The sequence below is a fragment of the Sprattus sprattus genome, assembly GCF_963457725.1.
Source record: "Sprattus sprattus genome assembly, chromosome: 3".
Lineage (NCBI taxonomy): Eukaryota > Metazoa > Chordata > Actinopteri > Clupeiformes > Clupeidae > Sprattus > Sprattus sprattus.
This window is the reverse complement of record NC_137922.1, coordinates 42238305-42302418: the sequence shown is the minus strand read 5'-3', so window position 1 is coordinate 42302418 and position 64114 is coordinate 42238305. Positions and strand designations below refer to the sequence as shown.

The 64114-nt window shown below is 42.0% G+C and overlaps 2 protein-coding genes across 2 annotated transcripts; both read right to left on the bottom strand.

Annotated features, from left to right (window-relative positions):
- Positions 1–5764: 5764 nt before the first annotated feature.
- On the bottom strand, positions 5765–7795 carry wfikkn2b (WAP, follistatin/kazal, immunoglobulin, kunitz and netrin domain containing 2b; the record flags this gene model as incomplete). The annotated part of the gene is made up of 2 exons (XM_080834524.1): positions 5765–7264; positions 7598–7795. 2 exons carry the CDS (start codon positions 7793–7795, stop codon positions 5765–5767), a joined length of 1698 nt encoding a protein of 565 aa, XP_080690650.1.
- Positions 7796–15005: 7210 nt separating this feature from the next.
- Positions 15006–63878, bottom strand: abcc3 (ATP-binding cassette, sub-family C (CFTR/MRP), member 3). The gene is made up of 31 exons (XM_080833865.1): positions 63838–63878; positions 49128–49304; positions 48638–48766; positions 47691–47828; positions 46388–46513; positions 45804–45865; positions 45477–45608; positions 44067–44309; positions 42577–42754; positions 36293–36454; positions 35297–35389; positions 34509–34712; positions 33791–33937; positions 33338–33425; positions 32952–33018; positions 31222–31348; positions 29767–29943; positions 29179–29346; positions 28131–28314; positions 27591–27702; positions 27188–27344; positions 26171–26378; positions 24979–25289; positions 21108–21307; positions 19564–19690; positions 18719–18820; positions 17982–18128; positions 17055–17213; positions 16026–16192; positions 15578–15772; positions 15006–15255 (listed from the first exon to the last, which is right to left on the bottom strand). Exons 1-31 carry the CDS (start codon positions 63871–63873, stop codon positions 15147–15149), a joined length of 4632 nt encoding a protein of 1543 aa, XP_080689991.1. The 5' UTR covers positions 63874–63878; the 3' UTR covers positions 15006–15146.
- Positions 63879–64114: the final 236 nt, after the last annotated feature.

Genomic DNA, 64114 nt, shown 5'->3' with positions numbered 1-64114 from the left:
AGATAATAAGTATGCTTAACAATTATCAATTCAATAAACTATACATGCAAATAATTGAGACAACTATATATATATATAAAAATAAATATATATATAAAAAGACAACTTTATATTCCCATTCATTTCTCCAGCCTAATCTGCAGTGCCTCTGCTGTAGTCTGATGCTCAACACTAAACTACTACACTAACAAATAGCCAATACCTTAAAACTAATATTATAGGACACAGTACAATACATTACAGAGTCAGTGTCCAGGTCCACGGTAGGTTTGTATTTCAGTGTCTTGTGCTTCTGTGTCCCTGTAATCTCAAACTGCATTGTTTGCCTCTAATCAAAGTCTTGGCAATGCAGTATAACAGGGAGAAGCCAAGCAGCCAGATACTGTAATGCTACCTATCCAGCATACACTGACAGGCAACCTGCGCTGAACTATCTGATGAAAGATTCATTAAATGATAGTTTGTTTTCACAACTGCTCTGATAGACAAAGCGTGAGAGTACAGAATGTAGAATGGCAAGGAGAGAAGACATGTGGGCCTATAATTATTATACTGTAACTCATCTCAACTCATCTATCATTTCACCACAACAAGCTTTCAAATAGGGTTACTGTTATCAGACATATCTTTAGGGTAAACAGGATATGTCTGTTTTAAATAAACCTATTCTCAGTATTGTAGTGTGCTTATTCCAATATTGTTGTGCGCTTCTGTGCGTAAAAGCTGTGTGTGAAAAATGCATGTGGGTTCGTGTGACTGATTAATGCTTAATTCTGTGTTCTATTTTCCACCGTTAGAGTTAGATCATGTCCAGTGATAATATTAAGGTAAATGTTATGTGTAAATGCCCTTGTGTAGTTTCCTTGTGTATTAGCGTCTCTGTCGTTACCATTACCCACTGTGTTGGGTCCGAGTAGAAGACCCTCTGCCTTTCCTGCCTGCTGTAGAAGTTGTCTGAAGGCTTAATGCATGGCAAGACGCCCCCGTCCGTGGAAAACAGATTGTATGTCCATGACATGAGGTCCATTCCTATGCCTTTACATAACATATCACATTAGCATTCAGCTAGTAGGGAATATGCAACAAGTTCAAGTACCAACAGCGCCCCATGCGGGAATCAAAACCAGGACTTTCTTGCAGTGAGGCCGAGCGGCAGTGCAAGCACCTGAGCCACTGTGCTACTGGAGAGGGAGTTCACACACATACACAAAATGTACTCACTTACTTTCTTTAGGAGTCCTTACCCCCCTGTAGTCAGTAGGCAGGTCTCAAATTGGTGATGCTGGTAGACCCATTGTTTTCTAATGGTGCACTTTAGATAAGCAAACCCTATCTTGGGAAGCCTCACCCTTCTAGAGAACAGCCAACATTGTGGATGCTGAACCGTCAAATGATAGACCAGGGTGACATGCACTCATAAGCAGATGAATGTTTTAATAGTGTCTCCTTTCCAGTACAAACAAAGTTTTTACCTTGCTTCTTAATAACCGATTAACATGTAGGCAAGAGGGTCGCCAACTGGTTTAAAACCCTTGAGTGCTGCTGTTGAGTTAAGATGAAATGGCTTGTTTGCTTCTTTGAGGAGCTTGATTGATATAATATATAAACATACATGAAATTAATTATTATGCTTTTACCTCTTACATAATATGACGCATTGTCTGTCTGTTTCTATTGTACATTCACTAGTATCCTGGGCCTTTGTTTCAAATAATACCTCATGCGATTAGGACACAACATTGTGTGGAATGTGGAACCCAGACTCTTCTACTCAGCCCAGCATTCCAGCTGCCCTGTGTTCATAGTGCGGTGTTTTCTCAATCTTCCCACATACTGTTTAAGTGATATTGTTTGCATGTATGCACTGTAACACCCCTCCACCCTTCATACCTCCTTGGGCTAGACTGTTGTGAACTGGTCTGGGCAGATCCAAGGCCTGGGAAGGCGGAGAGGGCTTCAGCCTCCCCGCGGTGCAGCAGTACAGAGAGAGAGAGAGAGAGAAAAACCAAAGCTTATATGTCAATGGGCCGCATACCTGCACTTTTGAAATGTCGGCATTTCTGCACCAGCAGGTACTGGAATGTAAATCATAACGGCGTGAGGGAAACATTTGATTCCAATAAAGCCAATGCGAGCTACTGTAGCTGCTCATAAAAAGAGATGGCTGCACATCAAGAAGAACTGACATTCTTTCTCTGGTCTTCTGAACGTCTCTGAGGAGGCACGTCCATAGTGGTCTTTTTTCTTCTGGTGGTGCTGAGAATGTAAAGCTGGCCACGTTTCAAAGAATTAAGAAATTCATTCATTCCCTTGCTTGCTTTCCTGCACATATATACCTATAAATAATGATTTTAATGTCAGGGAATACTGTGAATGTGTGATGCATGAGGACAGACAGCCAGAGATACTATGCAATGTGGAATGCTATTCCATTCAAATAAATATGCAGATATGGGACATAAAGTATTTACATTTTCGTTATTCATATAGGCATATATGCAGTAAAGAAATAAGTAATGTCACAAAGTATAACAGCTAATGGTTTCAAACTACTTTACATATATGAATAAGATATTTTATATTGTCTTTTGTCATTAAAGTTAGTTCTGCAGAAAAACTCCTATTCTGTCCCAAATTAACCCCGTTCTTTACTGTCCACATGATTTGACCATATGTTAGATGAAACAGACTTCCTGCCTTGATTTAACAAGGTGTCCGTGAACCACTGGGTACATTTAAAATATGCTGAGCTCCCTAAAGCAGAAATGCATTTCCGTTTAAATTGACTTAATTCTGTTTTTCACCGAAACCCTGATGACAGATGTCTATATAAACGACTTAGATCACAGTAGATACAGAAAAGACTGTATCAATTGCCTTACATAGCCTTCAAATGTTGCATATTCAAATAATTAATTGTTTATACTGTTATCATACCCTTTGGTCTTAGGCTTGTAATAATTTGGCCAATGTGGAAAACAGACATGTGGAGTATGCCACTAACTCCCTTTGAGGACCAGATGGAGGAAACAGAGGCCTGCTCTACAGAAACAAACCCAGTACATCCTCAGGAGCAGGGCTTTGCACAACAGTTGATCGCCAATGGACTTGGCGTGCCTTCAGAGGACATTCCCGAACGTGGCGCACACACATACACACACACACACACACACACACACACACACACACACACACACACACACACACACACACATACACACACACACACACACACACACACACACATCGACACACACACACACACACACACACACACACACACACACTCACACATCGACACACACAGACACAGAAATGCATGACTGCATCCTGCCACGACCGTCGCCTCGTTACACGGAGCTGGAGCACCACACGAAACACAATAAACTTAAGCTTTACAACACTGCGATGATTTGACGTAATGGATCATTGCCCCTCTGAGGAGGGAGCCCAGAGATGTGCAGAAGAGGAAGCAAAGCTACTGGTTTGAGATGGGAGGGAGGGAGGGAGGGAGAGAGGGATGAGAGGGATGAGAGGGAAGAGAGTGGTATTCCCAGGTCTCCTTCATCATTCTGTTCACACGTATGCCACCCAGACTGCAGGACCACCTGTCATGTGTAGACTCACTGAACTCCTTCAGGTCATGGTGAGGTCTGGATTTTGCATGGGGCGATCTTTGACAGATACTGCACCTAGGACCAAGACCAAATGTAGGCCATACATGGACAATCTCCAATCAAAACTTTACTCCAATACATAATTTCCATCTCCAATTAAAATGAATTTGCCTGGCAGTTCATGGCATTCTGTACCAACTCACAAAAGAACTAAATATATTCTGAACTTTACTGCTACATTATTTGTGGAATGATGTACAGTTATACTTGTGATACATAAAATGCATAAACTGATGTAGCTAGAATTCATAGATTCATTCATGGCTTAATGCTATTTCGTATGGAGTGATAACATGAGATCATGAAGAAATTCAAATTAAATTGGGTTAAAAGAAGATATATTGTTCTGATGTGTTATCAGAACAACACATCTTTTAACCCGTTTCCCATTTGGCTCTCTTTGCCTCCAAGGCCGCTAAAGGGTTAGCTCTTCATATGCCTGTGGTAGGACAGACATCTGAAGCCCACCCTGAAAAACTGAGGAAACATCTGCCAAGAAATCGGATCTGCCACAGAGTTCAAACCCCATATCCAAACATCCCTTCATCTTCCATAACTCCTCGCTGCCCGCCTCAGCCCTCCCCGTCCCTCAGTGTGTGACCACCGAGCTGTCTCTCTTTCTGTGTGTGTGTGTGAGTGTGTGTGTGTGTGTGTGTGTGAGAGAGAGAGAGAGTACTCATGTCAAAGACTGACCACCACCCACCTACCTCCCCCAGTTACTTTCATCCAGGTCCTTTCTTTCCTCGGAAATAGTACGGTGTCTTTGGTCTTCAGGCTGAGGTGAGGTCGTCAGGTGGAGGGGGAAGAAAGGACAGGGGTGGGTGAGGGGGGTTGGGGGGGGGCATCCCCAAACTAATTAATGAACAGGGACCTACACTGATGACATTCACAGATGCTTTTTCTGATGACATTTTTGTCTGGTATTCTTGGCACGGTGGCACTATTTTGACAATGATATTTGTATGCGGTAGGTGATATGAAAGACAGACAGTAAGTACGAAATAATACATTAAGAAAAGAAGTTAAAATGAAAGCTGCAGTACAAAAGTGAATCCAAACTTTTTTTTTATTTACATTTTACATTTAGTCATTTATCAGATGCTTTTGTCCAAAGGTTTTATACTACCTTAAGAGTGTTGTTCTGCATAAACAATATACATAAATACACACACAACGTTTACATTATCACAATAAATGTTTATATGATATGTGCTTGAATAACACTAAAGAAATGATAAATAGGCTTTTAATATCCCAAAGAGTGGAAAAAGGCAAAATAAATACAGCAAACACGATGAACTACCTGGCTTTGCCTTTGCTAGCTAATTTATATATTTACATCCAATTTAAACAGAGAGCAAATTGCTTGAGGGTAAAAAAGCTCTCTAGTGGTTGGTTTTACTGAAAAATATAATACAACTTGTGCAGGTTCATCATCAAAAGCTAGCTTTATATTACAAATGTTGAAGTCGTCCTCTATTTGAACAGGCCAGATGAACCATAAGAAAAAAGGTATACAAAAATGGTTATTACAAAAATATTTTTTTTTCTTTTCTGTTAAATTACAACCACAACAAAGAATTCATTTCCAGCAAGGTCCCTTAAAAGATCCGGCCTCTACAACTTAAATTTATATTGCAGGCATGGGGTGCCTTTTGAAGCAGGGGGAGAGAGAACAGTGAGGAACAATCTCCCAGGGGTTTGAGCACACACATGGATTTGATTAATGCTTCCTATGTCCACAAACATGTTCTTTCGTTCTAACATGAGGGATACTTAAACATGCTTCCTGTGAACATGCTTTTACATAAGCTGTACAGTTCCTGACCTGCAACATTGTGCAGAGGTTTTTGTTGAAACAAACAATCTACGAGATTATAAAAAAAGCTTGCAGATGAAAAAGGGTTAATGCAGACAAGAAAACAAATCACAATAATAAAAAAAAGGTCTTTAGTTTTCAATCAACTCAACTTAGTATTTCGTTTTCAATGAACTGAGTATGCTAAGGACCATTCTTTTGTGGGATATATCTCTAAAACACAACAAATAATCTGTACGGATGCAACGCATACATCACAAGTCGAGTCTCACTGAATGAACTCTTTCAAAATGTCACAGGTGTTCTTGTTGATGACCTCTCGCAGTTTGCGCACGCGCCGCACGCTGGAGACGCTCACAAAGCTGTCCGGCTGCAGGATGGCCATGCCGTTGCTCACGTCGCCCATGATGATGACTTGGCCGTCGGCGGAGGTCACGTTGGGGCACGGGCACGACCAGTCCATGCTCTGCAGCGTGACCTCCAGCGGCTCCTTGCCGAAGAAGCGCAGGCCCATCTTCTCGTCCTTCAGGATCTCCTCCACCGTCACCAGGGCGTGGCCCGAGTCCTGCTCCTCCGTCATCTCCATCACGCGCCCCAGGATCACGAAGTCCGCCCGGCAGAAGCTGGTGACCATCTTGTGCCGGGGCTTGCAGGGCTTGCAGCGGTGGTTCTTGGGGAAGGGGCAGGCCTCCTCGCAGGCCTCCTTGGTCTCGAAGTTGTTCTCGTTGCCACCGCAGCCGCCATAGATGAAGGACTGACACTGGTGCAGGGCGGTGCTGTACGCCCAGCGCGGCTCGTAGGCCTTGCACGGTCCCTGGAGGCTCGGCTGGGCGCAAGGGGCTGCAAGCTCGGGTCGACAGGACAGCATGCACGTCTCGTAAGAGTCAAAGTGGTTCTGGTTCTTTGCGCAGCTGCCGTAGGTGAAGGTGAAGCAGTTGTTCCTCTTGGCCTCGTAGTACCAGCTCAACTTCTCCTCGCCACAGTCCTCGCTGTCGGGCATCTTCAGACACTCCTCGTCAGGAAACCGGGTGGTATTGGTCGCCTCCTCCTTCTTCAACGGCTCCTTCTTGAGCACCGACAGGGGATAGTGGGCCTGGATGGAGCCAGCCGTGTTGGTAGCCGTGCAGGTGTAGATACCGGCGTCCTGGAGCTTTGCGTTGTAGACGACAAGCTGGCCGATGTTTGTGACCACCACGTTGCCACGCACATGGTTGGGCTGCATCACCACGTTCTCGGCACCTTCCACCTGCTTCTCCCAGGTGATCTCCGGCCGAGGCCTTCCTGCCACCTCGCACAGGAAGCTGGCTGTCTCCCCGATATGCACAGACTGGTGGGCAGGTGTGCCCACCAAGACTGGGGCATGGAGGTCCACAGGGGTGGTCAGCTGCTGCAGAGGGGTGGTGGGGCGGGCGGTGGTGCCCGCAGGCAGAGGGCTTGTGTTGGGCCAGGTGAAGCGGCAGGTCACCACGGACAGAGAGATGCCTTTGGAGCAGGCTTCGGCATCCATGTAACACTTGTTGTAGTAGGTCAAGCCATCTGAGGCACAGGTGAAATGGGGCTCCCTCTCGCAGCGGTCCTTGCACTTGCACACCGCCTGGCCATCCCAGATGTCGCACTCGGAGCCCTGCTGCGTGCACATGAACTTGTCGCAGGTGGCCTCCTTGGGCATCCCCATGGGACCAGAATTCCCCTCTCTGATGTAGCGGGCCGCCACACAGCTCCGGTTTCCACAGACGTTGGAGCAGCACTTTTCAAACGATTCACATTCCTTGCGGGAGTAGTGAGAACATTCCGTTTGTAAATGTATCAAAAAGTGATTAAATCTTAAAAATGTTGGTTGTCTGTCTTTCAAAGATTACGTTTACTTTACCGTTACCTTAGTGTTAACACAATCACAGTATTCTAATATAACTACAAAATAATCATTTGAGCACAAACAATAAATATTAATGCTAAATGAAATCACAATTAAACAGATTAAATATCACTGAAACTACAAAGAATTAAAACTAGCATGAAGCTACAAAACAAGAACGCTCGAATTCAGACTAACGCTTTATCTACTTCAAAGTGTCTGATTGCAGCTATAAAAAAACCTCACCTGGTCTGATTCACATTCTCTCGTGCAGGTACTCATAGCATCCACCCAGAGGTTGGGATTCATGTCATTGGGACAGATGCCCGCATGAGAGTACGTGACTCTAGGCAAAGTCATGGCCATCACGCGGTCATCCATGTGGAAAATCACGTAGTGTCCAGCCAGAAACCAAATCCAGGGAGGGAACAGCATCCACCACATCTTTCGAAAATGAATATTGTTTTAATACTTAAAAATACTAAAAAATATGGTTATTTACGTAAAAAAGGGTAAAGTTAATTTAAGATGTGGGTGAAGTTTTCGAATAAGCTCAATCAGTGAAAAATCTCTGTTTCAGCGTAGGCTTAGTTGTAGTCGCAGCTATGTCAGGTCAAGCAAAATTCTGTTCTGTTCTGAGTTTGTATAGTGTTTGAAAGATTAGGTCGCGGTATTTATACTCTGATACTGTCAACGAACTGCTTGTCCTTAACGGCATAGGCTAATAGCCTGAACACATAACTCGTCCTTGCGCGCAAATGACAGTTATAAATGGTTTCTGAGTTCTGAAAAGAAACTCAAAAACATCTGTCGTAAAGTTGGGTTGGTACTGGCAGGACACCTGCCTGTTTTAAGAAACTCTGTTGACTTACATTAACCCTCTACGCGCCATTTCATTTACTCGCGCAGCAGGAGGAGAGGACGCTCTGTACTGTGCGCGAAGTTTGCGCTTAACACTTTCAGAAAAGTCTAGCCTTTACATCCGCCACAGATAATGTAAAAGGGCATAAAGTCAGCACCTAGGTAAAACTGCTTAAAAAATAACTTGCATTTTGACTACAAAATAGTAGAAGAATATAATACAATTGATTGGCAATATGTTGTCTTCACGGAATTGTATGGGTATTACATTTATTTCTATTTGTTTTGCACGCCTATTCAGTGGTTTTCTGTTTCGCCCTTCCATGTTTATGTACTTTAAACCTCACCTGACTGGTGGACATGACTAATTGGATGAATGAAATGGTTAAAGCTTCTGATTTGCACAGTCATAACAGCCTATACACAGTTATAAATAGCACACATTCATGTTTTGTTTTAAAATCTGAATTAGTGGTACTGCACCTCTAAAGCATCCAAGTAGATGGTTTCTTATGAATAACAAACTAAGTAATAAAGTATAGCCTTTGTCAAAGGTCACTCCTTATATACTTTAAATTAATGATTTTGAAACAATATTCTTCAGGCATACCTTACAATGTTGTAGTTAACTACAGCAACATTGCCTTTTGCTTTTGTGGAAGATAATTTTTCATTTCTTAAGCTAAGACCCCTTTGAATTTTTTTGTTCCTACAGGATGAGATATAATATGAGGTATAATGGACTATAAAACACTTTAAGAAGAACACATGGAGAACGTCTTCATCTTTGTAATGGCTGCAGATTTTGTCTCGGATTTGCACACCTAGTTAGTGTATGGGAAAGCGAGTGCTTGAGAAATCCAGAGTGAAAGAAATCACCATAACGCAAATCTAATGCAAGGAATGTGGCCAGAGTTCTGCTGAGGACACAGGAGGATGCCCACACTTGTTGCTCAAGAGAGACCACCTATGACAGAAACTCTGATAAAACTCATCTTTGCAAAACATATGAACACTGACATATGAATGTCTGTCAATTCTTTAAAGACTGTTTCGTCCTCCTAGATGCACATGTTTTAAAAATATTTCAGCAGAGAATGCACCAATATAGAATCTTTGTACTGAACTTCATTGCATCATTGTTGTGTGTTTTTTTAAATACATTTTAACGCTCTATGGAAAATATTTGAGAAACTGAAGTACATAGAATAGGATGTAGGTTAGGATTAGTCTTAAATGTAACATGTTTACTGATGTTTATTCCCTTATTTCACAATGTATCTAAGAACAACATGTTGTGTGTACCTAATCTTATGCAATTTTCATTCTACATGTCTGTGAAAATTAGTCTCTTGCTCTCTCTCTCTCTCACGCACAAACACATAAACACACAGGAACAGGTGAAAAACAGTTCTACTATGCTCAAGAAATGTAGAGACGGATGAAGGAAGCAAAACACATCTATCATCTCTGCGGTATGTTCTGACTGTCTTGCAAAAGGGTTGGTGTGATTTATAAATGCCATGTCATTCCATAACTGATTCATGTTTATGCATATTCTCCTATAATACTTTTTCATGGGCACATATAATGATGCAATTGTTTCTGTTAAAATTGAAATAATTTTCACAAAAGTGTTCCTTTTGAGAAGTCATACACCTGGAGCAAATATTCTAATGTTTTGTTGGATTTTCTGGTCAACAATCTCAACACCCCTTCCTTTCGCATTATACCTAACATCACTGTTTGTAGCTAGATGCAGAAAACAAGGCAATAATACTGGCATGTAAAAACAAGTTATACTGTACACAAAGACCAATATTTTACCTCATTAATCCTCATCACACATGCAATGCATCAGCATTTACAATGCTTGTGTTTGTGCCATGGATAAGCTCCCCAGTAAATCATACGCCTTCCTCCAGGCGCCCTCCATGAAAAACGCTGTCCTCAGATAGCCTTTGTAGAAAAAAAATGCACAATTCGTTGTGTTTGGGTGTCAAATGAGGACATTGAGGAGAGAATAATCTCGTATTAACATTCATGGGATTGTTATTAGTTTACTTTACCGTTATTAGTTTACTTTATTAACAAGCTTGTTACATTGTATGATACATATGAACAGTCGTGTTGGAATGTTAATCAGGTTGACAGAGGACGCAAGGGACCTAGGGACATAAGAAACATAATGTCTTTTCCAAGTTCTCCCCAGCATCTAGGAAAATGTGACCTATCTGTAGGCTGATAGAAGATCAGTTCAGTTTAAAAGGTATGGGTAATATCATTTTTTTACCATTTGTAAACTATGTTTGATCTTGTTCACCAAGTTTAGAAAGCTATTTCTCATGCATTTATGAGATGAGTAGCACTCAGCATAATTAATAGCAAAGAGTGGCTTGTGCCGTGTGCTATGTCAGTTTCAAACATTACACACTTTCAAATACCAACGTCAATATTCCGTTTTACCCATCACACCACCACTCTTTTAAGGCTGTTGAGGAAATCACGGGACCAGTTTTCTGATCATAGCACTTTTCTTGTGGCTATATGAATCAAGCTAGAGCTTATTGTGGTAACATACAAAGGTATCTGGCTGCTCACAGTGAAACAATTATTATTAAAAAAAAAAAAAAAAAAATCAAAATTAAATAAAAACAAACAAACAATGCAAAGCCCTGCTTAACAGTAACATCACATTATGGACCGACGAGCCTCCCCAGCCTGCATGATCAGGTCAGTCAGGACCGCCGCTCCAGCAGCCTGCAGCTGTCATTGAGCCTGTCTTCGCTTTAATCGCCTGCCACACGGAGAACGCAGTGTTATCATCAAACAGACACATTGGGCCCGTGATGGATCACTGAAGGGGCAGCCGAAGCATATCACATTCTCTCGTGTCTGTCACGTCGGATTTTGGTTTACCTTACGTGCCCTTCTCGTAAGGCGCCCAACATGATCTTTGTTGAAATACCTCTGGCAACAGGTTGAATAAACTGTTGTCAAACAGTGTGGAAAGACACATCTCAAGGCTATGAATGGGGCAGACAATAATAGCCTGATTGTTTCTGGAGATTAAGGAACCGAAATAGCAAGGCTTTGTAAATTGCTTTGAAAATTGTGGGCTGATGTTTGAGTGTGACTCACACCAAGGAGTGAATCTCTCTTTCTCTAGGTTTCATATGTTTCACTGACTCAAGCTAGTGAGAGGGAATAGACTTGTTTGTGCCGACTGAACATGACATTTCTGAGAAATTGTGATTGCGCTGGGCCCTCTGGTAAGATCTTTACCCCAAATTGCCCCTGAGTTATTCCAGTTCTTTCAAGTAATGCTTCAGGAATGCTTATTCACATCAGCAGTGAAAAAAAGTATACTAAGATTGATAATGATGTTTGTATATATCTCTCAGCATCTTTTCTGTTCATCATTTCTCATAATTTGGACGGATTCATTATTTTTGTTAGGTGGTCTTCAACCCCCTAAACACTTCCAGAGAACAGGTGTTATGAGTGCATGTTACAAACATAAAGAGAAATTAATTGATTCACCTTCAAATCTAGTTGGTTTGCTTGTAGATGTTGGACATGGAACGACCCCAATACTAAGGAAACAAATGCTTCCTTAATGGGAATGGTTTGTGGATGGGATTATTAAGGTGAATCTAAATAACCAATATCCCTTGCTTGTTGAGGAGAATCTAACTCCACTTAATACATTTTTAATTTTTTTCAAAGTTGTAAGTGTTCATACAAGGTAATCAGACAAGCTGTACACATATGACCCGTTGACATGCTATGGAATTGTACTTTCTAAAGGCATCTGTTGACTTCTAGAGAAACTAAAAATAACACGCAAAGGTATTTTTGCTGAATAACTGCAACTTCCTACACAGACTAAGAATACTTTTTAATGTCTCTGTCATGTCAAATACCGCTGTGTTAACACCTCTGCCAAGGTTGCTCGCGGCAACAGTGGCACCTCTTCTCTCATCACATTACCCAGCAAACACTGCAGCTAGCCGGAGGCCCCATGGAAACGTGCTGCGTACACCATGAAGGGTGTGTGCAAAGACATCTTCCTCACCACAGACATCCGATAGAGAACATTTGGCTGGCCGACTGACAGCAGAGATGATTCCCGGAGATATAATTGCTTTTCTGTTTTTCAGTTGGTAGAAAAACGTCTTGCTTTGTCACTACTTACCCCCTTTCCCTTCCTCTCTCTCTCTCTTTTCTGAATTCAAATCTAATCCCTTTGCCCGGAGCATTTTGGTTGATCAGAGGCAAATGGTTGTCAGGGGGGGTCAATCATCCTTCTCGCTGGAAGAGAGATCTTCCTGCTCTGTTAGCAATGCTGCGGTGATGAGGACCAATCACACGTCTTCCTTCGACCTGAGCGATCATGCTGGGAGCCATCTGAGCACAAACTGCTCTCCCATCGGGAAGTCTGTGGTTGCTGCCAGGGGTTTGTCATTCTTTGTCATTCACTGGCAGTCTTAAAGATCATATCAGATGATGAATGGGGCTTTGGCACAGGAGAGCAAGTCGTGACTAAGCTTGATTCGAGAGGTAAAAATAGCTACAGGAGGGATTGTAAGGATTTTTGTGGGGCCATCTCATTCTATTGGGCAATATCCTGGATGAAACATTTGACATGTTGAAATTAATGATCCCATTTAATAGATTTTTTAAAATGAATGTGACATTTTGGTTAACACATGAAAGCCGTATTTAGGATCATTTTTATCACCATTTTATTCTACATGTGTCTACATGTTGTCTACATGTTTTATTTTTCATTTTTGTATGACTTTAAATTCCAACAATCTTCAGTTCCATGTCTACCAGTGATTGTATATGTGTGTGTGTGTGTGTCAGTGTGTGTGTGTCTGATAGTGTTGTGGTGGTGTCGATATGAGCACTGATATATTCCTTGGACATCAATATGTGAGGAAATTCGACATTTTTCAAATTAGCCATTTCAGATGCCTAGTTCAGATGACCCTCATATTAAAACTCATATTAAAATGTTTTAAAATACAAAAAATATTTAAAAACATCGAAAGCTGCCTATTCAAAGAGAAGGATCCTTCAAAAGGTCAGTCAGTGTTGTTCTCATTTTGCATCCACTTTAATTATCAAATGCAAAATTTGCCTATCTATCCAGTTTGACAGACTGAGCTTGATTTATCGGTAAAAAAATAAACCCCAAAAATTCCCATACTCCAAAATGAAGCGGCTAGATCACGTTTCACTTATGAAATGTCATGGCTGAAAAATACCCTTTTAAAGATGACAGGTATCTTTCAAAAATATGTGAAAAGAAAAAGTTTATTTAAATGTTTTTTTTTTTTGTTGACTACAATTTTTCGATTATGAGCACAAAAAAAAAACCTGCTATAGGTCTATAGTCCATTGCAGAATGCCTGTAGTAACTGAACTTTGTCTCGAATGCAGAAATCTATTTTTGTAATCTACTCTACTTCTACTGGGTCTTGATTCTCACAACTGATACACAATTTTCAGACTTTCCTGGGATTATGACTTGTACAACTTCATTGTCTTTTTGTCTCCCGCTCTTCCCTAACCCTCCTTGCCTCTGGGTCGTTAACCAAGAACATGTTTCAGAATGAACACAGAGCTGTCAAAGAGGATCCTGGAGCTCCTGCACAATGGATAGAAAGGCAACTATCAAGCTAGTAAATAAAAAGCCATTTCAAAATATTTTTGGTTAATTCTCTTACCAAAAATACATTATAGTGCTAATTAACTATTTAAAAAAAATCATAGGTGGTTTGCTAAAATAGTTTATTTTCACTCTTCTACTGAATGTTTTCACAGTAAAAATAACTACTACTAGTTATTTAATAGTACAGTAATGAACAACAAAGTGTGTAAAATGTGTTCCCCACAAAAGTGGAAACGAAGTTCTCTTCTGAAAGAAGTTTTCTTTTATATTAAGTTATAGTTATAATTTGCGCTCCAATGCAATAAAACAAACAGACAAATAAATAAAACGTATGAAGTACATTTCTTAGGCTAATCATCACCATATGCTCACACTCACATGGCATATGCTGTGAAACAGACTGTATGAATTATTCCCTAATATCTGCCATATTTCCTCTTAAACCCAGACCATGGACACCACACAGCCACATACACTGTGCTTTATTCAACTGCAACTATTAAAACACTGGATTGGGGCTTAGGCCATATTGTGGTGATATTAATGTTTTAGTGCCAGTATTATATTATCTGTTTAGTGAAACTGGCCTATTCTTTGTCAAATTGTATACACTTTTAAAAAGTACAGCTGAGACCTAAAGAACAAAAACAATGATTTTTTTTTCTCATATCGAATAGAAAGTTTGTTTATTAATGTGCTTAGGAATTCAAATAGTCACTCCTGAAATTATTTCCTTCTAAATGACATACGCTCGCGTATATAAAAAAATAACAACAGGCACGGAAACACAGTGTCTCATTTTTTTAATAAATGCAAGGACATCACTTCAATTTTGGTGATAAGAATTCAAGTTTTTTGTTCTTTTTTTCGTTTTACAGATTTGTAATTTTTTTTTTATAAAAGGAAAATCACACATGTAACTGAGACTAAATGTTTTCCCTATTGAACAACTCGCAAAAGGTAACTTAAATAGTACAGTACAAAAATAGATGGGCTTATCAGGAACTTGCTCATCGAAAATAACAGTGGCACTGCAGGTTTCTTTAGAAAAGCCACACGTACACACATACGAACAAATCAAAAAACAAACATAAAAACAACAATGGGTCCTGGTTTTGCATTTGAACTGCAGAGTATAAAAAAAGACGCTTACATTCACTGGCACTCGGTATTGACTGAAGGCACTGTTTGGAGTCATGCTGAGAGAGAGAGAGAGAGAGTGTGTGAGAGAGAGAGAGAGAGGGGGGGGGATCACACCAGTCCAGCATCTTTCGCCATGCCATAGAAGATTCCTTTCTGGGAAATAAGGTTCTGTGGTGTGTCGAATTCTGCTATCTGTCCCTTGTCCAATACGAGAACTCTGCCAACAGGAGAGGAGAGACATGTTTTACAGAAGGGAAACAAAATCAAATTGCACAACTCCAAAATTTGAAATCATATTCCAAAGTCACTGTTGTGCAATGCTGAGTTCAATATCCAAAGCATTCTGAAGCATCAGGTAGAGTATCATTTGTTCAGGATTCAGTAAAAACACAGCGACAATAACTTCTACAATAACACATAACCCTCACTTTAGGGGTACAAATGAAATGTGAAATCCAGAATCTGATCTGATTATGGGCCTGGGGGTGTCCATGAATGTGAGCGATTCTACAGTAGTTGGGCGTAGGTCGAGCTGATACCTGCTGTAGTCCATGATGGTGTTGAGTCTGTGGGCGATGGTGAAGACGGTGCAGTCTTCAAACTGGGTGCGGATGGTGGACTGGATGAGGTCGTCTGTCTCCAGGTCGATGGCCGCCGTGGCCTCGTCGAGGATGAGGATCCTGGTCTTCCTCAGTAGTGCTCGGGCCAGGCACACCAGCTGCCTCTGGCCAACACTACACACGTAGGTACACACACACACACACACAAACACAAACACACACACCACACACAACAAAGTAAGCCACCTAAAACATCTAATTTCTTTTCTGTCACGAGTGAAGCCATGGCCATTGTATATAAAAGTGAAGGGAGGGTGTTATGAGTCTCAACATGGCAAAATAAATGCAGATTACAACTGTCAAAAATGGTTTCAGATAATCCCTCATTTACTCTTTGGTGCATGTCACGGCTTGGCGGTGAAACTACCTTAGATTCTCTCCTCCTTCAGAGCACTCCAGGTCAAGTTTAGAGGCCTGGTTGCTGACAAACTTCTTCAGGTGGGACAGCTCCAGTGCTTTCCAGAGCTCGTCCTCGCTGTACTTCACGAAGGGGTCGAGGTTCATCCTCAGGGTCCCCGAGAACAGCACAGGCTCCTGTGGACGGCAGGTTATCTGATTGGACGTTTGTGCTCACGCAATATATTCCATATATTCCAATATACTCTTAACAAATCTGGAGTTGACCTAAACTATTGTTTCTAGAGAAGTACTTTTATTTGGGGGCTGGTGAGTTAGGAAGGGTGCGTGTTGGACATGAATGGAAGATTCCAGGTTATTGCACAAGTTCTCAACTGCGCAAATTCTGTCTGAATAGGTCATAATCAAATGGCTTACTCTACGACAACAATCAAAGAGAATGTTGACCAAATAGCAGGCTCTACAATGTTGACCAAATAGCATTTAACCAAATAGAAGGCTCTACAACAACCATGTTTCGTATTTATCTATGGTTAACTGCAGAAAATGGATTTACACAAGGCAATCAAGGTCACAAAAAAAAAATAAATAAAAAAAAAGCACCATTTCGCAAACCATACTTAAACCATACTTTAAACAATATTTTACAACCTGGCAGGCAAACATATTAGAAATTAGTTACAGTTGCTTTATGCGAGGAGAGAGTATTAATTAGCCTCTGGAGATGTTACAAGCTTGTTTTGTAAGCCCAGGGTAGCACTGGCCCCTTTTAAAACGCAGCACAGGTATGTACAATGCTGTGCTTTATGGCACCATTCAAAAGGAACGTTTTATGCTGACAGAACGAAAGAAAAACATGCAAATATTATTATGAAATAGTAAACATTTTCATAATAATAATTTGGCCGAGACATTTGGCCAAGACATTTATAGTGGAATGTGGGCATTAACAACACACATAAAGAAGGGAGACAGAGGCAAGAGGAGGCACGGGGTGGGGGTGGGGGGGGGGGGGGGGGGGCATGCTGGCTGGTCGTACCTGAGGGATGATGGTGAGTTTGGAGCGGAGGTCGTGCAGGCCGATCTCGGAGATCTTCACTTCGTCAATGGTGATGTCGCCCGACGCTGCCTCGAGCAGGCGGAATAGGCACAGGGTCATGGAGGACTTGCCAGCACCAGTCCTTCCCACAATGCCAATCTGTCCGGAGGGTGGAACAGGATGATAAATGTAGGCTGAATTGTAGACAGAGTCTCAAAATCTGTACAGCACCTCAGTGTTCACTGATGCATACGAACACACAGTCACGAGTGAAGCCATGGCCATTGTATATAAAATGTACCCTGTGTACAGAGAATCTACAGAGAATATGAACAATGAATGAATCATTTGTGTTAGCAGCTCTACATCAGGTTAAATGAAGAGACACATACACATGTTTTGTGTTGAGGCCTTATTAGAGACAGTTTGCAAATGGAATCGGAACTTCAGACTGACAGAACCCTAAAGCTAGGTTTCGCCTCTTATGACACAATATGACACATATATGGCATGACTGATACGTCATTATGCTTCACAATGTCACAAAAGTATCATAACAGCACAGCTAAAAGTAATGTATTATTTTAATTCTACAAAAATGGTATTAGCATCATTACAGACATGACTGTCACTTTGTTGCTAGTGCTGGGTTGATGCTGCATCAATAAGTCTATAGAAACCTGTGGGGGATTGTACTGTATTGTGATAAATAGTATTGTGACCCACCGATACATGTCATATTGTGTTGTCGCTTTAATGAACTTCACACTAACCTAACTAAGATTCATTTAAACTGTTAAATATAGGAGTTTATAGGGCCAGCCATGTGCACCAGTGCTATACTGTGAGACACCATGAAAGCACACATTCCTCCAACATGACTTGAGCACTTGGAGTCGAGGCGCTCATCTAGGGACGTAACGGTACCTTCTCTCCGCCCTTGACTTGGAGCGAGAGGTTCTTCAGGACCAGATCCAGCCCCTCCCGGTACCTCACACTGTAGTCCCGGAATTCCACATTCCCCAGCGGAGGCCAGTTCGAGGGGGGCTTCTTATCCTCCACCTCCCAGGGAGCCTAGACATACAGACACACACACACACACACACACACATGCACACACACGAACACACACACACGCACAATCACACACACACCGCACATACACACACACAAAGCCAATTATAAACAAGGAATAGGCAACACAAATGTTTTCCCACAATTAGGCACTGAAACCATGTACGTCACATCACATGCAATAATGTAAAGGGTCATTTTCAGTTTACTTCATCTTACAGCTGTATGGATGTATGCTATAAAATAAATAATACATATGATAAATATATAAATAGTGTCAGAGTCGTATTGCACCCTTATGAAAAATTAATATATTTCTTTGTTGCATATATACTGAGAACATGAGTGCTGCCATTTTAATGTGAAATCAGTCTGTTCAAAAATGAGAAAATAGGTGAACTCTCTATTTGTCAGAGAAGAACAAAGGGTGGTTAAACAACAAAGACTAAAAAGTTAATGTACATGCAAATGTGTGTGTGTGTGCGTGTGTGTGTGTGTGTGTGTGTGAGTGTTAGTGTGAGACAGAGAAAGAGAGAGAGAGAGAGAGAGAGAGAGAGAGAGAGAGAACATGATTTGGCTTTATGTCTTGCCTCTGGCTGTGTCTCTGAGTATTCCTTGACTCGCTCCACCGCCACTATATTACTCTCCAGGTCAGAGGTCATCCTCACCATCCAGTTCAGTGACATCGTGACCTGATGCACAAACACACAGACACATTACATGTCCTATTTTTCCTCCATCTTACTGCTATACATAACGGCGGTACGATGACTTATTTACAATTCAATAATTAACATAAACACAGTTGATTTTGACAGGATAGAGAAAATGGCTTTCATGATTGCTTGATCAAATAATTGGGTTCTTTGAAGTTTTTAACTGTTAGCTCAAATAATCCTTGCAGTGAATGCTGTGAATGCAAACACGATAATATGAGTTCCTGAGGGGGAAGCATCCAGTGTTGTGAACACCTCGTATCCACTTGTCAAACAAGTCTGAGCACGAGCCAGGGGCATGCAGCATTTCAGTTCAGTTTACAAAGAGCAGCACCTGCCGGTTTCACTAAGTACTTTCCCTACTAAGTAGAGAGAACTACTAACAAGGATTTGATTAGCTGAAAACACAGGGTGCTGATTAGATATTCACTAGCAAATAAAACATTTAGTTTGTTTGTGTTTTGTATGTATGTGAGTGTGTGTGTGTGTGTGTATGTGTGGGGGGGTGGGGGGGTGGGGGGGTGGGTGTGAGAGTGTGTGTGTTTGTGAGCGTGTGTGTGTGTATGTATGTATATGTGTGTGTGTATGTGTGTGTGTATTTGCGTATGTATGTGTGTATGTGTGTATGTGTGTATGTGTGAATGTATGTTTGAATATGTATGTATGTATGTACGTATCTTTGTATGCATTTATTTATCTTTCAATCTCGTCTTTCTTACCTGGAGAGCATACGACACAGAGAGGCCCACCAAGCTGTCGGTGAGCCGGTCCTTCCCGAGGACAGCAAAGAGGGCGGCGAACAGCACGATGCAGTTGCCGATAAACTCAACGCGCACGCCCAGCCACCTGTCCGCCCCCCAACACCACAACAAGCATTAGGATCATCGGCAGACACAAACAACAACAAGACACCGCGGTCAAGCCAAGCGATGCGGCTGACACACACACTCACACACACACTCACACATACTCCCACTCCCACACACACACACACACACACACACACACACACACACACACTCACAAACTCACACACACACACACACACACACACACACACACACACACACACACACACACACACACACACACACACACACACACACACACACACACACACACACACACACACACACACACCCCATACTGTGGGTAGGATGTTCACAGAGGTCGCGTAGGGAGTGGAGCTGTGTGGGCGCGTGAAGAGAACGCTACACGTGGGAACCAAAGCGAAAAGGCCTGTGTGTGTAGGTGTAGGAGGACTACAAACACATTCCTACCTTTCAGAACTGTGTGCAGAGGGACTGACTAACAAACCTGTCTTACTTAATGTGTTCGCTTAAGGACAACTGTTGTGTGTATAAGCCAATCACAGTATTAGCTGTCTGTATTAGCCAATCACAGTTGGCCCCAGTGGCATAAGTATGAGTCACACAAACACAATGTGGGCAAATGAGGGGCAGAGGGCATTTCAGCTGCAGCTTGTTATCTAGTGTGCTTGCATCATTGTTGGCGAAGGGCCTGAGCTCACTAATTTGACTTGCATATCTCAAATGTTGCATTGTTTTACTTGAATTTATTATACGGCTCTTCAGAATGTTCCAAAAAGTACCGTTGATTTGAATGGGCCATCCCTACGTCATACCTAACATTAATTCCTGCTAACATACTGCTGCGAAAAGATAATGACCGCTGTCATTGGCAACGGTTTTTGTACTTCTAATTCACATCTTTCATATCATTCCGCCAGAAGTCCAGTCATTTTAACGCAACAGTAGACAGTAATTTGAAGTCAGCAAGTAATGGGTTGCTATGCAACACCTGAAACTTCAAAGTTCTATTTGCTTGAAGAACTATTTATTTCTAAACGGGACTCATGAAACGGCAACTAAATCATTAAAAAGAGGTATGTTGGAGGAATGTCTTCTATCGTTTTTGGCAAGTAACCGTATAATAAGCGGGATAATGTATTGTCCGTCGGTCATTCTCCAAAAATAATTCCCTTCAGGACGAAACAACACCCTCTGCTGCTCCTCGGGGTGTTGTTCGCTCCGTCGGGAATTATTTTTGGAGAATGACCTCCGGACAATACATTATCCCTTACATATAAGAGCGTTGTCCACTTTGTCCAACATCTCAATCTCAATTCAGCCCAGGTAGTTGTCATTTTGTTTTCTGCAGTTAAATTTTGCAACTTTAGCCAAGTGGCCAGTTCATCATGATATTCATGGCTGACCCACAGCATGAGTGTGTCCAGACCTACCTGTTGGCCACAATACCCGGGTAGTAACTCTTTTGGTTCTCGTCCACTTTGCTGTCGCTCAGGAGCACGAAAGCCATGTGTCGCCCGTACGCCCTGATCACGCTCGTACCCGTGATGGTCTCGGAAAAGTGGGAGTATATGGGGGACCTACTGACCGACTCCAGCCGCTTAAGCTGCCGGGACGTGGCAACGTAAAATCTCTATGGATGAAATTTGGTGGGGAAGGAGGGAGGAAAGGATTTGGGGGGGTGGGAGGGATGGAGGGATGTGAAGAAAAAGAGACATTCATTGTGTAAGATCTACACTCACGGCTAAACAGCTAAACAGATCAACAACAGATACGACGCAGTGAAAAGAAGACTCAGAGAGGAACCATCTCCAGAGTGGTCATGACTGGCAAATTTGAGGTCGGTCTGTCTCATCCAACTTCAGCTAGGTAAAAGGGTTTCTAGGGGCCATGCATAAAATGAGGTCTAATTTCCTAACGTTCAACTCTGAAGATGGTTTCTCAAGTCCTTCTCAAAGCATAAAATGAATCATAAATGGTACAACAGAATTATAATACTTAAACAGAAATTATAAATATTTTAAAATGGCGTAAAATACAAATGATGAATTACCATAACATTACCATTGATGAATTTTACAGCACTATAAGCTGGCAATTCATACAGTTAGTAAATTTGAACAAAATACAAAAAACATTCCCTCGCTGTTGTTGCCTTGAAGAAATTGTTAACATTTAGTGTCATGGCCAAAGAAAAGAGCCAGACCCAGCAGGAAACATGCAAAAAGCGTTTGAAAGCAACGGCGGAAATATTTGGAAATGATTTAAAATCAAATCAAATAAAACACAGAGCCAGACAAAAGCAGAGGCGCAGTTGCTTACTAAGATATTAGGAGTACCAAACAGAGAAAAGCAATGAGGTGATACAACCATTATGGAGTTCAGGTAGGAGTGTTCAATCAATTCCGTCTTTCGAGTTTCGGTTCACTGACATACCTTCCTAAGATCTGAGGCACAAGTGGAACTACTAACTAATCATCAGTAAAAGGAGAAGCAACGCACGATTAAAAAAATCCCATTCGGAGGAGAGTCAAGGTAGCTTCAAGCTTTTGATCAGTGTGATCTCTCAGTAGGCTTGTGGACTGTCTTCTGCTTGATCATGGTTATGTAGTATATTCTTGATATACTTGTCTATAAGCCCCCATAACACTCCTGGGGATAAACACTGGAAAAATATATACTATTTTGTACTGGGTCTATACATTGAAAGTTGATTCAGTTAGAAGATTCTCAATCTGAGTTCACTGTTAGTTAATAATGATGCGATTAGGCAGCCAGGGAACAAGAAAGGCCTCCAGGGAGGAGAAGCTTCTGCCTGATATGGATTAGTGACATTGACACATTTGCAATCAAATGGTACTTAGCTAAAATGCCAAATGAATCAAGGCACAGAAACCTATTCAACCCGAACATCAAAATACTGGTCTATGACAACACTTTGTTCTTGCTGAACAAACTGTCCTCATACAAACAATTCAGCCCAAAACAACTACATTACACTGTTATTTAAACCAGGGAGTTAGCATAGCAATGTCTATGACTCAGAAACAACAAATTCAAAAACGAAAATACGAAAACAGAAGTACCTCCCGGCCATAAAAATATAAATACGTCCTTCCCAATTGGGATTGAGAGTTACGGTGAAGCCAGTAACGGCAGTTACACTGCAAGTGCAATATCCAACTCTGACCACTTAGGGTCACTACTCAGCATAACTCTCAATAATGCACCACACAAAGAGTGTAGTGACTCAGATGGAGGTCTGGTGAAACACAGGAGTTTCTCACAGCTGAGTCAGGGTTCACTCCTTACTGACCTTACTAACCTTGACTAGTAAAAAAGAAGAAGAAGAAAAGACAGAAAAAAAGGAAAGAAATCTAGAAATCGCATGCTATGGTTGTGGCACTGGGACAGTGATAAAAAAAAGAAGAAAAAAAGACGTACCATCATAAAAAAAACACACACATAAAAACACAACATGATAACACGTATAATGTTATATATCATGCTTGTCAAATGTTAACAAACAGAAACAACAACAACAAACCAACAAACAAACAAACTAACAAAAAACACGAGTTAGCAGATGGTAAATTCCCATTTACCTGGACCCACCAATAGAACACCGTTAACGGCACTATGATTATGAGGATCAGAGGGGTGAGGGCAGAGCATATGATCAGCACATTTACTGTGTACCAGAAAGTCCGCATCCAGATATCAATATTGTCTGGGAGGAGCGTGTCTATTGTGTCCACGTCTTTGCCGAAGCGGTTCAGGAGCCTCCCGGTGGGAGTGCGCTCGAAAAAGGACTGTGGCGCGCGCAGTACACCCTGGAGCATGTGCTGGTGGGTGTCACGCGACGCCTTCAACATGCTGTACGCCCGGCACAGTAAACAGTTGGCCAGAATCAGCAAACCTGTTTGTAGGGGGGGGGGGGGGGGGCAGGAGTAAAGGGGAGGGATGGGGAGGGGAAGGGAGGTCAAAAGGAGAGGGGGGGGGGGGGGGGGGTTGAACGAGAGACAATGATGAAGGATGGGTTAATTGCTTGTCTCGATTTTTTGGTTGCTTGCTTTTGTTTTTCTTTTCTTTTTTTTTGGAGGGAAAAAAAGGTTTATTTGCGAGCGTCTCTTGGGTTGCGTCTCCAGAGTTGTGGGTGGAGACGGGTCAGAGGGAAGGGAGGTGGACGGGTGGGAGAGAGAGACAATGGGTGGGGGGGGTGATGGGGTGGTGGAATAGGTCTGCTGAATCTGCGCGGGATGAAACCCACTGTTAAAACTGAAACAAAGAGAGGGAGGCTGAGGCGATTTTCGGAAACCTTCATGTGGTGTGCAATACTGCAAACAAAAACATATGGTGAAAAGGCTCTCCTTAGACCTCCACCTGAAACAATATAAGTGTAAACAGACCATTCTAAACTACACAAGTGAAAACACACAAACACCTTACTGCAACTCTATCTAAAGCCACTAGGAGGCGCCAGTGCACCATTCTACAAAAAGAAGGAGGGCCACATGTCCAAGTCCCAGCCTACTTCAGACAGAGAATGGTGTTGCGTCACAGAACAGCACACTACCATCACCATTGCATAGTCTTTGTATAGCTCATCACATCCTTGTGTACACACCTGTGTGTGTGTGTGTGTGTGTGCTCGTGCGTGCATGAGAGAGTGAGTGTGTATGTGCAAGTGTGTGTGTGTGTGTGTGTGTTTGCGTGTCTGTGTGTGTGTGTGTGTGTGTGTGTGTGTGTGCGTGTGTGTGTGTGTACAGAGGGGAAGGAGAAAGCAGACAGGCTTGCAGTGGGCAGGAAACAGGCAGGCTGCTGAGTCGCTGAGAATCTTGTGCAACTGTGTGGAGATCAACAGAATCAACAGAAAAAGAAGAGAATGAAAGAGAGAGAGAGAGAGAGAGAGAGAGAGAGAGAGAGAGAGAGAGAGAGACAGCGAGGGAGAGAGAGAGAGGGAGAGAGAGAGAAAGAGAGAGAGAGAAAGCGACGGGGAGAAAGAGAGAGAGAGAGAGAGAGAGGGAGAGAGAGAGAGAGAGAGAGAGAAAGCTACAGGTCAGTAGTGTGAATACTGTAAGGAAGGGTCCTGCCATGACGAGGAAGAACAGCTGCAATGGAAAGGAAGCTCTGAAGGCCCAATCGCACACTGCGCATAAACAAGGCCAGCATTCCAACTGCGAAAAAGAAACAAAAAGAATCAAAAGAAAGAACCAGCACAACACCAAATCGGAACCGGAACCTTTTTTCTCCAGAACTTTTTTTGGTTTCCAGTTCTCCCTCTTCTGGTGTTTTTTTTTTTACCTGCACAAAGAAGTAGATGAGAGCTAGTGGCACGATGACCACGGCAAAGATGGGTGTGCTGAAAATAATGACAATCATGACGGACAGCGAGCTGAAGGTGGTGCCCAGGAACATAAGCACGGTGGAGGGCAGCGCCTCGTCGATCACGTAGATGTCCTTGGAGAAGCGGTTGATGATGCGTCCCAGCGGGGTGGTGTCGAAGAAGGCCTGCGGCGTGTGGAACTTGTTCTCGAGCAAACCGCTGTGCAGCTTGCGCGCCGCCTTGATTTTGCCCAGTGACAGGATGAGTGTGGAGAGCATGACCAGGACGCCTGTGTGTGTGTGTGTGTGTGTGTGAGTGTGTGTGTGAGATGGAGGGAGGAAGGGAAGAGGAGAGAGGAGGAAGAGAGGAGGTGAGGATAGCTACTGTGTCTTATTACGGGAGAGGTTGGGAGGTCCAGTCAAATAGAAGGAGAGAGGAAATCCCGACACAAGCAAATACTACAGGTGGAGGTGAATTAGGGGTCATACCATAATTGCAGCACGAACAAGCACACAGACGCATTGGCAATTAAATTCCAGCCCATCCACATCATTCTCCAATTTAACTCAAACACTAACACACACATTACAATTACATTTCTTAATGTGAAACAAACAGTAAATCTATTTCTAATCTTATGTTTTGTATCAATATATTCAATGTATTCAGGCAGTGGTACTTATCTGGCTGAAATGTGGGGCCCTGTAAGTGATCCTTGTGAGACTCAGAGTCTGCGTTTCCGTCACACAGCGTGCTCGGGCTTAAAGTTTCACATTAGTCTCAGCAGGCTCTCCAGCATTTGAGGTTAACCTTAAGCTGGGCCTTCTGTGTAAACACCTCAGATGCGTCAGATGTCTATAGTCTGCTTCACTCACTCCACTTCGCCGCTCTCAGCAGTAGTACCGCGGTAACCACATCTACATTTACATATGGCAGACGCTTTTATCCAAAGCGACATACAAAGGAGGAAACATCTATTAGACTGCAGATGCCTTGAACTGATAGCCTCTTCAAACTGTCTTTTTGAACAATTTCATTATTTTTATATATATTTTTATATTATATATTTTACATTCTCTGTGAGAGTCCCTAAGCGGTTGTGGTAGTATGAAGCGCTGCCTTTTTCCTAAAGTAATCCCTTAAAAACCGCCAGCCGACGCAATCGCTTACCTTGTGTGATGCCCAGCGCGGCGTACACCCCCACCCTCATGTCCACGTTGGTGTCGGTCCGGTTGAGCTCGGCGTCGCTGGTCCACTTGGTGAGCCAGATGTTGGCGCCGATGGCCGACCCGCTCTGGCAGGCGTACAAGAAGCAGATGAAGAGTGAGAGCAAGGGCCCCACCGCCTTCACGTAGACCCAGTACACCTTCATCTTCACCTGCACAGTGGGAACAACACACGACATGAGCCTGAGACGGGCAAGGTTAGGCGATTAAAGTCTACGCCCGTGTTAAGGACACATCATTTTCACCTGCATAGCGGGAACGTCAGACGTCATGAGACTGAGATAGGCAAGGTTAGGAAGGACCACACACAACATGAGCCTGAGATGGGCAAGGTTAGGCGATTAAAGTCTACGCTCGTATAGAGGACGTAGGCCTATGCCCATGTTTAGGTTAAGGGGTTGTAAAAGGGCTAGTTGTGAAATGTGTGATACATGCTAACATGTAACTATCCAATTAAGCCCTTGTCATGATAGTGAATTAGGGCTTCATATTATTTAGAAGCATTTTAAAATCATTAGAACCTCACATACTTTTTTAGAGTTTTAGGAATGGGAATAGATATCAATGTGTTCCTGTTGAATGAAAGAATTTGCAGAAGATAAACTGTAGACTCTATGGGTATCAAAGAAACACATTTTTCAGTTGGTGTGTGTGGCAGTTGGGGTGGATGGACAGACAGCTGAACAGATGGCGAGACGGCGTGATTACCAGCCTGATTACCAGAGAGAGTCTAAAGAATGACACACGCACAGTATGGGCAGTCTGCACTCAAACACTGATGTTAATTCAAATTCAGGATTTACAAAAGCCAATTATGCTGCCCCCCTGGCTAAAAAGAACTTTGCTAGGTCAATCAACTCAGTCTCTGGCTCGAGCCCAGCGTTCCTACGGCATCTCTTCCTCCTCCATCATGTGGCAACGGCCGAGTGTTTTTTTTGGTGGGGTTGTTGTTTCTCCTCACCCTGCCTGTCTCCGACGTCTCCGCCTGGATGAGTTTGTCCATCTTGGGCCCCTTCTTCTCGGGCGTGGGCTCCGCGTGCTTGAGCACGCTGCAGCGCCGCTTCCGGATGGACTTGGTCTTGGGGTTCTCCCCGTCTATGGACATCACGCTGATCTGCCTGCCAGGGAATGAGCGAGGAGAGGAGGGCTCAGAATGGGAGAACTATCAGAACCTGGTAATAGGAACTTTCTCACTCGGTTGTCTTTCAGGACACTCGACAGATCTTTATTCTAATGTTCTAATGTTATGAAAAAAATGACAATCAAACCTAAAAATGAAATGTCCATGTGTGTGGATAAAGCAATTAAAATGGAAACATAATTATGCAAGTATCAACACGCATGGATTCCTTGACAATACATACCTTATGAACTGCCGGCGGGTCTCGTTTACAACTGGCTCGTTGTCCACCATGTCTGTGTGGTTGCTGAGCGCATCGTCGGGAAATGCTTCATCCTCCTCCTCGATCATCTCCACTGGGTTTCAAAGTGAAGAGAAAGAGCCGTTATGTAAGAGCTCACTTACAATTACTCACTCACTTCTAACTTCAGCTTTGTGGAACAGTATGACGAAAGAAAAGGAGAATAACCCGTCTCTGTATTAGCCATCGTAAGAGACAACACATATGGAACAACAATTAACAGTCAAACACGTTTAAGTTCATTAAGATGTTAATTTACTTTTGCTGTGTTCATTTCACTGGACCAGATTGTTGTTTTTGACGTAATGAGCAAATACAGATCCCAGAACCCAACTTTAGCATTCCTGTTACGAAGTATGAACACATACTTTCAGACAATAAACACAGACACACACACACATACACAGACACACACACACACACACACACACACACTCCCACTCCACACACACCACACAAGGGGGCAGAGGACTTAAAGCTTACTGGTCCCGTCATCATCTTCTATAATGTCTTCAAGAGAGTAGTTCCTCAGGAACTCTGCAAAAGCTCCGTTCTGCCTAAGCAGGTCCTGGTAGGAGCCCGTCTCAGACACTCTACCGTCTATCATCACCAAGATGTTGTCAACCTGAGATAGGAAGGTGATGCCATGCGTCACCAGAAGTCGTGTCTGTAAACACACACACACACACACACAAACAAACATACAAAAATAATTAAGTTAGTGACATTGTATTAAAGTGGCATTATGTAGGAATTGTACTTCAGGGTAAGGGTTAGGATTAGCAGTTTTACCTTAAAATAACTCAGGGTAAGGGTTAGGATTAGCAGTTTTACCTTAAAATAACAGCTTAAAAAATTGGGGCGCAACAATGACGTTTAATATGGAGAATCACCTCGGTGCCATTGCCATACCAGGGTCCGTAGGCATATTATTATTATTATATATTATTACTGCGTTATGTAAGTTTGCCTGAAGCCGCCCGGTTACTACTGTCTTCAGAACTTGTGTTGCACTTGCCTGATGTTTGACTGTGTTAGGAAATTTGTTGACTATTTGTTTGTCCTAGTGTCAAAGTAAGCAAATTTCAAGAGGTTTCGCTAGGTTTAGCTGCTAGCATCTCGTTAGCGATTAGCAATTCCTCCATTGTGCTGCTTTACATTCTATTGGTTTTATAAATCGTAAGCGATTCAAAACATAATACACAAGGACATACTTAGTGTAGTCCTTAGTCCATTAATGATATTCAACTATATGTAGTCAGCTTCCACTGCACTAATGCTTGCCTTACATGATCCTTTCCTATAAAAGATATCTGCACTTCTGTACTTCCTTCGACTATCTACAGTTTGGCAAAAAAAAAAAAAAAGCAGTAATTCAAGAGTAGTTCAGAACCGCCAAGCACTGAAGTGAAATTAAATGAACAATTAAAACCCTATTTTGAGGAATAGGCCAGCACTACTCAAACTCTCCACTCAGCCCAGGGGCCATCTGAGGAAAGAAAAACACCGTTTCTGAGGATCCTGACAGTACCTTTCCTTTAAGGGCCCCGTCCGGGCCGATCACGTGGTCGAAGATGTGCTTGGCCACGTGGGCATCCACGGCAGACAGCGGGTCGTCCAGCAGGTAGACGTCGGCGTCGCTGTAGAGCGCCCTCGCCAGGCTCACCCTCTGCCTCTGCCCCCCAGAGAGGTTGATGCCCTAAAGGAGGATGGGTGATTTACATTTGTGCGAAGATAGGTAACAAGAATCAGCATTGGCGATCATCAGCTTCATATACAGTATTTCATAAGGCACAATCTGCATTTGATATGGTAAACATTACACCCTGCGGCTGAGGGGTTGCAGTTATTTTATAGTTGTTTTGTAGTTTGTAACGCATAGGTTATAGTTCTGTGATCCAGTGTTGGGTTCATAATTAATTGATGAATTAAAAAAAATAAAATGAGAAATTCAACTACGACTACTACTTCCATGAAATTTAGGTCTCCAAATGTGGCAGAATAGTGTATTTGAACCCTCTCCACTCAAGTGCTCATTTGATTGACAGGCACATGACTGGGACACACAAAAACAAAAACAGGCTCCTTGAAGTTACTGAGACTCCTCCTCGTTCTGTACCTTCTCTCCAATCTCAGTCAAGTCGCCGCCGGGAAGCACTTCCAGGTCAGTGACGAGGGCGCAGGCCTCCAGGACGCATCGGTACTTCTGCTCCATGTAGGGCTTGCCAAACAGGATGTTGTCTCTCAGCGTGCAGTTCTGGATCCAGGCTTGCTGGGGCACGTAAGCCACTGAGCCCTGCAGACCAGGACATAGAGAAAGAGAGAGAGATAGAGATTGAGAGAGAGAGGGTGAGAGAAAGAGAGAGAGAGAGGGTGAGAGGACAGAGAGAGAGAGATAGATAGAGAGAGAGAGGGTGAAAGAAAGAGAGAGAGAGAGAGGGTGAGAGGACAGAGAGAAAGAGAGAGAGAGAGAGAGAGAGAGAGAGAGAGAGAGAAAGAGAGGGTGAGAGAGACAGAGAGAGAGAGAGACAGAGAGGTTAGCAGGAGGGGAGACATGGGGAATGTGATTGAAACAGTCGATCTCACTTTAACCATCATCATTAATTGACTATCGCAGTTTTTTAAGTGAACAATGCTTACACGCATGCTAATACAGTTTAAATGCTGTTGTGCTCTGCTTGCAATGCAAACAGTGGAAACAAGGTTGCCAACTTGTTGCGTAGACTTACAGGGTCATACGTTCAGATGATGCACCTGGTTTGCCATGTCCAACGTCATTGTGTGGCAGGCCTCAAGTTCATTATAGGATTATCTACTTTGTATCAATAAAGCCATTAACTGATTGATTAATTAAACAAACAAAAGTTCTTGACACGCCTTCTTCACCTCTGCCCCATAATCCGCACAAAAAGACACTGGCAATCTACATTCCCTGTGACCACCGGTGGAACGGCAACTGTGCACAGAGAACAAAAATAACCCCTCGCTCCCGAGCAGCTTGGTTCAATTTAGCTCCTGGATTCCCAATAGCTGTGTGCTCTGTCAAAGGGCTGGCAGGGGTTCCTGTGTGCCTTTAATCCAGCTACAACCACTAAAGAGAAAAGGCTTTTAACCTCTGCAAAGGCGAGAGAGAGAGAGAGAGAGAGAGAGAGAGAGAGAGAGAGAGAGAGAGAGAGAGAGAGCGCTTTGAAGATTAGATTTTTAAAGGCTGCCACTGTCTTGTGACGGCTCACAACAGTCTAACAAGATTTTAGGACGGATTAAGAGGGTAGCATGGTGTAGACTGCGCTTGGGCTTTTTGCTTCAGTTTGTATGAGGATAGATCAAATGGACATCAATTTGATTAACACATCCATATAAATGATATCCCACCATAAAAAGGCCATTTTAGTTGTCTTAATAGCCCATTATGAAAGCTCTGTGTCCGTGCAGGCCTTATAGGGATATTGTGCTTAGTGTATAATTTACATAACAGCAACCAGTGAGTTTCACTTCAAACTAATGACACCACAAGGGCATTGCTTCCATCGCTCCTCGTGCTCCCTAGGCACTGACTGGTTCTGGCTGCACACACCTTCACTGAGATCTGTCCCTCCAGCTTCTCCATCTCCCCCAGGAGGGCTGACACCAGGGAGGACTTCCCACAGCCCACCTGTCCCACCACCGCCAGCAGCGAACCCTGGGGCACCATCACATTAATGCTAGAGAGACACAAAGACACGTCACGTTATTACAACAGACACAGAGACAACACATTAATGCTAGAGAGACACAGAGACACGTCACGTTATTACAACAGACACAGAGACATCAAATTAATGCTAGCGAGACACAGAGACACGTCACGTTATTCCAACAGACACAGACGTATCACAGTAGGCACACAGACATGGACTTCACAGCGACACAGAAATATCACATTACACACACAGACATAGAAACATCACATTAGGTCTACAGACCCAGATATATCACATCAGGGTGACTGACACAGACATCACATTAGGGTGACAGACGGTGAGACCTTATGGCTAGAGACAAGGACATTGCACAGACAATAGACAGGCATTACAGACCAGTGATATCAGATTAGGACCAAAGACTGACTATATCCATTTGGGACTACAGCCAGATGGCATCACATTAGAGCAGGAAAGAGACACATATCAGGACAACAGCAGACAAACAAACAAACAAACAAACATTTCAACCGCAGACAGACAAGACATCATCACAGACATATAGGTAGTCTACATGGAAGAGGGAGGGAGCACACATGGGCAACTGATGAAAACTTAACTTACTAAATGTAAATGTAAATGCAAAAAGCCATTCCAACCAGGCTAGACAGTAATAGGAGGAGAGTCATTTATAAGCCATCCATAATTAGTTCCTACTTGATTCCTGGCTCAATTTGATTTCTGGACTAACTCAAATTGATTTAATTAGTGTCAGGTAAATGCAAACAAACCGCACCCGAGTTGCTTGCTTTTTTAACCCCTGTCCTCCATACAGAGTTGCAAAACTGGGTTTGTAGAATGTGTTACATAAAATGCTATCATGTGTCTACTGAACACATCATCAACATGTCTCTATTGTGCACTGTGCTCGCTTCACTTGGAGTAGGTGTGTTGTGGCGTGTGGTGGACCGGACTGGTGTACCGGACTGAACTAGCAAGCTAGCCAGCAAGTAGGCTAACAGTCACTTGTCTTCACTGTCATGCTGTTAAAGTAAGCCCAGGATTAAATATCTAACCTCCTGGGAACAACAACAACCCCTTACACGGCCCTCCAAGCTGTTCTTTATAGCAAATTAAACTAACAACGCCATAGTCCTGCAGTTTTCAAACTGCCAGAGACGACAACAACCTATCATATTGGCCGCAACAGGCAGAAATTCGCTCCTCATTTGCATAGGATTAAACTTTTCTTTACTGTTTTTGCTTGCTTCGCCCAATTTTCCTCATCTATGTCTATGCCTCGGTCTGGAAAATAATGGCGTTTCGCTTGTTTTGCGGGCATGTATTCACTGCTTTGTAATACTGGTTTTACTCTTTTAGCAAGATGCTAACAACACCAAGATCATGGGTTCAATACCATAGAACACATACACTGATTTAAAAAAAAATGTATCAGTGTCCAAGTCAAATGTATATCTGTACGGTACTGTACTGATAACTTGGGGTAAATGTCAATTGAGGTAAAAGAATAAAATGTGAATGGAAATGTACTTTTCATTGTTTTTGTGTGTTAGTGGGAACATGGATGGCCTGTGGGGTTGGTAGATGGTCTGTGAGCTCTTACTTGTGAAGCGAGGTGGCGTCTTGCTTGGCCCATGAGAACGTGCCATTGATGACGGTCACAGCAAATTCTGAAAGTGAACAGCACATTGTCCAATTTGTAAGTCAAGAGAGAGAGACACTAAAATGGCAATGACTCAACACAAACTGTCTGTTGTAGACCCTCCCGTCCTCCTTAATATGAGAGCTAACTCACAATGACTCGACAGAAATAGAAACTCACAGCCCAAGAAAAGAAAAGGAAAGAAGGAGGGGAAAAAACAAACAAGAAGTGGAGACTAATCCTAACCTGTCAGGGGAGGTTTTCAGGTTACGTGATGTAAGCCAGAACAAAAGGGTGAGGGGGCATGAGGGTGTGTGTGTGTGTTTGGGGGGGTGGGGGGTGCGTACCTGAGCTGGTGTGATTTCGGTCCACGGCTTCAGGATCCAGCTCATCGTGACTAAGAAAACTCTGGATTCGCTTCAGAGACACGCTGGCCTGTCCCCGGGGTCAGCAAGGGAAACAAAACAGGAAAGTGCAAGAGAGAATGAGAGAGAGAGAGAAAGAGAGAGCAAGATAGAGGGAGAGAGAGTAACAACAAGTGATGCATCTTAGATGATTAATGAAGATGATACTGACCAGAGTAAGAGCAGAGTTGTATAAATAGTCCTTCCTTTCCTTAAACAAAACAGACCTTTTGCATGTATACAGTACATTCTCCTTCCAATGAGTCACCCACATCCAAGGGTAAACTGAACTCTACTTGGAAGCACGTGGCCGCTCCTGGGTTTGTTCGGAAAAGGATGAGACGGTTTGGGAAATAAAATTAAAAGTGGGATCTGTGCAGGGGGAGAGGCTCTTACCTGCACAATGCTGCTGATGACCTGGGGTAGCATGTTTAGGGGGAACCTCAGGATGTTGAACAGAGACAAGGACACAAAGGCCTTCTGAGCATCTAAAACGTTGTTCTCATCAACCATCACATACACGGCGAACGATGTTAGGGCAACCTGAAAAGACATTACGGAAAAAAAAGAACAGTGAGATATGGTGTCTTTACAGAGTTACTACCACTACGGTTTACATTAAATCACAAACCAAACTTGCACGTTTTTCAGGGTCACCACGTGTTTTTCTGTTTTTTGACAGTGTTTATAAAAAACCCACGAACACGTGACTGGAGGCATTTCAATACTCCTGCAGTGAACCATTAGAGGTCTCTGAAACCTGACTCATAGATAAGGTACTCCACTTATCTGAAGAACACCTGGTATTTTGTTAGACATGGAGCTGTTTGTCTAAAGGCACATTCCACTTTTTTTTTTTGGTTTGTTCCCGTTCATTCCCGCTGCCTAATCACAATGGCATAAACTGTTAGAGGGCCCGCTCTTTCCTCCTAAGCCTTACTTTTGTGAACTGCTTTGCCCTCTTGAGTCAGTCGTAGACAAAAGGGCTTGCGCTTTTAAGTCCAATCTGATTATTGATATTTACATATGGTCGACTGGTTGCTTGTGTTTGTTCGCATTCAAACCAGTTGACTGGGAAATATATGGAATGTCTCTGCATGCAGGGTGTCCTCACCATGAAGGGTGCGGTGGTCCAGGCCATGATGGAGAGAGCGCTGAGGTAGGCGGTCTTGCGCAGCACATTGAGCTCCTTCTGGCGGATTTCTAGAACCTTCTCCTGGAAGGACTTCTCCCAGGCGTAGAGCTTCAACACCTTGATACCGTTCAGAATCTCATTCATCAGCTTGATGCGGGCATCTTTGTACTGCATTTGCTCAACCTGTCAAAATAGAAAACATTTTTCACAAACTATTCTTTGTTTTTACTAAAGCTAAACAGAATTATTAAAATGGTCAGGCAAAAGGTTGTAGCACATGATTCATTTATTATCCATATTCCACCTATCAGCTATCACCTTTCAAGTGCTTAAGCCCTTTAAGCGATTACTTAAAGAATTATATCACAATTTATTGGTTATACTGGTTGATCTTGCTACACACGAGGTACTTTTCTGAGAAGCATGGCTTAATTTGCCTCAATTGTATTAGTGAGGTGAAATAGCAACTTGGGAACAAATGGGATTATGGCAGCATGTTTTATAACTGTGCCAATAAATATATTTTGTTTTCTCATGTACAAATGACCATGAACAAAGTGTCCCACTATTCAATGTTTTGCCGTTCAATTACTGATGCATTTTTCACAGAAGGCCGTCTGAAAAGATTCATCTGCTAGGCCTACATGATGAAACACTACTCAATGACAGTCTATTAACTCATAACATCATTACCAGATTTTTTGATGGCCTCACAAAGTTTCCTTCACCAAAACGCAAAGTGCTGAGTTGTAAGACAAGTTGATTACCTGGTAAGCTCTGGTTTTCATGGCAATGCCTGCATTGAGTGGGATTAGCAGAACCATCACTGCAACTCCAGCCAGGACAGACGGCCCCAAATTCTACTTGACACAAACACAAACACTATATTACATTATATGGAAGGAATTAAAACAAGTGTTAGGCTTTTTTTTCCATTGAATGTCATTGATCAGTGAATGTGAATTAAATAACCATGTCTGAGAAAAAGAGGGAGAGTGGAGAGGAGTGGTATACAGTCAGTATTGGTTTTGTCATGACACAGGCAGTTTTGGTTAGGCAGAGGTAGGTCTGGGGAGATATACAGTACCAGTCAAAAGTTTGGACACAGCTTTAGTTTTTTGGAGAAGTGTTTTCTTTACTTTTATTATTTTCTACATTGTAGATTAATACTGACATTTAAACTACGAAAGAACACATATGGAATGATGTACTAAATCTACAATGTAGAAAATAATAAAAGTAAATAAAAAACTTGTTTGGTGTGTCCACACTCTTGACTGGTACTGTAGGTGTGACAGGTATTTCTGGTGAGATATAGGTGTGACACAGGTAGGTCTGGTAAGATAAAGGTGGGACACGGGGTAGTTCTGGTGAGGTATAGGTGGGACACAGGTAGTTCTGGTGAGGTATAGGTGTGACACAGGTAGGTCTGGTGAGATAAAGGTGGGACACGGGGTAGTTCTGGTGAGGTATAGGTGTGACACAGGTAGGTCTGGTGAGATAAAGGTGGGACACGGGGTAGTTCTGGTGAGGTAGGTGGGACACAGGTAGTTCTGGTGAGGTATAGGTGGGACACAGGTAGTTCTGGTGAGGTATAGGTGTGACACAGGTAGGTCTGGTGAGATAAAGGTGGGACACAGGTAGTTCTGGTGAGGTATAGGTGTGACACAGGTAGGTCTGGTGAGGTATAGGTGGGACACAGGTAGTTCCATGAGACATACAGTAGGTAACGTTGGTCCAGTACTGATCCTTGTGGGCTGTACCTGCCAGAGGAAGAAGAGTGCCAGTACTATCTGCAGCGGAGCGGACCACAGCATGTTGAGGAAGGTTGTGAGGTCCATGAAGCGCTGGGCGTCCACAGACATCAGGTTGACAACCTCACCCACGGTCGATGACCGCTTTGCTGCATTCGTGATGACCAGCGACTAGAAGACAGACGTTTTTTATAGTTAGTTCCTTCCTTTTAATGCCATTCTTTTTTTCTTTCTTTCTCTTTTCATTCATTCGTTCATTCAATCATTTAGTCAGTAATATACTTACTCACTTCGATCCCTCATTTATCCAAAATTCATCACATAATTCAATCACACCTCCCTTAATAATCAGTTTAAGGAGATGTCAAGGGAGAAATGTTGTCTCCTTTGATACATCTGTCAGCACTTTTCTCCCACCATTCACACTTAATCAGTGCAATCAATCACACGCTTTAAACACAAAATGTCAGACACCGCCACTGGCCTCCACTGCAAAATACCATCTACAATTCAATATACCGAGACGCGGAACAAAATAGACACGTCAAGCTGGCTTAAAAAGACAATTTCTTGGGGAATGTTCTTTCTGCACTTTTGCTCATTAATTAGCGAGTCATTGTGATATTGTCAGATGACATCATCTGCTTTAACCAGAACAACGGCATATGAACAAAAAATCATGAAGAAGACAGACAAGGCCACAATTACCTTGCAGTGGATTCATGTCCCCTGTATGAGGTTTATGAGTTTATTTTGTATAGGCAAAACACCACCTGTATGTGTACAGTAAGAGAAAAGAAGCGGCAAAATAAATCAACCAATCTCCACTTGCCAAACTCGTTCTTTCACTTCCTCTACCAGTTCCTTATACTTTAGCTTCTTCCTTTCAAAGACTTACTCAATCGCATCCTCAAAGGGAATCATTAACTCAAAGTAAACAATGCGCTTACACTCAGAATACATGTCTGATCTCATAGCAGTCAAAAAAATACACTGTGGAACTTGAGGTTGCCTTCCAACATCATCTCAAATCCCACTCTTTGCCAGTGCTGTTTGTACATTAACCAGCAAAGGATTAACCTCAACTTGTTTATTCTCAAAAAAACCTGCCAATGATTTTAAAACCTGATTATGTCTCCACGTGTAGCGACCCTGGGTCAAGCTAGTTTTTCATCCAGACAGAATATTTTTAAATGAGCCACCCCCATGCCCATGTGGCTCCCACAATGCATTTGATGCGGTTAGCATCCATCGCCCACACTTCACTCCAGCGGATCCCCCTCTTCTCAACATTATACCACCAGTTTATCCATTGCCCTTGCGTTGCCACTGAAGCAGCTGCTGCTTATCTAGTTTACTCTTCTTGCTCGTGAACAAAGGTGGCAACCATCTGCCTCCTCTACAGTGATGTAATCTAACCCGATGCTTTCCTACTGCCAACAAACCCAAACCCTGCTTCTCAACTCTGTACCTTCCCAATGATATCCCTGCTGTAATCAGGGTTTTTCCTGCATAGAGAAAATGTAGGCGCGCGCCTAAGCCGTTTTCCCGAACGCCTATGAAAAATCCCGAGCGCCTAAAGGCAAAAAAAAAAAGTCTGCGATAGAAAAAAACTGTCATCCAATTCAGCTTAATGGTGTTTTAAGCGCTCACGTTGAATTCAAGCAGCAGCAGCAGATGCCACCTCCTACCCCCTCAGCCAATCATTGAACAGAGGCTTCTCCAAGTTTGCAAGACGTTAGTCACTTTAATTTGATTTTTTTTGTATAAAGCAGCTAGCAAGCAGTTGCCTACATTATCTTAAAAAAACAATACTTTGATAGTAGGCTTTAAGTTTTATTTAAGCAGTGTGTGCGTGAACCTATATATCCTATGTGTAATGGTAAGACTAATATTAATGCCATATATGGGCCATTCTACCGAATTGATGCAAAGTCATGTCGGATATGTTTTGAATTTTTTTATGGTTTATTCCCAAAACTTTGTCCGTATGTATATTGTTCCATATCTAAAGTACATATATCTAGTAAAAGAACAGTCAAGTTTTATATTGTATTTTCAGAATGTGTCGGAATGTTTTTCCTCTTCCAAAAATTGTCACTACCGAAACATCACATTTACTATAGTAAAACAGTATTATTATTGACCTGTTCAGATTGTGTTTCCTTCCCTTCTCTGAAGTGTATTTTTACAAATATTTCTTGAAGGTTTTCACAATGAAATCCATAGAAATTAATTTTTTACCAAATTTTCAAGTTCAATTTATCTGTTTCGGTAGTGACTGCACTGTTTCGGTAGTGACTGCACTGTTGGATGGATGTTCATTTCTCTCCCAAAATCATCCAAAAGGTGCTCTGGGCCTCCCTTTAGTCCACACAACACATATATTTAAAAATTATGGGATTGAACTACTTACCATTTAATTTAGTCACTACCCAAATCATCTGGTCACTACCATATGTTTCGGTAGTGACTGTTTCGGTAGTGACAATTCTAGCTAACTTTAAGCATAAATAAAGAATTCTAGCAAGCACACGGCTTTCAAACACATCTTTGAAGAGGTGAACACACATACAAACATAAGATTTTCCATGAAACCCCAAAAGGTTTACTTAATTGAAGAAAACATGCGTTTCGGTAGTGACAATTCTTAAGGTTACACGTCGATTTTCAGACTTTGGAACACATTTATATAAAAACTATGGGATTTAGCTACTTACCATTCAACCATGAGGGACAGAGATGCAGTGTCACTGCATGGTCAAAAATGTAGAGTCGTGGCTAAAACACAGGCTCAGCCAATGGACTAAAACTCTTGTGTTTCGGTAGTGACATGAAAACTAGGGACATGATTTTTTGAGTATAGTAAATTGATTTAAAAATTAAACCCACAATAAATCTAAATATTCCAAGTTCTGTTTCAACCCAATCATAAAGTTCTTTGAAATTAAATCATTGAAAAAAATCAAAAAAAATTGAAAAGTGTTATTTAAAGGCATTGAAATTTAGATGTCAGGGTTGGGGACAGCTACTTCCCAATAGAAAGTACCCTATAAATGATGATTTTGCATATATTTAGCTTATTACTATCTCATGTAATGCATTGGGTTTATTTAGACCATAACATTTTCTAATTAAATATCTATGCCTAAATACCTAATTGTTTTGTAAATAGTTTTTATTGTTGAGGGACTGCATATTACACGAATTCGGTAGAATGGCCCATATACAATAACTGATTTATGAGAGCTATCCAAAGACTGGTGGCTGCCGATTTAGCAGTCAACCTACCTTACTCTGTACGTTTAGATGCTTTACAGGTAGCTGTAAGCCATTAGATGCCTGGGAAATATTTAGTATCTGTAAATAACAGCTCACCTTTATCTTTTTAACCAGATTTGTAAACAGGTCGCGATCAACAGGCTCAATAGGTACAATAGGCTACCTTGGTTAAAAATCGAATTACGGTAGAGTCATGCTAGCATTGCGCTAAATAATTAGGCAGTTAACATTAATAAGTGGTGTTTACATAAAGTCACTTATTGTATATGGCATAAATATTATTCTAAAACACCTTCACTAGTTGTTTTAAGCAGATTTGTGAGCATCATCACGTATGCAATGCACGTCAGCGAATGTGTTCTGAATAGTGTGTTTCAAGTAGGCTACAGCCGAACTCTCGTTCTGTTTTGATCAATAGTAATCGAGTTGATACGTCTGATCTATAAGCAACTGTGAGGTGCGCGAATGGACAGAGCCAATCACTTAAATACTCAACCTGCGGATGCATCCTGACTTCATCAGTCCGCGGTTTCAATATTCATGGCTTTCAATTTATTAAAATATCTGCTATATTGAGAACTTACACAGGTGTAGGCTATTAGGCTACTTGATTTGTCTACGCGTTTAAACGAGTACCAGTAGAATGCGGGGCCTCGGAAAGGCAGACAACCGCATTGGTTTTGAAAGCTCAACTCGTTTGTGTTGCATCTCGAATATAATAATATTAATATTAGTATTGATAAACCGGTGCGGTTGAAAACTGTCGTTCCACTGCAAGGGCCAGCCCGACAATAAGTTTGATTATTGATTTCCAACGCAGCCTCCATTAGTGAAAATAATGGTATGTAGGTTTGTATAATAAACATGAACAGTAATAATAGATAACTTGACTTTCATAATTCGTGTGTTCCATTTCTGACCACTGGTTAGTTCTAGATTCTATTGATATAGATTTCAGTAGTTTGCATACGAGGTAAACCTTGATCTTGAATCTTTGAACCATACATCATAGCACCATGGGGCTTGGACTATTGTCAATATATTAGCCTATCTATTTTAATTTAAAGTGGAAGCAAAATGATCACCTCAAGCATAGCCTCCATTATTTATGAAATGTAAAAAAAAACAGACTGTGCGCGCGTAGCGCTCAATTTTTTTTGGGGAGCACCGAAGAGCCATTTTGACCCAGGAAAAACCCTGGTAATGCGCTAGTGCATGTTGAACCTGTTACCGTGGATTCCACTTCTTCCTTGTTTTCAGTGTTGGAGCAGTTTTCTTGATCCTTAGACCGAGGCAATGTCATCTCTAGGCTGGCCTTAGCTCACTTGAACTTCTCCACCAAGCTAGTCATTGGCAACTCTAAAATTCTGTTTACATACAATGCTACAGTATGTAGACAATGTGGCACCTCAAGCCATTACCTCACTGCTTATTCATCCTATGAAATAGCAAATGAAATGTATATTTACCAGGCAAGAAGGTCTTTTTAATGGTATAGATAGCCATAATAATTAATTCTCGGTCCCTCATTGCAATTGCACCACCTGCCTAAACGCTTCACAGGTTAGGTCTTTAGGTCCAAAGGACTTAGGTCTTTGTATGTCCAAATTGTCTCACATTTCATTTGAGAGAAAAAGCGACTTCTTTCCAGTGCAACGATGACTGAACAATGAGCAACGGTGAGCACCATTCCCAGCAAGCCATTGGCCAGACTTCAAAAGTATGCTAATGAACCACACACAACAACTGCAAAATGCTCTGTTTTGTGACCAATATGAAGAAAACGTTCTTTCGTCACCATCCCAGTGTCCCAACTGCCACCACAGGGCCTGAGAATGTCAGTCACAAACTTGGCTCTTTGGGTGGGTGGGTGCATTCAAGGTTGTATTCAGCACTTATGGTGATTAATGTAATGGTTATAAACCAAGTTAATGCTAGATAAAGAATGAAGTCAATACAGCTATTCCTAAATGCTTACAAATAAGGAAGTACATTTGGGATAGCAAGTTCAAGTGTAAGTGTGAAACGAGTGGCAAAAATGAGTTGCTAAATATTTAATGTGAAAAGGCTGTTCAGCACTTTCATACATGAACATCCTCAAGTGTGTCTGGTACATTGAGCGGCAGTGAAATAATGTGCGAATGAAGTAACCTGAATAATACAGCTAAGCTTCCCCCTAAAGTGTAATTACAGCTCTTCTCAAGAGCCAGCCAATAACTTTTCTTCAGAAGAACTCCAACCACAAACCTCAACCACCACAGCAGTGGTCAAAGAAACACCTTATCAAAGAAGATACCAATGGTTTCTCAATTTCATTTCCACCTAACAGCACCTAACTGGCATAATCCGTGGCACTACTGTGTAAAGTACCCTTGATGGTTCACAGTCTGCTCTTATTGGTTTACATATTTTTAACTTTAAGAGAACGGGAGAGGTGAATTGTATGTTTGCCAAGGAGGAAGAGGTGAACGGTTTGTTTACCAAGTTGTGGCCTGGTTAAAGGGAGGAAGCCAGCCTGGCTCCTGTTGCTTCTTTACTGCACAGAACTTTGTCCTCTCATAGAGGTGCCAATGTCACCCCCCCGCCCCCACCCCCATCCCCAGACAGTCCTCCTCCAAGATTCCAACAAACTATGCTATTTCAGGGGGGCACTGTGGCTCAAACAGTAGCCCTGACCACATCCGGGCTTGACGCTCAAGGAGGTCACGGGTTCGAATCCGGCCCGATGCCATTTCTCCTGTCCACTCCCCACCTCTTCTCCCTCTCATTTCCTGTCACAATCGTCACTGCTCTGTCAATTAAAGGCATTAAAAGCCCAAAAACAATTCTTAAAAAAAAAAAAAACTATGCTATTTCAAAAGCCAGCTTTCAGTGGTATTGATACACGGAGGCTCATAGCTTGAAAACACACATAACTCACAACATCTTCCTAATCAGTGAAAAGAAAACGTAATATCCTGTAATATCCTAGACTTCAGAGAAAGAGAGGCCTGACATCTACGGCCTCTTACCTTTCTGTAGATGGCTCCGATGATGGCGGACCGGAGCCGCATCCCGGTAACAAAGCAGTATTGGAAGTGCTGGTGCAGGATGATGGTCTGCAAGATGGCGCAGCCGAACATGAGGAAGGCCAGAGCGAAGCCCCACCATGATGGCACATCCTTTTTCTTAATGAATGAGATAAGCGCGCTGTTGGAAAAAACATCACACAAACACCAAATGTGTTCACCAAACTGGTTTTAGGGACATGGCACATTTTCAATGAGATGGCGGAAAACACATTCAATGAGATGGCAGGGCTCCGAGCATTAGTTTCGAATATCGCAGTGGTGTTTTGTTGCGTTCTGTTTTCTTTATCGAGATGGGATACGACAGATGACCTTTCAACATGAAAATATACCACAACATAAGGCTGCTAGCACCACTCATTTTATGCTTTTTTTCCATATGACAAACAGGCTGTCAAACAGGGAAAGTATTTATTGACTGAAGGCCCCACTAAATTCAAATTGGTCCACGTTTCCTGAAAAGTCGTGGTAACAAATTTGCATGGTTTCTTTGCATGGCAAAACACCCTTGACGTTCCCGGGAACTGGCGCTGAGAGCAAAGACAAAGGATGAACAGATCTTAAATGGCTCCAGGGCATCTCTAATCAAAACATTCATCATTTCCTGCTATGTTTCCCTAAACAAATGCTGCTACCTCAATGTACTACTGTTTAGTGACCACAACAGGTGTTATTGAATGCTCGTCAGAAAGCAGTAGGCAATCTAATTTGCAAATAGAGGCCATGGGCTTAAATTTGCAAATGAGAAGTATTCGATTCAACAATTTAACCCTGCATTGAATGATGAATGAATGAATGAATGAATGAATGAATGGATTCAATTTGTACGATGAGGTTACCACATCAGTTGAAAGATGGCCAAAAAGCCATCAATCACTGAGATAAAACATATCCATCAACACACTCTCACAGACTGACATTCGACATTTAGGGGCACAGTAAGAACTTTCTCCCTTCTGTGCCTGTGGCAAACCTGTAGAGCCAGTAGTGAGAGTAGAGATTGGTTTTGCCCTTCTTTATATTAGTCATAGCTGCTCTTTAGGGACATGTGAGTCAGTGTGCATTCCCTAGTCTGGAAACACTTTCCCTCTTTGGGACAACTCATCCATCACATGTAAAAACTGATTTATACTTGTGTTCTACGTGGCATAATTCATATGAGAGCACTTAATATGTGTATATCCATATATTAATATATATAAAAATATAATATAATATAATTTATATTGTGCTCTGTGGTCTCAATATGAGCATACTTTATACTTGTAACACTGTAATTTATATAAGTTTGTTTTTATATCGTATATTGCATAGTTCCTGTGTACAATATATGAGTGTACTGTGTACCTCATAATGTTCACCATCAATGTGCTTTATATTGAATACTGCATACTTTATAAGAGACACTGGCTCATATGAGACTGGTGCCTTACCTTAGGAGCTGTGGGTTGACGAAGGTGATGAGATCCTGTAGAAGCTTGTAGGCTGAGCCAATGAGGAAGTAGGGTCCGAAAGCGCGCAGCAGCGAGCGCAGGAAGGAGGGCTGGCGGGACGCCTTCTGTTTGGACAGCAGGACCTCCACCTCCTCTGGGTTTCCGTTGCTGGCGCCCACGTGGTTGTTGGTGCCGTCTGAGGGTACTTTGGAGTACAGGGCCTGCGTCTGCTTGTCTTGCTGGCTGCTCATGAGAGGGTGGTGCGAAAAAACAAGAAGAACAGTGCCTTTCAGTTTGCACACTTTCATTTTTAAACAACCTTTTCGAAGTTCTCACTTACTTTTTGCGGAGGGATGTGAAACCAGCAACGCTGATTTTTCTTCATAAATGAGGAATGACTTACAGGATTAACAACATAAGTTTTTTGTTATATACTGTATATATATGCAGGTCTCTCGTTAAATAAGCTTAGCCATCTTGTCAGTTTCAAGTTACAACACTTTGTTGAAAGTAGGAAGCCCCCCCCCCCCCCTTCAATTCTACTAAGAAATAACACCACCAGGAGCTCAAAGAGAAAGGAAGGAGGGAGAGGGTAAAACAATGCGGTGGGCTGAAGTTAAGGGAACACACCCATTTCATGGGTCAAGCATGAAGAGAAAAAGTCCTCTGTTTGTACAGTGGGCTCCATTTTGTGAAGCTGCAGGAACTCGATTTGATTTGGTGTTTTGCTCAAACGCGATCTTGATATTAACCCAAGTGGCTTAAATGCCAAGGCTCACCTCTCTGTTAAACCCCATTCACACACACATGCTTTAAAGCTTGTTTCTACAAGCCCCTCTACCTCCTTTGATGTACTTCACTGGCTTTCACGTCCAACTGAATAAGGACAAACAAAGCCAATGAAGTTCAATGTGTTTTCATTATCCTACTCCATGTGAATATGGGGTACTGCAGTCAACTCTTGTCATTAACCATGGGTGACCCTCACACCCTTTAACCTTTATTTAAAAACAGGAGGCATATCTAAGAAATGAGCCTAATGCCTTATCACAAAGAGGAAGTTCATATGTGGCGCTTCACACAGATAATATTAACACTGATCAAGAATAGCAAATGATATGCAACATGATATGAATCTATCTCCTGGGAGCTACACATTTGAATCAAATTCATCTTTTCAGCATCCTTTTTGTTCCTTGTGCATACCCATATCACTATATTGATTTCCCTCAAGACATCTGCAGCTATACGAGGACATCATTTGTTTTAACAGTGTTGTCTAAAAAGCTGTTTTCACAGTTTTAAAATTGTTTAAATGTGTGAGTTTAAACTCGAATACTACATGCAGAGTAAATGGACTTTTTGGGTTTGTTTTGCAAAACAGACTGGACAGTATGGTGTGACCTGTACCTTTGTATTCTGGCCTTTTCCACCTCCCATTCGTTCAGCAGCTTAGACACTATCCCCTCTGACCTGTCTAGCTTGTTGAGAGACCACAGGTCTTTGCTTTCCAGGGGAGATTTGTAACCCTGGATAGCCATTCTATTACATAGGGGAATAAAAGGCAAAGGCATTTATTACAGAAGCCGGAGAGGAGCTCTCAGTAACAGTAAGGACCTATGGAACATAAATTTAATATAAGATTCAGTACATTCCTGAGGTCTCCATGGTGTAGCATTAAAGAGAGCTATGAATAATTCAAGATCAATGGAAATACACAGAGTGAAAGAATCCTACCTTGTGAACCACCAGAACGTCATGGTGGAGAGGAAGCCAGCACTATACTCAGGACAAGGATTCTACAAAGAGAACAGGATGCTAGTTTATACAACATAGAAGTTTACACATATAATATGGCAGACATAGCAAGATTTCACAATGTTGGACAATTAAATCAACACGTTGATCCAGATGAAAATAAATCAAAGGCATTTTCTGAACCAAACCAGGAAAAATGTAACCATGGTTAGCTTTTAAATGTTCATGCTAGCATATTGTTTCTGCAGATTTTGTTCCATGTTTGTTTCATGATTATATTGCGAATACCCGAGTCAGTTATGGTGATAACAGGAAATAGGATAATAATTTACCTAATCGATTATACATACACACATACACATAAAAACAGTATGCAAACACACACACACATGCATAGTACACACACACACACACACACACACACACATGCAAAGTAGACACACACACACACACACACACACACACACACACACACACACACACACACACACACACACACACACACACACACACACACACACAGAGACAAACACACACACACACACACACACACACACACTCACAGGGTCTGTGACCACATCGGAGAAGTGGGGCGGTTTCTCGCTGAAGCAGGAGAGAATCAGTTCAGCCAGGATGAGTCCAAAGTAAATGTAGAATGTGGTGAACCGCAGCTTGTCTGCAATCTCCTCCTGAAGAAAATAAAATTGGCAATTAACGATTCCGCTCATCACAAGGTCGCTGCCGTTTAAGCCTTCCATGTCATTTTAGGTCTGATCTGTATTTATAGAAAAAGCACAGAGTCTTGCTGATGCGTTTGAATATAGAGCAATCATCCTCATCTGTGCTATGGTCAAATGAGAAAATCAAGTTAAAGGCAGAGCCTGTCTTGGTCACTATCGCCAAAGCGCTCCATCAAACTGCGTTCTCATGACATGTCAATATTTTTGAGCCTCTCAAATCCGTTGAATGGGCAGATGTGATTAAGAATCAGGGGTTACTGAAGCCGGTGGCCTTGAACGCACCTCACCCCGCCCACCCCCAACCCCCCTGGCCTCCCCTCCCCTCCATCCCCCCCTTAAAAGTGTTTGTCCTGACACCACAGGCCCTGTGGGTTAGGTTAGATAAGGTGAAGTGAGGAGCAATGCACCAAAACAACAGCACCACTATTCTCCGTGCTGAGCAGTCCTTGTCCTCACTTGACCTCCTCACTCACCGGAGGACTGCACTGACTCAGAATGGAGAGAAGGAAAGAGAGAGAGGGAGCGAGGGGAAGGAGAGGAGGAAGAGGGGAATGGGAGCAAGAGAGGGAGGGGGGAGGGGGGAATGACAGACCAACATGAAAAACATAGGGAGATGGAAGCATGGCAAAAGAAAGCCGAAAGGGGGAAAAACCAAGAGGGAGGAAAAAAAAAAAAAAAAAAAGATGAAAAATTGATACTGTCAGTAACCTCACATGGTCCCTCCGAATGCTGAGCATGCTGTCAACGGAGATAAAAGGTCCAGGGAACACATGAAAGACCTACTGTAAATACTCAGTATCATTCCCCGCACACAACAAGGATGTCCGCTTGGATCCCTTAACACCCTATGAAAGCTACAGAAATTCTTGAGGAATATGGGATTTTTATTCTCACAACGTTCTATTTTGGAACATGGCAACAGGCTCAGAACATGGGCTCAGGAGCACTGGAGTGCCAATGAGCAAATGCACTCTAATTTGACCTGCACACTGGTGCTTACTGGGCACACTGCTGCAAACACAGAACCAGGTTGTTGACCCAGCCACGAGACAAGAGATGCCCATAAAAATGAGACTACGGCAGATGATCATGATACGGTGCAAGCAGTTTGCCACAAGGCAATCACCTTGGCAGACGCCTGGAGGATCTTGGAGCGGAAAGGCACAATTGCACACAGCACTGACAACGCCCAGAAGATGAAAAGGACCCCCGAGGACTGGACTCCCCTGAGGCGCTCAAACTGGATCAGGAAGGTTACCAGGAGCTGGAGGAAACCAAACAAAAGACAGGGGGAAATGGTGAATGAAATCGGATGCTGCTTTGCTAATGTATAGCTTAATTCAATCAAAGCAAAGTCTCTTGATGAAATTGGCAGAGACACATGGATTGAGTATACCCTCTTGAAATACAATTACAAGAAAGGGCAGCCCTGAAAAAATACTGTGTGCGGGTAAATTCCTAACTGTTTTATAACTGTGTTTAATTTATATCTGGTTTTCATCTGAATTATGCAGGACTTCCAAGCAAAGAAAAACATGCTAATCCTTTCTGTACAGAGCAAGTCATTTAGCGATGTTATGTAAACCAAGCCCAAATACAAATCAAGCATGACTGAATTAATTGCTTTCCCCTCCCTGAACTTAACCAGGAAGGAGGTTTGGTGAAACTTGTAATGTAAACCTGTAAACAAATGACCCTTCCGGAAACAGATTAGACAGCAGCGTTTTGCACACGTACTGCTGTATCTTTCAGACAGATCTATCACCAGTCCCACCACAGAGATGGCTGATTTGCTTAATCTTATGTTACAATGGCCCCATACAGCTAACAAACAGTGTAAGGTGTTACTGCACAGAGCCCCTAAAGGCTACATGCTAATCTCTCAGCACTACGGCACAGGGCTATGGCACACCAGAGGCGTTAACTATTAACAAAAAAGAACTATGACAGCTGGAATTTTGCAGCATACGTGGAATATTAACAGACCATATCCCACTCGCTACATGCTTTCTCTTCAGGAGGGAGCTTGGCCAACTCGGATGCAGTCTGTGGATGCAGTCTCTACATACTCACCATCGTCATGCCAACCACCAGTGGCGTGACGAAGAATATGGGGGGTCTGGTTACGATTCCCTGCTGCATTTCGTGAAACGTGTGGAAGAGGTCCGTCCAGCAAACTATCCACAGTATGAAGCCAAATATCTGCAAGAGACAAGGATCAGTTGGAGGCCAAAAGAGGTAATGTTGTGAGCAGATGCACAGAGAGACTCTCTTCATAAATCTAACAAAAATACACAATCCCGAGGCCTTGGCCCTTGAATTGGAGGCACTGACTGATAAACACAAAAGACAGGGTGGAATCGGAATGTGTCTTTTGTCACATGAGGTCAGACATCAAGATTAAATATGTGTAGATACAAGATGAAGAGGCTCTCAGACTTCTGACTCGGAATTCTCAGAGTCTCAGAGATGGAGGTTTCTGTAGGTACACAACATGCCTCTGGGATGTGTATATATGGTGTGATCATCACGCCAGAGAACAGCTTAAATGTGCCTTGTTTACCGTTTTGACTCTGTTTAGGATGGACATCATGATGTAGCCCTTGTTGTTCCTCTTGAGGTATAGGGCGTAGAACGGGAAGGCCAACCACAAGTAGACACAAGGTATCCATGACAGCACGGACATCTGTAAACATTCTGAGAGGTCGGGTTGTTCTGCGTACAGGGTCTGATTCAGATCCTGTACAGACAGAAAGAGACAGAGAGAGGTAGAGAGAGAAGGAGATGGTCACTTCCACTGGTTCTAACTTCAACCATGACGACATGGAAGATTCTCAACATGTTTACAGCACAGCCATCCCCACGGGGAAGTGGCATTCTCCTGGGTGGCTATGCCAACCAGTGTGTTCTTGTGTGTTTGGGGTCTAACTTCCTCACACACACACACACACACACACACAAACATACCTGTTTGAATGAAGAGAGCAGATGTATGTCTTATAGGTAAACAAATCATATTTGTATTAAACATTTGAAAAGCATGGTCATACAGTGCCGTGGCTAACCTTTTAAAGTCCATGCTAGCATACTGCTTGTGCAAATGCTGTACCATGCGCCATAAAACTAATCTCCCATATCTGCGGCTACTTCCCAATTCAGTGTACTTCCCTTTCTCAGGTCTGCACACTTTACATGATCCATTATGAATGGATGCCTGCCGATTTCCTTGGAAATTCATATTTGTATAAAGAATTTTTTTCAGCAGTTGGAATGGAATCATTTCCTGAATATATATTGAGAATATCTGAGCCCGTTCTGTGGTATATAAAACTTTACTGACATCAAACAGCCTCAGTTGAAGTTAAACCTTCATTGGAATATGATTCACTTTCTCTACTCCACTCACAATACAATGAGGAACTACTTCATACTTTTCCCCAAAAACCTTTGCTGTTGTGAGGATAGTCTATCAAAAGGTTCAATAAAAGAGGCCGTTATTACAGAAGGTTTCAAGGTGCTTTTAGTGCTCTCCAGCTGGTCTAAGACTGCCCTTACCCTAACCTTGCCTGCAGTTCATGCACCTTACCCACAAACAGCGTTAACCTTTTAAGCAGGCTCACACAAGACCTAAGGAAATCTACATCACAAGTTTTGACCTTGTGATGCACAGTAACAAGGGTTTTGAGCTAGAGCAGTGCATACAATGCGATTTAAACCCATTTATTTAAATCATTCATGTTAAGTCAACATACCACAGAGAACGTTGGTCAACATCTTGTAAACATGAAGAAAGCAACCACTATGAGCTAAATGTCCCCTCAAGGACTCAAGACATATATCTCATTATTGCCTTATTGGAATATATAGTGGTATTACCAATGCCATCGCAGTAAAGAAACTATGGAAGCCCATTTCCGCCAGTAAAAGAAAAAAAAGGTGGTCACAAAAAGTCATAATTATGAGATAGAAAGTCATAATTATGAGATAGAAAGTCAAAATTATGAGATAAAAAGTCATAATTATGAGATAAAAAGTCATAATTATGAGATAAAAAGTCAAAATTATGAGATAGAAAGTCATAATTATGAGATAAAAAGTCATAATTATGAGATAAAAAGTCATAATTATGAGATAGAAAGTCATAATAATGAGAAACAAAGTAAGCATGCTTCACTTTGGCTTGAGTCTGATACAAAAATGGAGTACATTGAGGACTACTTTAAACGTGGCTTTACCACAAATGAAATGCTTGATTTGCTTGCTGTTTCGCATGGAGTTGTATTACTAAGCAAGCGTACTCTTGAGAGGTTTTTAAGCAAGAAGAAGTTATGGCGACGGAAAAATAAAACCGATGTGGCTGAGGTGGCAGCATTCATTGATCAGCCACCAGCGTTCAATTCGCTGGTTTGCAGTACTAGGACCTAAGGTTACGCTGTCTGTATCTGAGAGGAAGCTCTGCATATCAGCTACATGCCCATTTTCTGTCCCCAAATCAAGTCTTATTCTGGAAGGGCATCCACCAGCGTGGATCACAGCATCCATAAAGTACCCAGCGATGACCTTCGGATCATTGTTTGTTTTATAGGCTTCAACCCATATCATCTTTCTTGAAAATCTGTCTATGCATCCGCTGATTGCAATTCCAAATGGTTTAAGCTTATCGTAGCCATCAATGTGCCAGACGTAGTTTGGACCAAAGCTGTGGTAAACACGCCGTCGTAGTCTGTTTCTTGATTTCAGATCAACACCTTCACCATCTAGTAATCGTAACAATATTCGAACAGTCTCTCTGTCCGTCACAATTCCATTTAACCAACACTTTTGGTGCATCCATCGGTACCCATGACACTGACCAGATGTTTGCAGCTGCAGTTCAATGAATGCTGCCACCTCAGCCACATCGGTTTTATTTTTCCGTTGCCATAACTTCTTCTTGCTTAAAAACCTCTCAAGAGTATGCTTGCTTAATACAACTCCATGCGAAACAGCAAGCAAATCAAGCATTTCATTTGTGGTAAAGCCACGTTTAAAGTAGTCCTCAATGTACTCCATTTTTGTATCAGACTCAAGCCAAAGTGAAGCATGCTTACTTTGTTTCTCATTATTATGACTTTCTATCTCATAATTATGACTTTTTATCTCATAATTATGACTTTTTATCTCATAATTATGACTTTCTATCTCATAATTTTGACTTTTTATCTCATAATTATGACTTTTTATCTCATAATTATGACTTTTTATCTCATAATTTTGACTTTCTGTCTCATAATTATGACTTTCTATCTCATAATTATGACTTTCTATCTCATAATTTTGACTTTTTATCTCATAATTATGACTTTTTATCTCATAATTATGACTTTCTATCTCATAATTATGACTTTCTATCTCATAATTATGACTTTTTGTGACCACCTTTTTTTTCTTTTACTGGCGGAAATGGGCTTCCATAAGAAACAGTATTATACTGTTAATAAAAAACAGGATACATGTAGCAATAAATGACGTCATTCACAAAATGATACGTCCATTCATTGCTCCTGACCTTCACCAAACACATGTTGTCACATCACATCAAAGAGTGCAACATCTATTAACGCTAAAATGTAAATGTAAACACGCCAAATGATTGTCGGGCTACGTGAACTGATAAGTGCTCGTGTTTATCAACTTTAAAGGGCTACCATCTTGGGAACGCCGGTCTGGGCTCCTTATGATAAACTGCCTCCCCCCAGCACACTGCAGTGTAGAGGAAACGTGACCCGTCCCTGTAAATGCACATCAAAAGATAAACACAGCTGCCTGTGTAACCCACTGTCTATCACCATCCATTTGTGTGAGAGTGTGTGTGTGTGTGTGTGTGTATGTATGTGTGTGTGTAGATGAATGTGAATGTGTTTGTGTGTGTGTGCTGGTGTGTAAGCATATCTGTGTGGTTGAGTGTACGTGTGTTTGTGTGTGTGTGTGCGTGTGTGTGCATGTGTGTGTGTGTGTGTACACACGCCTGTGTCAGAGAGGCTCCAGACTAAGTGAGATCTGAATCTCCTCCCCACAACCACAGCTAGCGACAGACACAGAGAGCCATAGGGGCCCCTAATACAGACTCCCCATACATATCCCTAATGAGCCTTGACTGACTGTGCAGAGTCCCTGAAATGGGGTGATCTTTACATGTGTGTGTGTTTATGCTAGCCGTAAATGTTTGAGACTAAGTGAGAAATTCCATTTGAAGCCTTCACCTTAAAGTCCCTGTCTTCTAGTGTTGTGTTTTTAATACACATTCCCAGGCCAGTTTTTAATTTTGTGTAATTATGTGTATGAATTCTATGAATTCCCTGCTCAGACAGGATATGAGAGCTCAGAGAAGGGCCCAGGCTGGGCTGGTGGCAGGAAGTGCAGGCGTAAACACATGATCACAAGACTCACGGATGGACTCATTGTGTAAATGACACAGAGAGATGTTGACACTTTCCAAAAACGTTTCCATGCCAAATGTGCCGAAGCAGCTCTTTCTGTGTGAACAAGTCCTTGAATTTGCAGATTTCACAACCACATTGTGAACGGCAGTCTCACCACACTTACTTAAGAATATCCTTCCTGGTGAAGTACCACAATTTTCGGACCTCACAATTTTCAGTTAGGGTAAGTTTGTTTGTTAAAATTTGCAATGACAAGCCGACTGAACCACAACACAATGTATTCCTCCGTGCCATTCTTTTGATTCAGCCCTTTTTTTCTCATCACAGGAGTGCAAGACAAATCCTGCCTTTGGCAAACATGCCGATTTCCACAGGGGTGTGACGACAAGTGAGGTGGGGCCGCTGTGATTGATTTCTCACAGCTCTCTAAGACTCGGTGTGTACAAAGGTGAGAGGTTGGTTATCCGAGAGAGGATATAGGTGATTTCCTTTGAGAGATTACAGGTAACATAAAAGTATTCAGGCATTCAAGTTAAGCCAGTCACTCACATGTGACCGAAAAGTATATGTAGGTGTGTCCAAGGCAATAGAAATACTACATTTTACTACACTGAGAAGAACTACACTCTAAAGAACGTGCCGCCTACAAATGTCACACACCATTCAAACAGGACTGACTGGTGAGATAAATGACTCAATGATGGTATAACTGAATGATGATTGAGATTAGATACAGTTAAAGCAGGCAAAGACATATTTGAGTGAAGAGTTTCTTCATGGATTCTGACCTCTGCCCAACTATCAAACAAGTGCAACAACCGAGTAATCCCATGCAGTGTGCCACCCGTCCATCATCCAGAACAATGACTCCCAACACTCACAGTACAAGCAAAAGCACTTATTGAAGTGTTCCCTGTGGAGTTCCAAAGATGACAGTGGCTTTTCCATTACAAAATAACCTTAAATGCAAACAATCAACCAGAGCTTGAGCTGTCATTCAGGGACGAAACATCAAGCATCAACATTTATTTGAATAACCAATATACTTTTTGGTCCCACATTATATTGAGTTATATGCTTATGAGTTACATACTCATTATATACTTACTTAATAATACTAAACACTTAAGTAAGTACACATTGTTATATGCTTCCAATCCAAACAAGGTATACTAATATAAAAAAAATATTTAGTAAGTACATTGTACGTAAGGACACTGTATAGTGTGAGCTACATGTAGTCCGCAGTCAAATACGCAGTAGTAGTAGGTCTGCTGTAAGGTTTGCACGGAACTTCTTAACACACTTTGCCTTCATAAAACTGTCTCACACACCGTTACATTCATATGCTGCCCACAATAATGTGAGGAGAATGCACTTAGTAGAGGGAGAGGGTAGCAGCCACAGGGTCTAGAAAAGATCTAATTACGATCTTATAGCTACAAGGAGGGGGGAGAAAGAGAGCGAGCAGCCCTCACATAATGTAATCCAGATGACTGATGTCGAGGGGGGTCGGAAATGCTGGAAACGTGCCACAGTCAGGAGCAGACGTGGGCAAATGCGGACGTGAGCGAATGCGGCCGCAGGCGCCGGTGATTGCCTCGAAGCGTGGGCTTAAGTATCGACTCTGAGACTTGCGACACGCTCGACCCAGGTTCCTGCCCATCCCTACTCTGCACTGATGGCATCTCTCTGCTCCCCTTTCCCTTCATGAATGCCACTGATTTAAACTTTCAGAGACATAGAGGCAAAACATGAACACATGCTGGCCCGTTATCATCCCAATGAGCCAGAACAATAGAGCAGAATTAGGAGCCTGTGTTGAAGTGGCATTCACTTTTTTACTATTAACAGACGTGGGCATTGACCACTGTTCAGTCTGTGCCATTACCCTGTATGAACTGTAAAATGAAATGACAGGAAGCACTTGAGCAAGGGATTGATTATTATGGCCCGGCCTGAAGTTTTATGACTGCTTTAGGCTTGGGAAGGTGTCTGAAATGGTTCAATTCAACAGTTTCATTACAGTTACTTAAGTAGACAGGCAGTCATTTTCAGTTAGTAATTTTTCAGTCAATACATTCACACACAGTTTCTTTACAGTTATTGAGCTAAACAGACTCCGGTCTATCTCTGTAGGGATCCTTTCTATGTAGTCAGACACTTATAATAACATTATGAGCCTGTCAATGGTGTAAACAAGCGGTTAACTTTAACGCAGATGCATGCCCCGTGGGATAACATTGTATAGCGGTTGTTGCCAGTTAGTAGAATTCTAACAGTATTGAAACGATTTAAAAAAAAAAATTGACCATAGTAAAAACATTGTACCTAAACAGATGGGAAAAATAGGGCCCAGGTTAAAAAATCCCAAAGTTTAACCTTTAATGTATCTTACATGTCTGAGGTCAGAACGAAAACACACGTGATAGGCTCACCAACTAATCAACAATTAAATTTGCTGGCAACTGGCAATCGATTTTAGTCTATTTAGTGGGATTACGAAGCCATCGGAAATTGTGATTCGAAATTAATCCATAAAACATTATTGATTATTGATTTGTTTGTTTAGGAAGGGGGTGGCAGCTAGGGACATCTGATGATATTGGGGGTGATATGCCCTCAAACAGTCCGATTCCTTGAGATAGTAACACATATTGTTGCTTGAAACATAGAGACAGAGATTGGTAGCATTGGTCAAGCCATTTCATTCACATTTCTTGATTGATATGAGCTTGATGTACTTAATAGATCAGTTAGTTAAGGTTTGCCTTGCCTTTAAAAGACACGGAACCGCCCTCAATAAAACAGAGGGCAAACGGTCACCTTGAAATAACATTATTTCATGGTAATGCGAGTTCTTCTGGGGGCCTAGATAGATAGCTAGCATGCAAACTCAGCAAAAAGATGCATTATACATCATATCATGCTGAAAAGAGGGATTCTACAGCACGTGATTCTGTCCTTCAATGTCCTGAGGGAAATCACCTCAGATTATAATTAAAGAAGAAATGAAAGTGCATGAGTGTGCATGTGACTGTGTGAGTTTGTCTTTGTGTATATGACTGTGTGTGTGTACTACAAATACTAATGAATTGCAAGTGTTTTATGCAAACTGTGCAGCAAACATGCTGGAACTCATTTGTTATGAAACCTGTGGCTTGGCAGTAATACAGGAACTTCTGCAGAAAAACATCACCATGTTTCTGTTACAACATAGGTTGGATATGTTAAACACCTGAAAATAACAAAATGAACCCAAAAACTCTTTTGGTTTCTTCTGGTACACTGCGGTGACCTTTTCAGATGTACTTTCTATGTTTTGTGTATTTTCACTGATACAATTCATGCGAACCCATTGTGACAAGCCTTACTGAGTAACATTTTTTTGTAACTCTACCATAAGTATGAAATTGTTTCATGGGACCGCCTGTGTGAAGTTACGGGATACTGTTTTTGCTGCGTCTCTGCCAGAACTAACATGATGCAAACAGCTTTAGAAGAACACAGGAAGTTCTGAAACACAATTTCACCATGCATCTGGCACATCGAACTTCATACCTGTAAAAAGAAGCTAAAATAATTGATTTGTAGCCTTCAGATGAACCCTTTTTCTGTGGCCTGTGGGTCATGCTGCTGTACGAGCTCAACAAACCCGCATTCAGTAGGAGTCCGATCCAGACCGAATGCATTACTCCCATGAGGACGAGGTAGGGCAGGGTGTAGAGCGGGGAGACTAAGGGTGACTAAGCAAATCTTGTGTGACGCAGAGGAAATATCCCTTTTAAATGACTCCAGCTCTTAAGTCCCTTATTAGATAGCCGCATGCCAACGCCAATGCCAACAACAGGACTTCACCGGTGTAATCTGATCGGCCAATCAGCTACAGTCACTGTTGCTTTAGTCTCCAGCTCCGCTGTTTACACTTTTTCTCCTTTCCATAATGATAGGTTGAGCAAATATTTAAATGTTGTGGAGGTAGGCTTCACCTATTATGTAGTCAGTGAGAGTGCTAATAGTCTCAATGGTTTAATGTATTTGTCATACCTGCCATTTTAATTAGGCTGTCCTAACCTAACCACTAAGGCCTATTGACATGTAGGACTGATGCTCTGATAAAAGGCGTGTCACCGGGGAGTCACCGGGGAGATAAGAGGCAATGTGTTTACGTTATGTGTTTTCTGTGAGGTTGTCTTTGTCATGTAAAACAGTTGGGAATAAAAATGCTATCAGCTCAAAAACAATAGCTAGTGTATTCCCACTTCATACACAATGACACGGATAAAGCTCAAGGTGTCAACTGAAATGTTGCTTGGTCATGCCATAGTACCACTGCATTGATATATAATAACATCATAACTAATTACATTATAATCATTTTCTCTGTGCTGTTCTTACCTCTCAATATTCTGAAATGTACCTTGTCATTGTTTTGAGTCACAGGAAGCTGAGCTAGTCACAAGTGACTAACTGCATACATAAGGGATACTCAAATTATGTGCTGTCTGTGTGTCTGTTTAAACCTCCATCCATCACCATGATGTTTAAACAGGAACGAAAAGGGCAAGACACACCATGACTGTGCAAAATTATGGCCTTAAGATGTTTTTCTTTCTGTGTGTAAGAGATGTCTGTAACATCACAAACCTAGATAATAAATCACCATAAACCTACTCTCCCATGGCAAAGCATGACACACACAATAATTGAAATTGTGCCTTGAAATAAGATTCAAACCCCATCAGCACTGGGATCAGATCGCCACAGATCTCCTCATCAATTTGAACAGCTTGCAGTTATCCTAATGATGGCCGTTAGCTCTCGCTCTGACTACAGCAGCTCCATTTCTCCCGGCCGTGTCCTAATGAAATTGCTGAACACAAACGAACTTTTGCCACTTTGCTGTTCAGATATTTGGCACAGCAGCTGTCATATGCTCGAACTAGCCTCGAGTGACACGAGTGCAGTAATATGAATACATTTGTTCTCACAGCATTTGTCATCTCCCTCAAGACGAAGAATGTAATGAATGCTATTGTCCTATGAATGCTATATGAATGTTTTTTCCTATGAATGCTACTGTCCTATGAATGCTATGTGAATGCTGTTGTCCTATGAATGCTACTGTCCTATGAATGCCATATGAACGCTATTGTCCTATGAATGCTTTATGACTGCTATTGTCCGTGCATCAGTCTGTATCAGACTGTGAACCCCTCCATCTCTCCTGGACAGACGGCCTCCTAGCAGCGTGCCAGAGCAAAAGTGTGAGGTGAGGTGAGCGGCTGCACCCGACTGACTTCAAGCCACAAATTAATGATTTAATGCCAGGGCTTCAAACACCCACTGGAACACGTGAAGGCTTCACCTAAGTTGACACTCAGCGGCTGCCATTAATTGCTTGGGTCCTTGTTACTGTAATGATCTGTAACGAAGAATTTCTGTGATAATCCCTTAAGCACCCACAGTAAAACCACTTTGCACTTGTTCGAAAATTAGGACACAAGCACCTCAACAATAAATTCCTCCTAAATATGTAAAGGTTGCCAAAAGAATCACCTTTATACATGGCTGTTCAGAAAATTAGATATTATGTATGGTTTTTGATATGAATGTATTTGTCTCAGGTCATGTATGCACATTTGAAATCAGCTGGTTTTAATGAACATTGTTACTGGAACATGTGTCTTGCAATTAGGAGGACTTTAAATATGAAGGCGGGGGCGTGTGCCGAGGAGTTTTTTTGGTTCCGTTTACCTGCAGAGAGTGAGAGTGGAATGCGTGGCGATAGAGAAAATTCAAACCTGGATTATACCCTGCCCGTTGGACTTTGGATGCCGTCTTTCTAAACGGTGGATTATAGTGCCTATGCAGTTGGAATATCTGGAGTGTGATATTGTTTCTCCATCGAGTAAAGTGGTGAGAGTGCGCTTCCCAGGCTGCGTGGAGCGGCCTCTCAACACACCGTAAGGCATTTGAACTCACTCTAAAACGCACAGACAATAGTTTCATTTGGGGATGTAAGACATGTTTATTAACACAACTACATTGAGAATATTAACAGGATGTTGTTTCTGAGCTCTTCAGATAAGAACGCTGTTCTCGAGTGTCTACTCTGAGGTGCCTGCCCAATCCAATGTAATCTAATCCTTATCCAGCACTGTCATACGCCCTGATTAATTAAATCAGCGCCAATAATCAACTAGTAGTGTGCCAATGGTGGCTATAGATAGCCACCTAGACGAGGCATCTGCAATACCACACATATCATACATATTAACAGTGTTCCACTTCCGACACATTTAGGAGCCACACAGGTTTACCAAGTAACCCAACCCCAACCATAACCCTGTAAATAAATCCATACAAATGCCATGAATCTGATTGAAGCCGTTGATTTTGCCTTGAATGTATCTTTATCTCAAGCATCACTCTGAAGAAAGGCCTAACACATCTCTTCACAGCTACACAAAGAGGGGCCTGAACATTTGAATAGCTGTTTTGTCTAGCCTCTGGGCTTACCAGTGACTCAAGGAAAAAGCATAGCTTTCAACTTTGTTATGGATTTCTAGGAAATTGGGGGGGGGGGGGGGGGGGGGTGGGTGGAGAACAAATTCATGAAAGAAAGCTAAGGACTAAAGAGACAGGGGAAGACACTGGGGGAAAAAACAGAATCAATTATGTATGAATAGCAGGGTGTTTATTATGCATCATAGTGCATTTATCATGAGTCCCACCCTTGGGTTGTTGATTACGCCGATGTCATCAAGCAGCAATGGATGGCCACTCAAAAAGAGCTGCCCTGAGAACATTGTGAAATGACACAGCTCAGCGGGAGCTGACCAGCGCTGCTGCCATCACGAGCACAAAAAGCTCTTGCCGTCGATAATCAGAGAAGGGATGCGGCGCAATTTATTTATTTATTTTGCCGTTACCTTACGTGCCCCCGGCCTTTGAGCACTTGCTTAAGAACCGCTGCCCGCCAGCCAGACAGCAGCGTCTGAGCCCTTTTCAGTAGTTACCAGGGAACCTGCTGGGCTTCAAACAGCACCCGAAAGAACATAATAAGCTTCCATGCATATTTGACCGTGGTCTTGTCGGCCTCTCTTCCTCTCTCTCTCTCCACGCACACACACAAAAATGGCGAGAGCAAGCCTAGTGAAGCGTTTAAGGCTTCCCCTTACACCGCTGGTGCAACATGTGATTTGTCACAGTAGTGGAGATGTGCCGCTAGCGTGGCCGGGTTACTCTGGGTGAATCTGTTTTTGCGACGAGGTGACCCAAAGCGCACAAAAACGCACTTTGGGGTTTGCATAAAACATGAGAACGAGACGAACATATGAGAGCTTTCAGTTGTCGCACCAGGGACAACCACATATATAATGTCATTCTGTGATAATCTGACTGGTCAAATCAAATGTTTAGTGTGGTCAGATGGCATTAAGCAATCAGGTAATCTTCCAAAGCGATGGGTATCCCTGTCATGAAATCAAGTTGTGTCACCTCAAATATTGGAGGATAGAGGTGCATTCCTACATTGGTCAAGGCTGGCAGAAGTTATCATGAACATAATCAACATTATGACATCATCAATCGCATCTTTAAAACCAAATACTTTGTCCCTCACCTCCACGCTAGTCATGCTAACCTCCCCAAGCTCAGTCTCTCTGGTTCTGTCTACACCACTGATCACCTGGACCACAATGGATCAGTAAAGAGATTCCTTTGTTAATACAGATGGGATCAAACCCCTGACTCTGAATGGTATTAATTGCAATGGGCATGTATTCCATTAACCTGTTATTACTCGATTATAGGCCTAATGTCCTTTCAACTCAAAGAGAGAGTTCACTTAACAGTCAGTGGAGCAGAGCTTGCTTTTAGGCCTATTGGTTAATCTATAGCTGAAGGTGTACTTAAGGGAACATGGACATGGGCACTATAGCTTCTTGTCAAAACTGTGTTAGATTGCTGTGTAGGGTTTTTAATGGTAAACTTTACTGTGATTTTTCTAATGGTAAACTTAATTGTCCTTAGAGGATTGAGGGTATAGGGTATTTACACATACATGTGTTCGGCTTTCTCACTTAAAACTATTGTATAAGCTAAACATAACGTAAACAAAAGGAAATATTTTCAGAATTTATAAATATCTCACAAAACATATACAAAGCAGGATAGAAAAGATCACATTTGATGAAACCATGAAAGCAATTCCTTAATTGCGAAAGAATGAATTCCTTATATTTTTAATGTTAACAGTCCATGACAGACTACTAGCAATGACTAGCAAAGACTTCCCAGGCACATATGACAGAAATAGCCTCACTTCTGAAACAATTAACTCTTTTATGTTTTGTTTCCATTTCAGGAACCGTTATCAGACCAAACAGAACTACTTTTACTACAACATGCAATTCCCCATAATAAGAACACTTTCACTTTGCAGAAAAGCAATCAGTACCCAATCGACCTGTACTGGATAGAGAATATGAGCTTCACTGAGACAGTGCCTGTCATAACAGCCCAATCAACTCCTGGGAAAGATTATCCCTGCCTCACTATGATAAAAAAGCATTAGAATAGTGTGCCTCTCGGAGTTATTTAACTCCGCTGGCCTGACTTTAAAGTTAGGGCCCACGGCTTCCATGTTTTATAACAATACTCTGTAGAAATTGCTCTGGGCAATACTCTCCTCTCCACCCACAATTCCATTTAACCCAGCAGCCCTTTTGCTGTAGGAATTTGATTAGAATACCCTCTGTGGGGTTATTAGTTTGTGAAGGGTCTGAGATCTCTTGGATGGTTTGCATTGTAGGAGCCATAAAGGGAGTGGGGGTCTTTTCAAATATTTCAAATATTGGAATGAAGAATCCATTAAAAAGCCTTCCTTTAATGGTTTCTAAGCATTGGTATGTTTCATAACTTGACTTCTCAGGCAGGTTTGGTGGGTGAACCCTTGCTATATTTTACTGGTCACACCTGTTGATGGTAATGTACTTGAAATGCTTACATAGTAAAAGGGCGTAGTAACAATTATAGATGTTTTCCTAAAGCTTTATTACAGCCGCAGGATGTTTAAAGTGGGACCTAGACAATTAGGCGAAAAGAGCAGTGTTCTACATCTTACGGACAGTAGAACCATGTTTCATTTTAGAAACACAGATAGCTTGTAGAACCATAATTTGTATAATAATAATGGTCACCATGTCACATCTCCCTCTGTGCAGACACAGCAGAATAATGACAGCCTTCACTGAAGTATGCATTTTAGATACAGAAAACATTAACCCAAACCCAACCAAATGTTGGACTTTCAACAATGTGTAATGGTTACCTATTTGATCACTTATGGAATGGTCCTCATAGAGTTTTTAGTTTGAACCTCAGACATGCTGTCAATATCGTATTGGTTCACTTAGCTTTTGTGGTACATAATAATAATAATATTAAAACTTTATTTACATAGCACCTTTCATGCAAAATAATGCAGCTCAAAGTGCTTTGCACATACAGTATGTTGTTTCAGGTCTGAGTTGGAGGACTGTTATTAAAGACATAACAGCATGTAGTCTAACAGAGCTTTTCAGGGTGAAACTAAAAATAACCTACAGACACCTTTGTCCACCACCCAATGTGTAGCCAATTCGTCAAAGTAGATATCATTTCTTTACCAATCATTAACAGTAGCCTATGCATTAAAATGGTGAAGTTCTTTCCAAACAATAAACCTGGCATAGGTGACCCAACACATTTTATATGTAAGGAGTCAAATCTTTGAGCGTTTAAACACCTAATTAACGATGCACAATGCAGTTAACTAGGTGTATCTGTAACAGCATAATAGCTACCATAAGGCAGGTAATATGTTCAAGAGGGTAAATACTATTACCGAAACTGTCAATAACAATGCACACACTTGTACCGATTGTAAATCGAACAACAACTCGTTGGGGAATTAGAGACCGAATTCTGTGGCCTCTATACTTACGATGTTGGTAACTTGGGCACGGACAGGGAGAGCTTTACCCCATTCAGCCTTATTAACTGTAGAAAATTCTAACCTGCATGTCGTGGTCAGGTGCAGTAGACATAGTTTAAGCCGTGCACGTATGTAAATTATCCTATTTATGTATGTCAGCATATATTAAACGTAAAACTGTCTATAGTCTATGGAAAAGATGCTTAAAGTCTTAGCAAACAGAGGTCGCCATTGGGATTTTATTAGGAGATTTTCCGATTTGCCTCGCAGTTGATACGCAAAGAGAACGACGTCGTATCATCCTATTCTATGTTCATTCTACATTGTCAATGTTCTCATCAAAACAGGATAGCCTCACACAATCACAACTTGCCGTTATCCCTCGATTTCACCGGTAGCCTACAATAGGCGACAAAGACACGATACAATTAGCCTCATAATAGACATTCACGTGCAGCATTAATCGAGTACTACATTCTTCTCAGCTCCTTGCCCCGCGGTGACAGGCAACAAACAAAAAACATAGCTGGAATCGTGTTGCTGGGTCGACTTCATCAAGGGATTTGTTATGGTTTTGTTTACCTGTTCTGTCGAATGTTAACATCTTGTTGGTAGGCTTACATGAAAACTGTGTCTATTTTCATGTTCAACTTCCACGTTTTGGTTGCCAAGTCAGATATGAACCGGTTTCAGAAGTAGATAATAAAATGAAAGTTAGGCTTTAGCTCTACAATAGCCCACGTAAGATGATAAGGTAGCCTACTTTTAGTAGGTTGGTTAGATACAGCAAATACACAACATTGTGTTCCTTTTAACTTATCATTGTGATATTATGAGTTGGTCTAACACTAACTTGCCATCCAACTTACCCAGAGCGGGCTGCTCGATCCACATAAATGCTCCATTAGGCTCTGGCACCTCACTGGATCACTTCCTTTTGTCGTAAGCAATGTCTAGGCTATCTCCGAATGTTTTATCCTCCTTTCTTCTTCCGCAAAAAGGGGAAACACACTCTCAACCGCACACACATACACACACATATATCTACGCCGACACATACAAGCTCATATAAAGTAGACTGCCCTCGAAAACGGACGACCACTTATTTGCGTTGGGTAATTGTGCCCCTACGCCGACACTCCTCCT

What these genes read in the sequence shown, in the direction of transcription:
- abcc3 (XM_080833865.1), bottom strand. Translation starts at nt 63,873, where the DNA reads ATGGAGCATTTATGTGGATCGAGCAGCCCGCTCTGG. An exon ending in TCCTAAACAGAGTCAAAACG is followed by an intron (nt 48,767 to 49,127) that starts GTAAACAAGGCA and finishes TGTCTCTTGCAG; the next exon opens with ATATTTGGCTTCATACTGTG. An exon ending in CACTCTTCTTCCTCTGGCAG is followed by an intron (nt 35,390 to 36,292) that starts GTACAGCCCACA and finishes TGTGTCAAGTAG; the next exon opens with AATTTGGGGCCGTCTGTCCT.